Source organism: Eutrigla gurnardus, assembly GCF_963514095.1.
Source record: "Eutrigla gurnardus genome assembly, chromosome: 11".
NCBI lineage: Eukaryota > Metazoa > Chordata > Actinopteri > Perciformes > Triglidae > Eutrigla > Eutrigla gurnardus.
In genome coordinates this window covers 10,882,398-10,943,345 of record NC_139925.1, presented here as the reverse complement: position 1 = coordinate 10,943,345, position 60,948 = coordinate 10,882,398, and the positions used below count along the sequence as shown (strand labels likewise).

At 43.0% G+C, this 60,948-nt stretch overlaps 1 protein-coding gene across 9 annotated transcripts; it reads right to left on the bottom strand.

Annotated features, from left to right (window-relative positions):
• Nucleotides 1-726: 726 nt before the first annotated feature.
• pax2a (paired box 2a) lies at nucleotides 727-29,134 on the bottom strand. Of its 9 annotated transcripts, none has more exons than XM_084021102.1 (12): nucleotides 28,443-29,132; nucleotides 27,103-27,280; nucleotides 26,472-26,492; nucleotides 25,798-25,995; nucleotides 22,311-22,396; nucleotides 22,041-22,160; nucleotides 21,084-21,128; nucleotides 14,253-14,428; nucleotides 12,121-12,241; nucleotides 5,217-5,318; nucleotides 3,715-3,801; nucleotides 727-3,580 (listed from the first exon to the last, which is right to left on the bottom strand). In XM_084021102.1, exons 1-12 carry the CDS (start codon nucleotides 28,483-28,485, stop codon nucleotides 3,504-3,506), a joined length of 1,254 nt encoding a protein of 417 aa, XP_083877228.1. In that variant the 5' UTR covers nucleotides 28,486-29,132; the 3' UTR covers nucleotides 727-3,503. The 9 variants fall into 9 exon arrangements, with proteins under 9 accessions (XP_083877228.1, XP_083877229.1, XP_083877232.1 ...); XM_084021103.1 differs by having other exon boundaries at nucleotides 27,103-27,268; XM_084021106.1 differs by lacking the exon at nucleotides 21,084-21,128 and having other exon boundaries at nucleotides 28,443-29,134.
• Between the last annotated feature and the right edge of the window lie 31,814 nt (nucleotides 29,135-60,948).

Here is a 60,948-nt window from a genome sequence, read left to right as displayed (position 1 = left end):
CATCTAAATGGAATAATTTTACCACTGGGAATTCTCAGCTGGGAGAGTGTTAGTGTGTATGTGTGTGTGTGTGTGTGTTTTATCTTTTAACAAGGCCTGAATGACAAACACATAGGACAGTAAGGGGGGCTGACAGAAACAGCAGCTTTTGATGCTTCACAGGGGATCCATGAAATAAACAATAGGCCGAGGAAGCAGGGAAATTGAATTACAACAATTGTGTGTTTCGGAGTAGAGAGTGCAGAGAGAGGAGGTGAGGCAGCAGCAGTGTGCTACGGCAGGATGAAACCGATGCATCATTAAATATACTGGAGTCAGAAGCCGGGGCAACGCTCTCCTGCCTTCCCAACTGTCCTGCTTCTCCGTTTCACCCTCCTCTCCCTCTCCCTTCTTTTTATTATTTTTTATTTTTACTTTCTCTCTTAATGCCTATGTTCTGCCCACACACAAACAGACACACAAGTAACATAATCAAGTTATTTTTATTATTATTGTGGGCTACGTTTAACAGGAATCATAATGTATGTTTTTTTTTTAAACAACATGCTGGGCATCTACAGCATATTTCAGATTTTGAGAGCTGTCGCCCATTTGAGTGCCTTCTGTAGTCCTGACTGTTCATAAAACCAAACATCAATACACCAGCGGGCGGGACGCTCCTCGGGAACCTTGAACTTGAATCATTTTCTTATGGGGTTAATAATGAAGGGACACTGAGTCAACGACTGACATATAAAAGAATTTATTTCTCATGTGCACGAAAAGAATTGGAACAGAACTGAAACAGAACAATGATTGAGGCCACGAGGCTTTCCATATAGATTTTCATCAGAAATCCTTTTTATGTCCATGACACAACTCCTGTATCATCTTTACAACAGCAGAAGACCCATTCCTTCAGAGGTGCTCCGCGTTCCTTAAGCACAGACTTCACCCGAAACGATGGTGGCTTGCACTCTGCTCCGGTGTTTCATTTTCCAGATACGTCGAGCTACATGTAGACAGAAATAGGCAAATCCCAAGTGCAATTGGTGGAGGATAGCTTCTCCCGAAGAGCAGGACCGCAGTCTGTTTCTCTGTTATCTGGTGCCCTCAGCGACGACAGTTGACCCTTGGTGTCAGATCGTGTGTTTGCTTGTGTGGAATTAAAAGTAAACCTCTTCTTGGATGCGTTACGCTAAAGAGTTGTATCGGTAGAGAGAGATCGGAGGGAGGGGGGGAGAGATGGGTAATAGGTGGGGATGTGTTTTCTATACATGGAGGCACAGATGACTGCAATTTGGATTAACATAATGATCACAACATCTACTAACAGCAAACAGGACAATATCTTTGATTGTTGCCACGGACTTCAGTTTGATCGCTATTAGAGGGGGTTTGTGGAGCAGAAGTGAAATGAGAGAGAAACCATTTCACACTGGAGGTCTTTTTGTATTTGTAATCTGGGATGCTGTTCTCCATGGGGTTTACTGAATCTGAGCCCGACAACGAAAGATGATACAGAAAGCCATTTAACTCATTGCATAGTGACATAAAACATCATCATGACATTATCATGAAAACAAAAACAAAAAGAATGACAAAGACAATCTATGTGATGTTAGCATCTGAAACCCGCCACTACAGTACATGTAGCTACAGGTTATACAGTAGTTGTGCTTTTTTCCCCCTCAGAGCACAACATTACATTAAGACACAAATGTAATGCATGTTTTTTTTTTTCAGTCTGTATATCTACAAAGGGAGCCAGTACATTAGTATGATACTGCAATGGTGTGTGTGATATTATTTACAAAGAAGAATTGTCTTCACATTATTCACAAATCATTCTACAAAGCAGCAACGGATGGAGCATTGAGTCACTGAATTTCACCTTTTTCGTTACAGTCATATGCATCATGTTCGCCGGTTGAAAAGGTCGCGACATACACGTTCAGTGTGGACTACTTATTTCAAGATAATACTGCTTTATTTATGCACACATATACTGTAAATAAAATATTAAATATTAAACTAAGTCTTTGGCAGATGTAGTTAAAAGTACATTCACAAAATATTTTTTTCCAAAAAGCAAACTGAATCAGTATTTTCCTTTCGGTCCCTATGGAGAGCAGAATGTAAATCGAGGAGGGTGATGGATATGCGTTTGTAAAGGCAATTAATTTGGTTGAACAGGCATGAATTTACGTTGAAAAAACAGGTTTGTAAGGCAATTGTTGAAGCTAATTTACAGTCGGTTTGCTCAACTGCGTACAGCTTTCTAAACTGTGTAGGCATCTAGTGGTATGACTAAGTAGCTGAATGGATTGTGACCCGGGAGAATTAAATTTGTTCACGTAGCCATATGTATGACTTACCCAGAAAAAGATGTACAAACTACCCAGAAAAAGATGTTCACACAAAAAAACATGTCTGTCTGCTTTGCGTGTTTACACCTACACCACCCAACATAAATAGCATCAACTTATGTTTATAAATTGGTAGGTTAATTAATCTTAATGTTAAGTGAATGTACCAAATAAATTAAATAAGCTGAGGTTATAGTGCAAAAAAAGAGCAAAGGACGATCATGCATGGACATGGAAATGACTGGAAAATTAGGGAAATGTGACAACTACTCTGAAGGAGTCTTTGATAGCGTTTTCTTTTCTTTTTTTTTTACATTAAAAAATAGTGACAGAAAAAAAAATAATTTAAAGTATTAAAATTGGGAGGCCATTTTGTGGTCACCGTCTTTTTTTTTTAATACTTTGCAAAATGATTAACATTTTTACATCTGATTGTTTGCCACAGGGAGTGTGATGTTGCCATTGGTCTATATAGGGTCAGTAAATGTCGTTAGGACATGCTGTGGTTATCTGACTATGTAGGCGGGACAGGAGAAACGGGGAGCAGGAGACGTAGTCAAAGCACCAGAGTAAAGCCCTCCCCACAGTGCGGAGCCAGGATCTCATTAAGTGTCAAAGGGGCCTCGCAACACTGGTTCAAGTCGCTGCATCATCAAGCTATGGGACCATTGTCGTCTCCCCTTGACTTCTCTCTTTAGAGAAATACTGCAGTTCATCACATAGAAGGAATGTGAGGATCCATGAATAAGATAACAACAACAACAACAACAACAGCAACAAAGAAACAAAAATAAAAACCCACAACATTTTTTTTCCACATGGTAGTCTTCACACTGTTTTTCTTCAATTTATATTTTATAATATATATATTTATATAATCTCTTAAAGTCATTCTGGAAATGTTCGGGCCTGTGAGAGAGTGAGGGCATGATGGGTGAGTTCTGAACGCCCCCCCGCGGGCCCTTTTGACCCAAAGGAGTGTGACGCTGTAGCTGGGCATAGACGTCCAGCCGAGCCTTTCCTCCACATCGCGTAACATCTCGGGGTTTCCTTTAGGATTCCACCTCGCTTCCCTTTGACCTCAGTGTTTCTCAGACGGGGACAATATGGAGGCCGTAGCCCCGGCCCTGCGGTTTGAGCTGGTCTCCATAGTAACTAGTGGCGGTCGTAGGCAGAGGCAGCAGTGGGAGGTGCCGAGCCACGGGACGCGGCACTATAATAATAAGGGGAACCTGAAAGTTAACAGAAGAACGTGCCGTTGGAAACCACGGGGCCAAACATCATGTAAGACGCATGCGTGTTAAGTTTTACATTTACTAATGTTACAGTTTGACAATTTGTTCTTATATAGGAGAAAGGCACTTACTTAATAATGCTGGATTGCTGAACCGCCATGCTTCGTTGTAAGTGGTGTATTGTGGATGAGAGTAAGGGTTTCCAGAAAAATCCCCTCCTGGAGAAGAAATCAACAACAACAAACATTAGCAAAGATCTAACAAAGCTTCCGTGAAATATTAATCAGTCAAAAAAACATTGCAGTTACGTTACAATCTTATCAAACAGCATTTCTGCTGCGTTTTCATCCAAGCTACGACTATAGCTTGTTTCCGACTCCCTTCAGGTGAATTGATTGTTTTATTAATCCTTTGTTAGTCTTTAGGATTTCCTCTATTCTCCCCTTAAGTGAGGACGTCAGTGCTTCCCCCCCTGCTTTTAAGCAATGATGCTTCGCTTCAAAACTCCTTAATAGGTTCTCGGAGACGCGCGTTGGCTATTAGTCCTCGGTGTGCAGGTCGCGGTGGAAAAGGACGGGAGGCTGAGAGGATGTCAGGCGGCAATGCTGTGGGTCCACAGGTTTCCTTCTTTTACGACACTATAAAGGCTGGGTTTTATTTGAAGCTGCTGAAGAATGGCCTTAGCTTTAACAGTGTTTGGGGCCAGTCACTAAATCCCCGTCATTCACCACCAAAACTACAACCTCTGGATTAAGAAGGTAGCTGTGCTTCTATGAGTATATCCATAAGCACTCTCTAGTGGCAAACAATCCAATAAAACATCAGTAGTTTTCCTTATTTCAGATATCAGCTTTTACCTCCGTGTATATCTTACAACGTTCCCCCCTCGCACACTGAGCTCACTTGTAAATACCGCACGCCTGCGTTGATTATAGGTCAGTGTGAGAGGTACATGTCTCCGAGCAATAAAGGGAATTGTGTTTTCCGTTGTTTGGACGAGAGATCTACACACACACTGGCAGCTATAGCATCCCCGCTGCTGGTCGTGTAACACGAGCTCATCCCTGAGAGAGATAGTGATTTAAATATTTACAGGCCCTCCACGCCTCTGTGTTGTGACCCTTAACTGTTTGCTGTGAACCTGAACTGCAGGTTAAGTAGAGGGGAAAGAGATACGCTCCGCAGCCCTGGGTGTCCGGGGAGGCGAGTGAGAGGAGCAAAAGCAGTGTTTATCGACGGGGCTGCGGAGTGCGCTGTGTGTGGACACGGCGAGGGTAATGAGCGCTGGGAGCTGGAGTGTAACTGAGAGGAACTGTCCTATCACACGGCCACTGATTGTGGTGATCGCCTATCGAGTTCATCTAATGTCCTCGTCGGCAGACGCTAACCACACGCTAACCGCAGTCTAACAAAGCTATAACAAGCTCGCCTCAATCCTTTGGGTCAAGAGCAACGCGTTTCTTCAGCGTGCTTTTTGTGTGTGCTACACGTCGAAGACACCGCAGGAAGGCATTAGCGCTTGTTTAGCTTAAAGTGACCTCAACGAGATCAACTGAAGGGGACTACCTGCTGGAAATAAAAACCTGTAAAAGTGAAATTAATGGTGTCATAAAAAGGGATTGGTGCCACCTACCAGGAACCATTCCAGCGAGGGTGGAGGTGGGGTAGCTGCCTTGTCCTGTGGGGGGGACGTGTGGCGGGTAGCCAGGTAGGGTGGTGCTGGCCATGTCTCGACCTGCAGGCACACAGGAGGGAAATTCTTACATGGATGCTTGAACTTTTTTTTTTTTACCATTGCCGAAGCTTAAACATGTACATAATTACCCGTTGTTTTTTTATCAGGGAAAATTATTTCTCTCATATTTCATAACCAAGAAAGACCAAAGTGAAGTGATGTATAGAGTCACTGAGAACAACAAGCAATACAAAGCCACTGCCTGTCAAAATACGATATTAGACGAGATCCTTTTGCAATAGAAAGAAAAATAGTAAAAAAAAAAAGAGCAAAAATATGTAAAATGTTGCCGCATGTTGTCCGTCCATTTACTGAAGTGCGTATCCAGTCTGGGGTTAAAGGTGCACCCTGGACAGGTCACCAGTCCATATCACAGGGCAAATGATGTGTTCTTTTGGAGAAAGTTAGTTAAGTAATTTTTTTGCGAGTGAAATTGTCTACCTCAACTGCTGTAACGTTAATATGCCAACGTCCTTAGCAGCTTTTGAAAATGACAGGAGCGTCAGGCCAACGAGGCTTTCTCTGCTCCTCATTCACTCCTATAATTAACAGTGACAGTATCGGGCATGGCTGAATGAAGGGGCACACAGGACAGGGACATACGGGTCCAAAACAGCATCAGCACTACGTCTCTGTGTCTGCACCCCCCCCCACCCCTCCTCTGGCCCTTCAGACCTGGGGCCTGTCACGAGGCTGGAGGGACCTGGAGGCCTATTGTTAACCCGAGAGCGGGAGAGAGCAGTCGCTGTTAATGAGGGGCAAACAGTCAGTTTTGTGTATACAAAACAGTGGGGCTCGCAAAGCATGATGGGATTGAGGGTTTTGCAACGTGAGAGGCTGACACTTGAATTTGGTGTATATTTGATGATTACAAATAAACAGAGGTAAATCAGCTGAAAAGAGTGCACTTGATTGGGTTGTGATTTGTTTACAGGGCCTTATGGGTAAAGTTGTACCTGCTATAAAGGGCTGGCTGGCATACTGGCTGTAGCGGGGGCCGTGGGCATGGGCAGGGTAGCTGGGAGCAGAGAGGCTGGACTGGTGGGGCAAGATGTCGGCTAGAGCAGAGCCCCCAACAGAGGAGGGGGTGAAGGGGGCAAAGGATGCCTCATGAGGCTCTCGCTTTACACACATGGAAGGTGGATATGATGGGTGAGAGTCTGCCAGGTGGAAAGAAAAAGAAAAATACTAGATATATTGCAGACATGCAACTCCACACATACTGTATATGCATTCACTTCAGTCACTCAGATGTATGGAATAATGGATAATGAATAATAATATATATTTTTAAATGTCCAAATGACCAAAATGGAAAAACAAATCAAATGTGTAGCAGAAGAAGACGTTTTTGGATTTGTCATGCATAAAGCCGAACACGACCGCAGGGTAATAAATCAAAAACAGAGACAGGACTCCAAATCCTTAGCAGACGTTTGGCTTGAATTAAAGGGAGCCTAAAGGATGAAGATGTTCAACATTAAGTTCCTATATTTTACCAACCAAAGACCAGATAATTCATATGCGTTCTGAACAGATAAGCAATCTTTAACAGTTGATTTGTTCATTTACATAGCATATAATAATAATCTCATATGCACCCAGCAGTAATTCATTCAACTAAGTGGAAACATACACCGGTGAAATGTTGCAACAACACATCGCGCCTGATCAATCAAGCTCGAATGCGTAAAAAAAAAAATTTCCCCAAGGTTTTGGGGGGAAAACAAACAACATAATCTCACGGCTGCTTTCGCACAACAAAATCACTCCCACAAATAACCAAACAATCGACTTGCAGACAGTTCAAAACTCTACGCTTTGATCTAATTTGGCTGATGAGTCTTGGCATCTTTCATTTCACCGACTCTGCCTCTTGAACCTATATGCAATCAATGTGAGCTCTGTCTCCGGCCTCTCCACGTCTGCCGCGGAGCCCGTTTTGTATTTGCCGGGGCCTGTAGGGAGAGATGGCTCTTTCCCGACACCATGATAGCCTCATTAGCTGCTTCCCCATCATTGTTATTTTACAACAGAACTGTGTGTTGCGATTCCTCATTAAGATAAGGGCTGTTCCACGGAAGGGGGATGCAACCCTGTCAGCTCTATGAACCTAATGCCAGGGAACGTGACTGCTTTCCCATAGAAATCTATAGCACGTTCTCCAGATCTCTTTGTCTTTGTGACAGCTGTAAATGTGAACGTAGACAGAGTTACTGCAATTACCCACTCTCATCTTATAGAGACAAATAGCACTGTTATGGAGGGAACAGCACAAGTTTTTTAACTTTTGATCAAATCATTAAAAAAAGATGGTTGCCATGAATCTTCTGGCATGAACAGAAATATTCTAATGAGTGGGCTTTGCGTTTAATTGGATGGACCTAAAGTTTGTCACATGCACTGTACAAGTATGTCAGGAATTTATTGGAAACAATGTCTGCATGTAGGAATGATTGCAAATGGCTGGCGCGCCTCAGTTCTGTTCTCCAGTTAATTATATCTAACACGTATTTTGTTCAAGTCTTTAAAGTTTGAACAGCTTTCAAAAGTCCAGTTTCTCCAAGGTTCATATAAGTGTATGACAACTAATCCCCTCAAAACAGCCATTTATTGATACTAGACCATACAGTAGATAATGTTAGGGCACTAAATCAACGCACACCTTGATCGACGGCGTTATAGTTTTTATAGAGCCTATGTAACACAAAACCGGTGGTAGAAAAGACATACTCAACAAGTTCCGGCTTGAATTAAACATAAAACTGCATGGCTCACCTAACCTGCGGGACATTAATCTGAACTCAACTGAAAAAAGGGCGGAGGGTACCAAACGTGAAGTCCAGGCCAGGTCTGTGTACGCCGTTTACTTCCTGCATACTACTGTAGGCTTCTGTCTTCTAAGCGCCCCCAGCAACCGTTGTCAAACAGACAGTGGTTACCACGCAAACAACAGCCGATACAAACGCTGCGTTCAAGACCACTGAACTCTGAAACTAATCAGACATGGTGTTGCTTATTGTCCCGGAGACGAGGCAGAGCCAGGGTAAAGGGAGCCTGTCAAATCACAGGCCCTGATGATGGAGATGGAAGATAAACTCCGGGTCCTTGGGGACTCTTCTCCCCCAGCAAACACATCTCTGAGAGAGTGGAGACGCTATAGAGTTCTCCAACATCTGTCTCTGCTCCACCACTGATACCACGTCTACAGACCCCATCAACCATAGAAATGGACTGTTAAGAACCTACAACGGGCCCTGGGTGTGATTGCGTCCAGATATAGCTACAACAGCCTTCTCTCAAGTGAGCATTTCATTTTTAAGCGTACACCGAGGAACTTTGGTGCGCAAACCATTTAGACAGAACTCTTGTTTTCAAAGGCTGACACTCAATCTACGGAGAACTTTTTCATTCCTACAGCGGGTTCAAGATCACAGCGGATCTTCTGTCTTGTGTAGGTAGGGCAAAGGCATCTGGGAAGCAGATAATAAAATGTTAAATTGACCCTGACATGGACACATTTATGTTCACTGCAATACAGCCTTCTCTGCATTGTTTACAACCACCAGGAAAGGAACAAAACATAATTATTCTGAAACCTGCATCCAGTTGTGAGTAAAGAGTGTTTGCCAGGACAAATAGCTTGAATTCCCCATCCACAGGTTTAAAGTAGTTAATTATCAAATGTGTGCTCAAAGGTTAGCGTGCTGTTGCCTGGGGTGATATAAACATTAATTTCCGAGCTTGGGGCTGCAGGCGTTAACTGAGCCGAGACGCACCGTTTGTCACCAGGACACACACCGGGCAACGCAAGTTAGGTGGCTGTTTGTTGTTTGCCACCCAGCAGAGAGTAGCTGGTACTGCCAAGTCATAAAAGGGGGCTCATAGTGCGGTGAATAGTGCTGAGAATAATCTAAAATAAAGTGTGTGTTTTTTTCACCTCATTAGTGCTGTTAGAAAAACATTGGATCTTTGCATCTGCTGGCGTTGAAGTAGGTCAGAGGGGTGCCCGTTTACACCCGGCCTCCCTACAGGCCTCGGGTCAGCTTCACAGAGGCCCTGTTTTATGATAAATAGCTATATTATATTACACTATCACCTGCCTGAAAATCTCAGTACAAGAATAACAAAAGGCAAGATCTGCAGCATACTTTATTTTGCTTTCTCTGCTGGGGAATCGATAGAAAACTGCCGACACATAAATGCTGGACGAGAGCCAGAAAGCAGGGGTTAATTACGACATGTTGTTCTAACAGTTCACAGTGTTCTTCCACTCTCTTCCTCTCTACAGCTTGTACACACCAGTGACGAGGATCCCTGTTCACTTTTTATCCATTCATAATAGCACAATACTAGTGTAAACACGGCAATAAGTAAATATTTAATATATTTTAATTACTTGGTTTCTCTGAGATCATAATAAAATACTTCCTTTCGCAGAATTTTTGACGACTTCAGTGCTTTTTCACAAATTGTTAACTATGATTTTCCTTTACATGTTGAATTTCTAAAGATAGTTATTGCACAAGATAGGATATTTTTATGAAAAATCCCAGCGGTGCATTTCAGTGCCCTAAATATCTGCCTGGCTTGACTGCCGCCCTCCTTCCTTGGTAACTGTCTCTTTCACACGTCGGGGTAAACAGAGGACACAAAAGATGGCCGACATTGCGTTCGTTAGTGCCCTTGGAATGAAAAGCTGAGCACTTCATTAATCATTCATCTTTAATAGATTATGCAAATTTCAGGACATAAAAATCAACAAGATCAATAACTGTATGAATTTTAATTGGGAGCAGAAAACATTTAAGGAATGAATAGAATATCGCAGTGCCATCCAGTAGAGAGCATAATTTATTGATAATTGGATCTCAGCCTAAGTGAGGAAGGTAATTTAGCATTTTTCAGCCTTGGCATACATTCCTATTTACAGGGTTTGCTAATGGCAGAAAAAATAATATTATCCAGTAACAACCTACACCCAATCAAATGCGTCATGCATTACTTTGCATAGTCGTTAAAATTAAGTAATAAAAACTTACTGGATATTGCTTCTGACTTTAATTTGCTGCTCAAACTAGTTATTTTCTAATGCTTGTGCTCGAGTATGGCGTCATATTCCACTCTAAGAAAACTTTCTTGCGTCCTCATTAATGCAATCTGTGGCCCTCACGTGTATCGCCTTAGGAGGCCCCCGGCCCCCAGGTGGCTAGAAGGCCACCTGCTATGAGCGTGTTCCCCAGAGCGAGACCGCTTTCATAGGAGAAGCCCGGCAACAAAGACAAAAACACACCTTTCTTCTCCTGAGGCCCAACTTTCTGGGGCAAATCTACCTCCCACATATTCAGGAATAAAAAAGGGGTCTTTCTTTTCCCATAGCTCTGTGTCTGGTGCTGGACTGTAGGGATCATTTGAGAAGGGCCACTGCAGTTTTCAATCATGCTGTCCACCTCTTTACTCTCTGTCTCTCTCACACACACACACACACACACAGTGGACTCATTGACTTTGATGCCCACTACATAATTATGGTTGTTTTATTAAAAGACTGGCATATTACTCCTGAGTCAGTGTGGCCTTCAGCAAACCTAACCTCTCCTGGGAACGGCCACACTGAAGCTACGTTTCAATTAACCAGGCAGCCATCAACCTGGACAGCAGAGCAAAAGAAGCCATAGTGCAATACAGGGCGGGTCAGCGTGGGTTATATGATACAGACAGTTAATACTGCAAGATATTCAATACACTGCACCTGCCATTACCTGTTGGCTCTCAGCGTGGAAGTTACTATTGAAAACAGCAGCCAGTTCATAAGTTGGGGGGGGGGGGAAATGTAATTTCAGTCTTTCTTTCACCATCTCTTCTATATTTGGGTCTCTCTCTCTCTCGCTCTCTCTCCACAGCGTGAGGCAGCCAGCCAGCCACGGTGCTATTCCAGCCGCTGTCAATCAACAGGCTATCATAGCCTTTGATGACAACGTCATGTCGCGGCGAGAACAGCAGCTGTCTCTTATGAGAAGTGCTCCCAGTCAATCTGTTAGTGGGCCAATCCGGGCCAACACAATAGCCAGTTAGGAGCGGCGTGTGAAAGGCCTGTAGGATTTAATGGGCTCAGATGATATATATCGCCAACCGCTCTGTCCCTCAGAAATAAATACAGGGAGTGCCTCAAAAAGTGTCTGAAAAAGAGATTTTTCCATTCGGTGATAATAATTTAATATCGCTGGAAATATGTGAAGCGCCATAAGGAAGCGGCAGTCAAAATCTTTGATTGCTCAATGATGATGCAATATCAAGATGATTTCTTACGACGCTCGGTCAAAGTTGATAAAAACTGAGAAAACACTATAATAAAAAAATCAAATGGAATTGTGCATTATATGATTTAGATCCCGAAGTAAAACAGCTTAAATGTGGAAGCACCTTTAACTGAGTGGTGATGAGCATTATCAGTTAGTGTTATAAAGTGACAGTAAGGTAAATTGACTGTCTATAGAGCATTTTCCGTAATTTCAGGTGAAGTATAGTCTCGTTTGTCAGCTGCTTCCATCTTTAACAGCTGCTATAGTGTGTATAGAATTTAGAAAAATGGGATACAGAATGTAAAAAATGAGTATGATCTGCTATGATATTGCTTTTAACTAAATACCATGAAGCAAAGACGCAGCAGCAGAAGTTCTGTAAATACCCTCCGTTTGCATCCTCATTACTAAGTTCGACCACCTCGTTGCAGATGTTTTCCACCATGCCGCAGCTGTGTGTACTCTTTTAGCGATCAATCTAGCGTGAGTCAAGATTGTACCTGTCACAACAGAGTAGCTCTGGGAGACGCTGGAGGCGAGGTCGGAGCTGGCGCTGGCGGAAAGGCTCGGCTTCACGTCGTCCAGGCCAGCGTTCAGGGACGGGAGTGAGTACTCATTGGCCTGTAGACAAATACATAACAAATGCAAAATGAAAAGAACAAATATGTCAACGGGAGGGATGTGCATGTGAGCATAGGTGGCAATCAAAAAGGAAAAATAATATCAGATCATTTCACATTCCACCAGATCGTGTTATGATCCCGCGCTGCATGCAGGCCCATTTTGGGTGCACGATTTAGAGCAGCTTTCCCAGCTATATGTGAAATATGTCTGAAGCAAACCCCTAGTGTATCTGAGGAAGCTGTCCGTGATCCTCTCACTGTTTCCTTCTGAATATTTCCTGTGAATTCTGCGAGCGCTCCCCCCCCCCCCCTCTTTCACAAACCCGTCCCGACCCTACTCCCCATGCTTTACCAAGACCTATGATGTATGCATGCATTAGGGCTTGTCTGAGGAGAAGGCAGGAAGGGAGAGAGGGATGAGAGAGGGATTGGGAGAGGAGTGAAAGGACGGGGTGTCAGCTGGCTCTTTGTGCTCCACTGCAGTCATCCCTGTGACCAGTCAAGGGAGGAGACATTCAGGGCTTTGTTACAGGAGAGACATGTGGTGTGGTTTTTTAAAGGGGAGTACAACCTCAAAATCAACCTTTGTGCTTTGCCTCTAGGATGAACACATAAAACTGGGTTAATAACATGATAAAAAAAATTGCGTGTAGTGTTTTACGCCTTCCATACTTTTATTAACATTTTTTCACTTTATATTGGAGGTTTTCATTGCATATCTCTTTTTTAACTGTGATAAAACATACTGTGCCGCTGCAGCCATCTTTCATGTTTTACAATTTTCCGTAAAAAAAAAAAAAAAACTTCATGTCTCTGTCCACCACCAACTCATCTTTAAGTATTTATCACTAATCTCCGGTTTAGACTCTGTTAGCAGCTGTGATGAATCCCCGTTTGTCAATGAGATGACACTTCCTGACCCGACTCTTCTTCTTTGAAAGGATAAGTGTGTGTGCACACGTTTGTGTCTCCGAGTGTTTGTGTCAGAGTGCGTGTGCATCTGTTTGTCTCAATGGGGATGGGGTCCCACAGGGGCGATGCTGGTGACCCCGGTCTTGTCTGCCTCTATCCCAGATAAACTCTAATTGTCTGCTTACAACTGTTCCCTGGCACTAGGCTGGATGTTCCTCTCTATTCCGCTGGGCCTCCGCAGCACAAGAGCCATTTTGTCATGCAGATGGCCTGTGGGCAGGGCTGGGCAGGGCTGGGCGGAGGGCGAGTGGCAAGCACAGAGGGGCCTGAATGACCTGACCACATGGCTGCCAGAAGTGTGGGAGGGATGAGGCCTATTCAGCCTGGCCTCTTCAAAATGGCTTTTTAATGCCCTGACGCAGACACCAGACAAGCCCCTAATAGCCTAATATCCCACCTTTTCACCAGTTTAAGAAAAGGAGGGGGTGTTGGAAACAGGGAGAAAAGGGAGGTGCACAGAAAGGGTGGAAAGCGGCCTGATTAATATTACATTAAATTAAAACTGATTTTTCTGGACCATTCTTAGGCCGTTTTTTTTTCTCTACCCCCACCCCACCTCCACCTTCCCCTCTCCTTTTTAATACCTTCTCCTCCACTCTTTGTGATTGCAAGTCATTTCCAATTCGTTTTAGTATTGATCTTGCCGTAGAAATCACTTTGGTAATTAGCTGCATTAGGGCCTGTATAGCAGGCTGAGGGGCTGTCCCCCTGATTTATCGCCGCTGTAATTCCCCACGATCGCGCAGAGATGAAAATGAACTCAATTAGGGCACTGCTCAGGCTGCATGGGCACCCACATAGAGTTCCAATGGGAAAATTAATAGTCTCTTGTTGTTTAACAGTCTAATGCATGTAAATAAAGGTTATCCGCTGTAATAGCCTATAGGCTTGTAGGCGGCGTGGAGCAAGACGTTGCACAGAGGTTTTTGTCACCTGTGTCGGTGCGTGTACCGAATGATTCTCGATATAATGTTAAAATTACACTTAAATAATAATAATGTGATTTCAATGTGAAGAGAGAAATCTGCGTGGCCAACCTGTTCAGGTTTGATGTGTTCTGAAGTGGGGAAGACATCGGGGTAAGAAGGACGTTCAAACACGCGGTCCAGGGCCTCCAGCTGCTGCTGGGTGAAGGCATCCGCTCGCAGGTGCTTCCTTAAACTCTCCACGCTGCCCTGAGAGTCGCTGCCGGGGCCTGAGCCATCAGAGCCATCTATAGAAAGATAGAGAGAAGGAAAGGAGGGCGACAACAGTCGGCATCAGGGCATAGTTCCAGTCTTTTATACTTATATTATTTATTCATTAAGCAGGCTTGCAATGTGAGATAAGCATAGCGAGATGTTTTTTTTCAAAGCTCAACGGTGGCATGAGGAGCAGTACTAAAGTCAGGGAGACCCACCAGCATGTCTGCCTTTTATCTCCCTCTCTGTTTTTCACTGTCACCCTCTCCTCCTCTCACACACATACCCTCCCTCCCCCCAGACACCTCTCCCCGTGGCCACCATCAACGCGGTCATCATGTGATAGGTCTATGGTAATTGATGGATTACCTTCAGTGCAAATATATACTTGTAAGGGAGAGCGTGTATTTCAGGAGGAGAAAGTAGGGCTGGCGATTACACACAGAGCCCCTCATTCTGCCAGCGGGAAATGGAGGGCCATTATTTAACTGTACTATTTCCTCCTGAACATATTACCCTTCCCTCTCCCTGTCTCTCCCTTCTCTCCCTCCATCCCCCCCACATATTGCCTGTCTTCTGGAAAACAGAATGGAGTGGGGACGGTACTCAGGGCCGAATGAGGACGGGGCGTCGGGGGCAAGTGTATGCATTTCCTCACTCGGTCACACTCTATATAAACAAATGAGCCTATGCTTCCCTCGTTCTCCTGATCCCTGACCCTATCAACCCGGCCAGCGAGCCCACCGCTGCCGCTGCAGCTCTCCTTCTGCTCACTCATCAAGTCCTGAACGCTGAGAGAAAAGAGAAAAAAAATCTGCAGCTAAAAACCTCCAGCCGCTATCGCAGGAACCTCCACTCCACTGCCTGCGTCCCGCCACCCTCCCTTCCTCCCTACACCCCGCCGCCAACAGCGGATGAGGGCTTTAGCTCCCATACAAATCTGTCATTCTAAATTTGCAGCAGATTATGTTCTCTCCTGGGCGAGCCGGCGGTGATATATGATATGCAAGGCCGCTATTGATTGCCTGATCCGCCAGCAGAGGAGGGAGGCGAAATGAACTTGGAATGAACATCATGCCTCAACTCATTGTGCGTATAATACTCTACTTAATCCCACATTTTTCTGTGCTATGGAATTCAATTGATCAATCATGTTCCACTGATGGTACCATTTCAGGGGCGTTATTGCCATTCTGCTCGGCTGCTTGACCTTTTTTCAATGGCTGAGGCCAGAGGATGAACCCGACTTGCACCGAGAAATAGATCCGTGGAATCGAGGTGTGCGTGTAGACGTGTGTGTGCGTGTGTGTGTGTATGTGTGTGTGTGTGTGTGTGTGTTTCTCTGCTAAAATATATTGACTTTAGCTTTGTGTAACATTTATGAAGGAATCTGTTTTTTTCACCTGCCACATGTATTTCTCCTACCATCAGTTAACGGAATATATTTTAGCACAGGCTTTTCTTTTTTTGCTTCAAACAGCTCCCTTGGGTGGGAGGTTGGGGTCACATCATTTGCGTTGCTGTATGAAACTCAATGGTTGTCTATGGTACAGAAGGGCATGGAGTCATTAATTACCTCGTATCAGCTGGTCTGAGAAAAGAAGCCAGCTCGATCAATAGCAAGAGTGTTTGTCATTCACCATGTTGGAGCATGCTTATTGCATGCTCCCCCCCCACGCACACACACACACACACACACACACACACACACACACATACACACACACACAAACCCTTAATCAGGCTTTCTAAACTGGCTGCAAAAGGACAGATTTCCATCGTTTGACACTTTTTTTTGTACTTTTGCTGATCTTAACGTAAACAAAAGCCTTAATAGTAAAATTAAAAATCCAATCGTGAAACCTGCAAAAACCTGAAAATTGATTGATGGGCATTTTAACACACACACACACACACACACACACACACACACACACACACACACACACACACACACACACACACACACACACACATCTATATTAACAACATGCTGTGATATATGTAGAAATTGGAGTGAATCAGGGCTAATTTTTAATCATGTTTGGTTGAGATTTTTCCTATCTCTAACTCTTCAGTTATGAATATATTTCAAATTTATGTGGTGAAAGAATTATTGATTTGGCCTTTAAATAGAAATAATACTAAATCATTTATTTTCAGAAATCGCCATTAGAGGTTCATGTTTGACATATATCATAAGATAGCTGCAATAAATCAGATTCATCCTTTGACAGTCAGCGTGTCAAGTGGAGTGTGAAGCCCGACTGTCAGATCGTGTCTGTGTGTGTGTGTGTGTGTGTGTGTGTGTGTGTGTGTGTGTGTGTGTGTCTCATTGACTGCCTTCATTTTCTCAGTGTTTCTTCAACCCCTTTGGGTGTCTCAGCAGGTATTCTCTTATCACTCCCACAGCACCAGCTGACTGCATCTCTTCGTTTTAACACCAGAGTGTTAGGAGAAACCAAGATAAGAAAAACAAGGCAACTCTCCAACGGTGACATTCACACATCCAACCCTAAAGCAACGTACTCTCCAGTAAATACTCTTCTTTGATCGGCGTGAATGGACGGATACTGTTTGACCTTGTTGTGTCCAATAGTTGTACATTTCAGAATGATGTAAGTGGACTTTGTGCCAACTCAAAGACAAATCTAAGGAACGGATATGAAACCCTTCTAGTGTCTACACTTACAGGGTTAACCTAATGACAGTCGCTACTGTGAGGTGGACCACAATGGTATCAAAAGCCGTTCTGTTTTGCTTTGTCTCTAAGGGGGATGTTAACGTCCTGTCGTGGCATGGTGGCACTTTATGTCCTTCTTTCATCTCCCCTGTCCCTCTGATAAGATAACTCGGCGGAGAGTCGAGGTGGGGGCTTGTTTGAAAGGCAAATGAATTCCTACACAAAGCCCCGACTCTCTCCGTAAATCAATGACACAGGGTTTCCTAGATCAGAGGCTGCGAGTTCTCCGCTGATAGGTGAAATGATGCGATCGCAAATTGTGGATCATTTGTTGATGTTTTTTAAAAATGCAGTTATGCTTGGGGGGGGGGGGAGGAAGAGAGCACAAACAAACTGGTATACCCAGAGGGTGAACGCTCCTTCCCTGTAAGCTAGCTATATTTATGAAACCTCTGAGGCGGAAAGGAGAGAGGTGGGTGGGGTGGGGGAGAGAGAGGGAGAGAGGCAGCAACACTGCCATGGCTGTTAAGATCCTGTTATGTTGTGGCGTGTTTAAGAGCTTTATTAATTCGATTTAGCACCACCGACCAGTGTACTGACTGTCAGCACAGTGATGCCTATTTGATGTTTGTACTCACTGCCACTGAGGCTGCCTCAATAGCATTTTAAAGCACTTTAGTTATTTTATTTACATTCACTTAATTTCTCAGATACAGGCATAAAGTTTATCATAAATAAATAAAAGTACACACCTATTTGGAAACAGTTTGTATTTTTTCTCCCCTTTTTCATCTAAACAAAATTTGCCAGTGTAGCGAGACTACAGGAATATATTCTTAAAATAAGAATTAAGAACGGATAAAACAAAATGCTCCACCACAAACTAGAAAAAAATCATCTTAATTTAAAAAAATTATTTAAACCATTTTCTTTGCATTCGAAACCTCTTTAAATAATAATTTGCAAAAAAGATCTTTAGTATGACTCCATTCCCACCTCCTGTTTTTCTTTGTCCTCCTCTTCCTACATCTCTCCCCTCTCTTTGGACCACTCTGCCGTTTAGCGTTGCCACCCTGTGTGGCGAGTATTTGTGGAAATGCAATTAACGTACCCCCTCTCTCCTCTTGCCTTTTCTCCCTCCTCAAGCTGAGTAATGCATCGCTCCATTAATTCTCGGCATCGCTGCCCGTAATTGACTTTTCTCTGACATGATTCCTCTCCGTTGAGTGAATTCCCTCTCCTTATATTTTTTGTGACTCGTTGTATATTGTTTACATCTATACGTGGGGTCTCACGCAGCCATGTCGCTGAGTGCAGTTGGTTAACCTGCAAGACTCAGGAAGGAGAAGGTGGGGGCGATAAGAGGAGAAATGAAATGTTGAAGAAGAACAACAGAGATAAAGCCGAGAAGGAGGAGGGGGAGAAATGCAATGTGGACCCTTTTGTGTCCTCCTCTACTGTCGGGGCCCTAACAGCTTCTTGTCTCTATGTTACGCTCTGTGGCCCCTCTCAAACCTGGGCTTTTCTCTCTCACACTCACCCCATCAGGGCCATCACGGTGCTCATGATTCCATTTATTTCTGTCTCGCTCTGGATGCATTTATTTTCTAAAGTGATCCTCTATTGACTCATTGTCATGGACTGGCTTGACTAGCCAACCAGTGGAGGCCCAGGTTCAAATCCATACACTAACTGATTCAAACTCCCCACAAATGGGTCATATGTGTTAAGAGATACACAGTGGACGATCTCCAAAAGGGCCAAATATCACATTTGAACAAATCAAAACAGCGACCGTATTCATTTTTCCTCAAGCTATTGAACAAGGTGGATACGACTCCGGCCGCCGTGTGTGCGATCGCTCTTTTATGTCATGAATGAACAACCTGCTCGGCCATATTTTTTTCTCTTCCCCGCTCACACACACACACTCATCAGCTCCTTCTGCACTCATCCCACACCCACGCTACAATCACAAGTTATGACCTTTGCTTTCTCCATCTAATTTATCACTATGGCTCCCTACTGCCTGTCCTCCCCACAGCTCCACTGGGCTCCGTCCAGGACGTGGAAAACACAGTTAGGTCACATCAACCTGCGTACAGAATACAGCAGCAAGGTCAGGTTCCTACCTGCCATTGTGCTGACTAGGAAACATGGAATTTACATAAAGCTGCAGCGCTAATAAAAATGTATTTTAAACTGAGCAAAATCAGAGCAGGTATATTTCACGTAGTTCAAAATCATCTTTGAGAAAAAGACTGCAAGGCCCAAACTTTTTTTTTTTTTTTTACATGAGTGCATGTACTTGGATGCACTGTGATACACATTTGATAGTCGCACAGCAGTCGTCACCCAATCTCTTGGCTTCCACTTCCACCATAGGTTTAAATGACTGAGTGAGAGCATGCTGTACAACAGGCTAATTTCCCCACTTCACTATTAATGCATTTGGCAGGAACAACATTCCATTTCCTGTAATGAGATACACAAATAAATCTGGCTATGGATAGATTTGGGGGGGGGGGGTGGGTGCTGGTGGGAGGAGGGGGAGGGGGGCGCATTGAGACGCACTCTCCCAGCACTGGCATAATTGGTATCGCTGCTTGCAGACATGCAAACCAATCTCTCCACAGATAGGGCTGAGACTCTCTCTTTTCCCCCCTTAAGGCTATTTCTTTTGTCTTTTCGATAGCTTGCACATCCAAGATAGAGGGAGGGAGGGTAGGGGGGGGGGAGATGTTAATTTGTGAATTAATAGCTTTCCTCTGCAGAATTGCAAATTCTTTTAAATGTCACTATGTTCACCGTGCGAGGAGCATCTGAAGTCACAGTTCCAAACAGGCACACGTCCGTGCACAGGTGTGTACACTGTATGTGCATGCATGCACAAACCCTAAAACGAATTCTTGCTCAACTCTCACCGAGGCCGCCAGGACCTCATTCTTCCGTCCTCCCCCCATAAAACCACTTTTCCCCCCCCTCCTCTTATCATGCTGCTCCTCTTTTACCTCCTCCCATCTCCACTCGAAGCCGTCCAGTGTAACATGCTCCTTTTAATTTGCAATAACACATGACAAGGACAGATTAATGGCTCTTATGGCACCCATGTCCCTGAAGCTCGTCTTACGGGGACCCGGTGTACATAACGCGTGTCACACTACATTATCTCTACAGCCCTCCAGTAATGGGGACCTTTTTCTTCCTCAAAGGGCAACCGCTGACTTCAGCCACACCGGGATTAAACGCCACCACCCTCATCACAACAAAAGAACAGTGCAATGCTTATAGGTGTTCATCATGGTCAAAGTATCACAATGTAGAATGCAGAAACACTTCCATGCTTAAAATGTTTGATTGGTTTACAGACATGCAACAAAGTCCAACAGAATCATTTAGATAACATGAAAACTCTTTGCTGCACGAGATCTCCCCTTGTTTTGTAATATTTGTATTCATTTACTTATCAATCGACCTATTTATGTATTTTAACATTTTAGCAGAGCCCGTTCTGCTGTGACATAGTATTAGCTACATCAGGTAAGTCCACCTGCTGTTTAGTTTTGCTTTGTAAAACAACAATAATGCTGAAATTATTTTTAAAATGTGGGACAACTAAAATTACCAGGAATAATTGGCACAGTGGGTCTCTTGAAATAACAGTCCAAATTAAGATAAAATGCTAATTTTATAATTATTTTAAAATTAATTTTAATTTCCAATAAACCTAATGAACTTGAACTTGTGCTATCTTTGCCTGAAAACAATTCAAAATAAGCTACACTGCTGTATATTGAACTTAATGCCATACGTGGAAAACAGGATTTTCCACAGTCACTTTAGCTCAATTCATTTTAATTTCTCGGGCAGGTTATTTATTGCAAAAGTCTTCCCTGCCTCGTCCCCATATAATCTCATAACAGAGAGAAGAGCAGAAACAGTAATTGAGAGGAAAGTGTAGTGATCTGATTGACCAAAGCAAAAGAGAAATAATTTCAACTTACAATGTCCTATTTTCCTTCCATCCAAGTGGTTCCCACTCCAGAGCACTAAAGAGACGGAAACATAAAAGAAGGAAGTGGCCTGTTGTGATGAGTGCTCTTTGAGATCATTTTCAATCATTTCATCCCATCAGCCGACTCAAACAGTATCACACAGAAACACACACACAGGCACACACACACAGCCCCCTCCCTGCCTCCTCCGGTCTGTTGCTACACCTGTTCAGGCCTCCACCGGGGACATGTTAATTCATAGGCATTAAAAAAGCCAATTGTTTGCAAAACCGATAATCTATTAGCCCTCAGGCAGTGTGTGTCCACTCTCTTGCCTTGGAATGAGAAATTGTGGCTTGGACCGGATAGGCTTCTACTTAATCTTTGAGTATATCTAGGTTTGTTATTTTCTTGTCCTATAGACTAGTAAAGTCTGACAAAAAAGGCTTTATTATTGAATGCTTTAATGCCGTTCAGAATAAAGTATAATTCTAAAAATATATATATATTGTAAGTGTCTATATCGTGTATTAAATGGCTGTTTTTTTATCAAGGCCGAGATTCGCAACAGAGCTTCTCCTTCAGCCTTTCGTTACATTATAGAGGAGCAGGAGCCCTGATGCCTTGCCAAGGGGGATTACAGTTGTATGACAGCTATGTGGGATATCTACAGTACGTCTGTGCGTGGTATAAAATTGAGATGCAGCTCTGTAGGCGTATGGTAAAACGCCGGGCATCAAAAAAGCTGATTGAATCGCAACACTCTCTCAACACTCGCCCTCTGCCTGATATACAACATAACAAGTCACTGGAGACAGCACACAGAAACACACTTGGCTGCAGCGCTGTCATAAATGCCATCTTCTTCACACACAGGAAAAAAAAAAAGAAAAAAAAGTAGGAGACGAGTGATGGAGAGAATTAAAAAAGGATGGAAAACAAAGGGATCTTATGTGTCTCCCTTACCTTCGTCTCGTTTCCTCTTCTCGCCGTTGGAGCGGGGGATACCCAGAATGCCGTTGATGGAGTAGGATCCTACGGGATCGTTGGAGGCGCTGCTCACAGGGGGCGAGGCTGTGCTGGGCACTGATGGGGAAAGCAGAGTTAGTGTGTGTGTGTTTTCAGTACGTGTGTGTGTCTCATTTGGGTTCACTTTTAAGTGAGTCCTTCCTTCCAGGAGCCCTGATGGCTAATTTGACTGTGCTTGCACCTGCGTGTTGCCTCATTCCCGCTTACCTATGGTGTGGCCAGGCGTGGACAGCGGCGTAACGGATCCGTCTGGGGACGGGTGGAATTGCTGCTGGACTTTGGTGCGGATAATCCTGGTAAAGTGAACAACAGGCACGGATCAATCAATACTGCTCGCGGAGCATGGAGATTTCACACCAGCCCCCCCTGGCCGCCCCGGGACACTTAAACACGGCACATCACTTCCACTTACTCCCCCGTGCATGTACAAGTGCTCCATCGTTTGGGGGCGCTCGTATCCTCATATTCGGGCCCCCTTCCCTGTCACAAATAGCCAATCTCGGGGCTTTAGGGGCAATCTCTCTGCTCCTGTGTGAGGCTGAATGGGGGGCTGCCCCCTGAGATTGTGGATTCAATCTAGCTGGATTCTGAGGTTAGAAATATGATAAAGTCCCCATACCAGTAAGATGTGATGTGGCGGGAAAGTCTTCATTGCACTTTGGTCTGAATGATCTTGCAAACAAAGCATGAAATCACATCAATTCACCTCAATGATCAGCTTCACTGGCTCTACCTGGCCAACTCTAATAATCTCCCTCTCCTGCTCCCCACTCCCTCTCTCTTCTCCCTGCGCTCTCTTTACTCTCCATCTTTCAAACCTGATCTTTCACTCCTCTCTCCCCCCCCAACCCCCATCCCCTTTTCTCATTTCGGCTCCTCTGTCCAATGTGCTCTCCGTTTTTACTGTACTTTACAATGCCTGTCTTTCAAACCCCTCATCTCTGTCTTTCCTTCTTTCTATCTTCACTCTCCTCTGTCTAATTCCTCCTCTCTGTCACCTCTCCGGTGTCTATTCTAGTGTTTTGGTCTTTTCCGTTGCTCGCTATATAGCAAGCAGGGATCACAGCCTATTGATTGGGGAGTCCGGGATAGAGAAGTTGACGACGGATGGTGCGGAGGAACAGCAAATGCAAATGGCGATCTATAAATTACACGCGACAGGAAAGTAATGGTGTCTTATTGGCTCAAGCTGAGACCACATCCGACGTGTTTTTTAATCCGTGGCACATTGTAATAGATGAGTGAAAATAAAAGAAATCGTAACGATAATAAACGGTAAAACTTTCAGGAAGGCGAGGAGATAATGTTCCGCTTGTAAAAGTGAGGATCGCTGCGATGGTACAGTGGGATTTACACGAGCTCAGCTTTAGCTCTTATGGGACATGATCGCATTACATTACACCATGACTATGGTAATCTTTTGATTGACAGACGAAGGCGAGATCATTGAATAACAGGCAGCGTTGTGTACCGGCAGAAATTCCCACATGGAAGCACTCTCACTGGAGAGGTGTGACAAAACATCGACTTTACAGACTGCAGACGAGGTGACTGACGTTTCACACGTGCATGCAGCATCCAGCAAGGAGCCATCAATGCTGCATCAGGCAGCGACGGGGTTAACTTCCTCGGGGGCAAAAAATGTACATCAGACTCTTTTCATTCCCCTCACTATCTCGCGTGTCCTCCATACTCTCCCCTTCAGGCAGGGCAACAAAGGCTAGCAGCCTCCTCCAGAAAATACACATCAATATTTTATTTGAATTTCTAACATCTCACCACAACAGTTATCTGACCTCATGACTCCAGGGAGCCTCATAAATTCAAGGACTTTGTTTCAAGTCTATGTTGTTGGTATTGAATAAGCAATTTGGATGGGTGAATTAACGACTTGGCTGTTGTAAAAAAAAGAAGAAAAAAAATCCCCAAAGAAAGATTAAAACGTGGATCAATAAGATTGAAAGCCGCTTAGGACCTTATGGGTATACCTCTGTCCGCTGGGCATGTTGCAGCGGGTGGAAACTCCTCTCTGCGGCAACAAAACAAAGTGCAACCCAGCCTCTGTGTAATCTTTAATAATTCATGCAGGGAAAATGTGCTTAAAGCCAGGACGTCCTCTTTAGTCAACAGAGCAGAGGTCAGCCCTTTAACCACAGAGACCACCAGAGGTCCACCGTGTCTGCCTCTCCCCCCTGTCTGCCTCGTGTACTTCTCTTCCACTTTCTTTCTTCCCCACATCTTTAGTCCTCCCTTAAGACCCACCGGGAGAAGCAAAAAACAACCTTGGACATTTAGAATCGCCTGGAAATGATACTTAACTATAGCTTGAGCTGAGGTTAGATTTGATAAACATTCCAAAAATACTGGTGCACATTCGATGTAAAATAACAATCGATTAACCTTCCTTGAATGCTAATTTAATAATGTTGTGATTTGTGAGGCCGTGCTTTAAAGAATTTAAAAGAAATAGCAGTTTTGTTAACTGACTCAAGCCCGGATGTTAATTATTAATGCGCAGGCCAACTTTGTTTCAGAGGAAAACATTTCTGCTAATAGTTCTGCTGCACACAGCTCAAAGCAGGCAGATGGTCAGACATGTTTTCTCATAGCAACACATAAAACCGAGCTGCTACACACCCTTAAATACATTGGTTTTAGGAACAACAGGTGAAAAACACAACGGCGCCAAAAGACCGATGATATTTCTTTCTCTTTTGTGGTAAGGATTCATCCATCTCCTGCGTTTAGCTGGATGTGTTATGAGACTCTCTTCAGCTCATTAAAACGTAATGCCGATGACCAGCTCTCTGGAACAGTGCCTCCTAACCAAAGTTCATCACTTGCAGGCACTATGGGACTTTTTTCACTTTGCACACATGCACCGAGGCTTTTTCGCCCGCGTCCTCTGTCTAAAGACACTTTGTCCACTGATGTCCCGCTTCATGTGGAAAGGTGAGGGTGTAGGGTGTCTGCTGCTTTAGCTGCCTCGGTGGAACAGAAACTCCTTTATAATCCATTTACCCAGAGATCAACACTCCTGTAGGAAGGGGATTTCTCTAAGGTCTATCATTTTTTTCTCAACTCATTCTACTTATTTTAATTCCATTCCATTATTATTATTATTACTATTACTATTATTATTATTATTATTATTATTATTATTATTATTATTATTATTATTATTATTATTATCATCGCACTTTGAGCCTGAACGTGTCATGTGTTGTCGCTCCACATTCACCTCGGTGTTGGGAAACAATCGGTCGCCGCTGCCGCCTCTGTCGCAGTGTGGTCCGCGTATTGAACGACTTTGTCGGGTATTTCCCTGCGCCTCTGGATCCGGTTACGTGGTATCGATCGGTTTTTATCGAGACAGATGTGATTCTTCGTGGCCCCCTGCCTCGGCTCCCGTGCTGGCTGTGTAGTGGAGGGCCGCGCCACAGATTGAATTGCACTGGTGAGACCACCCGGATGGGCTCGACTGGGGGAACGACGTTCGGTCTACAGCTATCTTTCGGAGCCGACATATCCAATTTACGCATGGAATTTTCCTCGATGCTCATTTGATATTTCCTTTTGCACCTTTGCTCACTCGAACAGTTTCTATTTCAGGGACAATTTACGCGCGTTTGTGAACAATTCGGCGCGCTTTTAACAATGAAAAAAAAAAGAAGAAACGGTTATTTCCACCTACCTGTTGATGGATGAGACGCTGGGGACGGTGTCATTGTCGCAGACGCCCTCGGCCAGTAGTCGGTCCCTTATCTCCCAAGCGAACATCGTTGGATTCTGGCGCTTATAGTCAGCAATTTTATCCACCACTTTCGGAGTCGCAACCTTTGGTTTGGAGCCACCGATGACTCCGGGTTTAATACTGCCGGTTTCATAGTACCTGCATTGGGGACAGAGTGAGTGTTCCTGAATGGATCCCTCCTTAATTCAACAGTCCAGTCTGATTGATGGGAAAAGTGGCTTAAATATCATTTGTGTGGAAAAAAATAAATAAATCTCCGCCGACCTTCTGCAGATAGGGCAATAAATAAATAAAAAAATAAAAAATATATAACACTACAAATATGATGGCGGCTTTAATCTATTATTCAGCGTGTAAGTGTGCTGTTATATGGGCCTAATTGAGTGTCAGCTGTAAGGTGAACAGAGCGGATTTTTAACGAAAAAGCAGTGTAATTAAAATCACACAATATAAGCAGTGAGACGGACAGAACAAAGGACAGTTTAGCTGTAAAAGTGAAACAGATTGGACCTCATTTTCAGTCTCCATGAGCTTACAGTAGCATGCACGACATGCCACCATGACCTATTGGTAAATGTTGGTGACAAACATTCAGTGTGTGTGAAATGAAATACCTCTGAAATGCCTTCTGATAGCTGAAAAAAATATATTTCAAAATATTATCTCACAGCATTTGTGCTCTGAAATAAAAAAAAATGATATAGACCTAATTTATCCATTTTTAAGTAGCTTTTACACTGGTGGAAAATATAGGAACGCAAAGTGTTTTTTTTCTCGAAAGGTTTATACTCAAATGTGACTTTATAGTTGCGATAGATGTTTTTCTTAATCAGCAAAATTCCAAATCGTGTATGCAGACCTTTTCAAGTGACCTCGTGCTAGTTTATCACCTACAGTCTGCTTTAATATTAATACAGCCTCACATTCCTCTCATATATATATGTATATATTTTTTTACCTCAATGCTTAGCTGTGAACACTCCGAAAATATATTTTGTGATTATGATGCTTTTCTATTGCAAGACTGCAGGTGATGGACAATAATAATAAAAAAAAAATCTCGGACGTAGAATTGCTGTGTTCAAGCAAAAAAAAAAAAAAAAAAAAGATAAAGGAAAAAAAATGACCTGCCTATATAACCGATGGCTGCGGCTGAAATCGAGCTGGGTGCGCATATATACGAGCTCTAGAAGATTGATGTTTGACACACATAGGGCTCTGTCGGTCGTGGATCCCCCCTTTTACCTGCCGAGGATTTTGCTGACACAGCCGTGACTGACCCGTAGCTGTCTGGAGATGTCGCAGGGCCGGACGCCCTGGTGGGCCAGCTCCACGATCCGCTGTCTCACCACGTCCGGGAGGGGTCTGCCGTTCACAAACACCCCGCCGAGCTGGTTCACACCGCCGTGCCCTGCGTGGGACACAACAGCAGCACAGGGGAGCATAACATTACATACCTGCAGAAGGCACGCTTCTTTTCTGCTCTGGAGTTTTATTTTTAGTCGAAAAAAAGCAGAACTTTATATTAACGTATATTTGAATATTTTTTAATTTTGGTCTGTTTATGTGTGAATATAATAATAATAATAATAATAATAATAATAATAATAATAATAAAAATAATGAGATGTTACTTTCATATAAGGAACAAACACAATTTAAGGAGCTTAAAATAATTAAATTAAAATATCTAAATACACTCTCTTGAGAGCACAAAAATAAAAACAAAAACCCTTCTCTCCCTGGACAATATTTTCCAAGAGCACCTCCTCCACCGCAGCCTAACACATGTCGCAGATATTACGTTTCAACCTGTTTAATTTTCCTCGCACAATTATTGTAAATAATTAAAATGAGCTTTGATAACTCATATTACAAACGCGGATGGTGCGAATGAGGAGGAATAAATAATTTACGCGCGGTCCGGGTCTTCTTTACCCCTGTCGCATGGAGAGGAAAACACGCAGAAAAACGAACACAGCCACCGCGTCACTTTTATTCGCAACCAGCGAAATGTAGTGATAAATAAAGTGACACGTTTGCATCCATTTACACACAAAGTGCCATTTGCCTCTCCGACAGAAGCCCAACTGTTATTTCACAGGTAATAAAATCTTTGTATTTAAATGAGATATTCTCTGTTATGTCACTTTCAAGTGACTCAAAGCAGCTCACGTCTTGTTTAAACTCAATAAAGCTTTACACTTCAAATACAAAAATAGAAACCAATCTCTCCGGTGACCCATGTGCTCCTAAAATGAGACAGACATGTTCCACTTTTCTCTGCGCTTTATTATCATTTTTATTGTTGCTTAACTTAACGTAAAGGTATATTTTTAAATGGCTCTTATTGTGATATGTTTTTAAGGAAAAATTTGATGGCTGTGTTTATATTCAGCAACAACACATTGACAAATAACGAACTTATATTGAGCCAAATAAATAAAATGCATAGGCCTAGGCTATTAAAGAACCGTAAAGCATTATGAACTGCATGTTTTTCATTGAAAAATTCTCACAATTTGTGCAGGAATTAAAGTGGCAACACACAAATGCTGCTGTCTGTAAACTAACTGTATACTCACGGTGCATCGCCGAGAAGGGGTCTGCTTTGCAGTGAATATCCATTGGATAGCAAAGGAAAGAAAGGTAATCGACTGAGGTCGCCGTTTCGCCTCGATGGTGCAGCTTTAAAGCAGGTGAGAAAAAAAAAAACAACCACAACAACAACGAGGATTTCTACTGTGGCGTAGAGCGGTCCGTGTGCGGAGAGTCCGCAGCGGTGGACAACTTCTTGGCAAGCGATGCTAAGTTTTTCCCTCCCGTTCAAGTGTGATCTCGAAAGTCTCGCAGGAAAAAAAAAAGGGTTGGCTGTCAGGTGCGGAGCATGACCCACGCGTGTGCAGAGCGCACCGGTCGCGGCAACATTGACTCACACCGGGTCACTGTTTGCGCGTAAAGGACATCATGAGGGGAGTAAAAACGTATAAAGAGTATAGCTGAGTCTCCACTGGTCCGCTCGGGGAATCTGCGGCCGGAACAAAACAAAAAAATCCTCCTCTCGTCCTCGTCTGGCGGCGGCGTGGAGCGCGGGGCAAGGCGGGCTCTGTGGTTTAATCAGATAGGGGCGGAGATGACAACAACATGGACACGGCGAAGTACAGAGCAGTGTGTCCCCCTCTCCTCCGGAATGGGCTGTGCCTGAGCGAAGCTTTGGGCTGAGAATGAAACCCCTCTCCTTGTGTGTCTGTTTCTAAAAGCTGCAGTCCCACAGATCACCCCCCACCCCCCACCACCTCCTCCCTCACCCTCCACACCCCTCCATCCCACAGATCCCCTCGCATAGAGATGGATGACTTGTCAGACAAAGGCAATAGATTCCAACACTTTGTGATTCGCCCACGTAAAAAAAAACCTGCAGCTCAAATGAGGAGGTCCCTGCATCCGACAGCCGGGAAGGGGAGGGAGACGAAATGGGAAATGATGAGACTTTAGGGGGTGAAGAATCAAGGAAATTAAAGGCAGGGGGTAGAAGGAGAGGCAACGCGCTGTCAGGCTGCTGTGTGTTGTTTAAAAGCGACGCTTCTCAAATGTTTTCACATGGAGGACACACAACACAAACACATGATGGGCACACGGGAAGGCTTTGCTGGACTACCTGAAAGAGCCTAAAACAAGATATTTATTCTTGTGTTTTATATAATAACATCATCAAACTATTCCTTAATTATTGCAGGCAGTAACCCACTTCAAATCTCCAACGTCTCAGCTTAGTTTTCTTTTGCACATCCGAAAACAGAAATAGGATGGTTTTGTGATGACGTCCCTTTATTTAATGTGTTTTTACAGCAGCTTCTCGTTGCATTATTTCCCTCGTTTCCTGCTTTTAAATCAATCAGGGTAAAAAAAAACCCAGCAGGTTGTGAGTTCAGCACAATGCTGCAAAGTCACCTTTTTTTTTTTTTTTTTTAGCAAGCTGTGCTTCACGTCCGTCGGGACCGTCGTTATTCGTGGTCAGACAGCATGTGCGCGAGGTGAGCTCGCAGCCTGCAAGAGGGAGAGTCAGTCAGTAGGCCATCATCGTCATCATCATCATCACCATCATCATCATCACCATCATGCACTCTATATGGTGCCTGTGTGCAGCATCGCTCTGTAGATGGCGCTCACACAGTAGGTTACGCAGCCCGCTGTGCTCAGGCGGGCAGCAGGCAGGCAGGCAGGCAGGCAGGTAGGCTGGCGGGGCTGGCCGGGTCAAAGGTCGCGGGTAAACCTACTGTAGCTGTATTGTGCGCTCGTAATCTCTTCCGGTAGAACTCAATCCGAATGGAAACAAAGAGAAAAAAACGTCCCAATCAGAGAAGATTCGCGGGTTTAAAAGCGCTCATTTGAATGGTATGAAGAAACAACATGAACTTCTGTGTGTCTGAACTGACTGTTAGCAGCAGCTGTACCGTCAGAATGACTGCAGTGTAAGTTAACCATACAATCTCCTTTCATTCACTTGGATGGATTTATTTGTTGTTGAAAGACAGGACAGTGTAATAATAATAATAATAGTAATAATAATAATAATAATAATAGTAATAATAATAATAGTGTGTTGTGGACTTCATGGCACAGGACTCAGCTGCCCTCTGGACAAGTTTGAGGACGATTCCTCTTTTTGTTTCTGCTTTTTTTTTTTTTTTTTTTTTTAGGGAAGGAGGGAGCTTCTGGTACAATATGTAGCACCATGGGCTGTAATTTCACACGTCAATGCACTTTTGCCCTAAAGCTGCTGCTATTTCCCCCACAACACCCCGATTTGCCCCCCGTACCTCCCCGCACTGCTACGACGGCGTCCCCGTGTCACAGCACCACAGCAAAACAAACGGCGTGATAATTAAGAAACTGTTAGTCCCGACCTCAACCCCTTTTAAAACCACAGCCACTAAGGACCTAATGCGATTATTGTTTTCGATTATTTTCGCGTGCGTGCGTGCGCGTGCATTATAATACATATCGGCAGTTGCAACACACGTTAAAACAGTTGGTTGTGATATATTTCCACACACATCATTTAAAAAAAGTGCTCGCTTTTAAACACAGAGTCGTTTTTAATTGATATCAGTTAAAGTCCAATTTTAGGCCAATATGTGTTCTGACTCATGTGACTCGTTTTTCATTAAAAAGCAAAATAATAAAAAAAAATCTACTATTCCCATGTCAATGTATAAATATGAAGTAATAAAAAGTAGGCCTAGCTAATAATAATAAATAACAATAATCATATGAATAATAATAAAACAAATAATAAAAAAATATAATTATGTTGATGATGATGAATCGGTTGTTGGTGTTTTAATAAGAATATTGAGGTGGAAAGACGGAGCAGACAGGACGGGAGGGGTGGATGATGAATTTCCTCCGAGGACAAAACAAATCCCTTTCTTCCGTTCTTTGAAGCATATGGCCTCTAACGTGCGTGCACGTCATTAACCGATACTACAGGCTTTTTAAAAAAAAGCGTCCTGTTGTGTCTTTACCGCGTGTTTGAGACGATGGAGGGACTCAGACATGTTCATGTCAGGGTCCCTTGATCACCATCACTGACGGAAAATAACGTCACATGTATTTGATGAGAAATAGGAGTGTAGTTGCAGTTAGAGAGTGGAATAAAAGATGAATAGAAATGTAATAATATTTTAATTTTTACAGGCAGTGACTTAAGGACCCTCCATGGTCCCCTGGCCGCAGTTTGGGAGCCACAAACGTTGCATCCCACTGCAAGTTCAAACTCTGACGCATGCGTCAAGCCTGTTTAGTTAAGTTCGTTTTTTTTATGATTTATGAGCCTTTTGAAAATGTAAGCCAGTCCAATCCGTACTAGATGACGCCATTCTAAAAGCACCGAGGCCACCCAGGTGTCAGTGAAGTAAACGCTATAAGGAAACTCACCTGGTGACGCCTCTACATCCACTCTCAACTCTTGTGTTTAACAGCTGATTTACAGAACTGTGGCTCCATGTTCCCTATTAGTGACAACGGGAGTCACTTGTAATAACCCCACAATGATCGGGTGTCCTCTGACACCCACAGCCGTGTGGGCAGACTATGCCAAACTGCATGGATATCAGCTGCGTCCTTAGATTGCTTATTCATGTGCTTTATAACGGGAGCAGATGGATATCAATTTGACTCCGTTCCTCGACACCAGCACAGATTGATTTTGTACTTGCTTTTAATTTCGCCATAATTAATTAGATCATTACAACTGTTTTCCATTGATCTTCCAATCTAAACCCAAAATTGAGAGGTGAGTTAGATTGTGATCTATGTTTTTTCAATTACATCCCCGAGCTTATGTTAATAGACGTAAGAAATTATTATTTGTGTATGTATTAATAATAATAATAAAATAATAATAATAATACACATTTGTCTTTACCATAATTTATGATATTATACAATAACAAATAAATGAAGTGTACATGTCACTCACAATATGAATATGCTTGATTTTCAGAAATCCATATAAAATCCAGACATCTAAACTGGGGGCCTCCTCAGCGTTTTGTCCCACACAGAGCGACCACCACACCTGCAAACAAACACTGGCATTAGTATGAGGCAGAGGGAGAAATCCTTACCTGGTCGACCAGCGCTGTGAGCCATGGCTCTCCCCTTGTCTAATGGTGCGTCTCCCCGATGCAGCCCAGTAGATCTGTCCGGCCTCCTGCGCTCCCTCCCCGGCTGGGCGTCGCGCTTCTCCCCGCTGGTTGTCAGAATCTTTGACCGATCATCCAAAACTAAACGGTTTAGGCGACAACACAAAGCGGAAGCAACCCCTGCTCCAATGAGCTAGGGATTGATAAAGGAAGAAAAACAAAAATAGAAATCAAACAACACAGAATAGCGTCAGGTGCTGATTTTTTTTTTAAAAAAACGGCACGTGAAACTTCCCTTTGGTTCAAACCTGGATTTTAGGATTGGAACAGCTGGAGCAGAGTTTGAGTCAGCACAGTGGATATACTGTGTTTTTTAAACACATCAAGTAGTGTAGTAAGCCTTCTATTCTCTAAAAACTCTAAAGTTTATCTACAGGAAATACAACCTATTGAATTGGTTTGTGGTGAGCATTACATTTAGCTCGAAATTATTAAAATATTGAGAAATTATTTACTATAATTTTCATAACAGAAATATTAAATAAAGTATAATGATTAATTCATTAAAATTATATTAATTCATTTCTATGGTAGCTAATTATTGGCAAACATCTCAAAAATTACAATCTCTCTCACTCTCTCTCTCTCTCTCTCTCTCTCTCTCTCACACACACACACACACACACACACACACACACACACACACACACACACAAACAGAAAGGTGGTGGGGGAGGGGAGAAGGCATACAAAATAGTGGCAATTCAGAAATCAATTAATACAAATTCATTTATTTCATAAGTTACTTCGTCATTGAGCATTGTAATCACATCTGTTATTTGAGGTTCAGATGTTTTTTTTCCTTATCAAAAATCTTGACCACTGGCTCGAAACCCGTTTTCTCAAAGTGCTCCTCTCAAGAGCTTTACTCCATTCAGATATCACATAGATACATAAACTTCACAGAGGAAACTTTCTCTGTGTGTTTAACAGTGTGAGGGAATACAAAAAAAAAAAAGTATAAGGAGAGTATAAAACTTAGTAACTGGAACATTAACAGATGAATAACCAGTAAAAATGCAATATTACAATATCCACAAGAACGACAGAGCGTGGTAAAGCTATAAAATTCAACATTAAAAGATTATGGCTTCTCTATCGGCTATTTAACAAACATTTTGTATCATAAGACTCTTTACAGTGCTTGAAGTTCAGAAATGGTAATAAGGCTGCCACTGGACCAAGGACCAGTAATGGATATTATGGAGCACTTTATGATACTCAGCTTAAAAAGACTTGTTCTTTACATACCCCTCGGTAAAATGCCGTTCAAACAGTAGCTTACCTAGCTGCTGTGTTTTTAAAACGTCGGATCTGTATGAGAGGTGTCATTCTAGTGGTTTAAATTAAAGAGGCATCGATATCGATATCGGATATCAGTCCGATACTGACTCAAATAGCTGGATCGGGTATTATCGGGGATTATTTTAACAAATGAAGATACAGTACATTTATGTCTATATTTATGTTTTAATATTTTGTCTCCTTAAATAACTTCCACACAGTGAGGCATACAACGTATTAATGAACCAGACAGGTACTCAGTATTGACTGTCACCCAAAGACCATGTATTGGTCGGATCAATCCTATATAGAATATACATTATTTCACCACTTTATATTTGTTACATTTTGAGAATTATAAACCATGTATCCAAATATTTGGTGCACAACTTGTTTTTTTTTTTTAAAAAAGATCATTTATGCAAAAAGTTCTCCATAACAATCCACAACCTACATGTTTAATATATGCTAATTCAGGCCTGGACTTACAGGGTGGCACAATGACGCGCTATTGTATTGTTTTTACAGTGTTCCTGTTTATTGCTGTAAGTATTAAAAAGACATTTCCAGCAGTAAGAGCTGCGTCTGCTTTGGTAATCTCAACATTAATGATCTTAATAAGTCCCCCCCCCCCCACCTATCTGTTCAGGCGACACACTAGGGGTCTGCAGGAATATCCGAATGGGAGGAACCCAAATCGAGGAGCTTAAATGGCCATAAAGCTGTGTGGGCTGTCAGTAATGGAACCTAAGCTCTTCTCAGAGCCACACGCCACATTTACGGGTTATGACCGGAGTCTGCAGGAGAGGCAGATTGAAAATTGAGGGAGAGGAGTGATTTCGGTTGCACGGCATTGTGGGGGGGGAGAGAGAGATCTTATGGCATAGTCCATTAGACTGGTCAGTGGTATCTACTTCGTCCAAGATTGCCAGAGGGCTGAAAGGGAGGGAGTGTGTGTGTGTGTGTGTGTGTGCGTGTGTGTGAGTCGGTCAGGTTAATGGTGAAGTATGTATCTTCAAACCCCCTCTTCCTGTCCCCTCTGCATGGACAGCTAACGTTCTACCACCCCCCGCCCCTCCTTCCCCCCTTTTTAAAAATAGTGCCCCACATGCTCACGGGCTGAACATTAAATAAACCTCCCTCAGTCACCCTTCAAGCCCCCCCATCTTCTCCCTGGCACCCCCTCCCCCCCCACTGTAACTTGGCTGTGCCCATCATTTATCACACCGTACACCAGGGCTGAAGTCACGTGTGTTCTTTCAGAAAAAAATTCACAAATCTCGTAAACCATCACATTATCTTTATTTCTATTATTATAATAGAATTTCTAAGTAAATTCTGTATCATATTCGTTTTCCTCCGATGGGAAATGACCGGACAAACTACGGCAACAACGGGACAATATGTTTCCCGCCTGGTGTCTGGATGGTTTGTTGGAAATCTGTGCTGAGCGACAGCCAGTATCATCATCATCAACTCTTGCCAGCTTTTCATATTTAAAGCCAGCAAGGGTTTAATTACCAAATGATGACAGTGTCATATGGTACCATGATGGCACAGAATGAGGGTGTGTAATGCGAGTGTGTCTCTGTCTCGTGTACACACATTTGTTTGTGGCAAATGTGTGAACACCTTTGTGTGTCAACATCGTGGTAGTAGGTATTGCTGAAGGGCCCGAACAGGGAGACAGACATCAGGGCAGGAGGTGTTGTGGGAGGAGGGAAAAAACAGAAAAACACACACACAGTAAAACATCTGTAATTTGTAATTCTCTAGTATTCAATGGCTGCTCATGGATTAAAGATTAAAATCTATTGTCTTGACAGATGGGAGAGAGAGAGGGTAAGGAGAGGGGGACACTCATGCACATCCCATTTCCATTTGTATATGAGCAGCACAGTTTGGCTAATCACAGTGGAAAAATAAGCTGTCTCCTTGCCTCACTCTGGGCAATGCCACCATGAGCCTCCGTTCCAGCTGTGGAGACATTAGAGACGGAGGACTCGTTCTGTTTGTGATGGGACTGTGTCAGCCTGCAACGAGTATTTGTTTATTAATATTCCATTAGGAGCAAAGCACAGAGACACAGTGTGATCGGCAGATAGGAATGGCGCTGCAATACAATAACTCCCGTCTTCCCAAAACATTAAACCAGCTGTGAGGAAATGAGCTACCGAGGTGCCGTGGATTACATCAAAGGGAAGCATTTTCAGTCAGATCTCGAGACCCAGCAATGCAGCACGTAAGGTGACCGTCAAACTGCGGATCCTAGCAATATTACATTGGGTTTTTTTTGTGTGAATAAGATTTGTCGTCGGTTTGTTTTAAATTGTTAATTTGCAGAGAAAGAGCAGACGATGCTGTGTGGTCTGCTCTGAGAGGGCTGTGTGTGTGTGTGTGTGTGTGTGTGTGTGTGTGTGTGTGTGTGTGTGTGTGTGTGTGTGTGTGTGTGTGTGTGTGTGTGGGGAGTAATGGTCTGGTCAGTGGAGTGAAGCAGACCACCTGAGAGTTGTTTTTGGGCATTAGTGTGTGTTCTTCCTCTTTCTCTTTCCGTGTGTGTGCGTGTGTGTGTGTGTGTGTGTGTGTGTGTGTGTGTGTGTGTGTGTGTGTGTGTGTGTGTGTGTGTGTGTGTGTGTGTGATATATGACACTGGCCATCTGAAGGAGGTGCCTTGCTCTCCCTCTCCAAGCTGCATGAAAGGGAGCTGAGAAGCCTGATGAATTAAAGCCTCTCTTCAATAAAACATCAGAGTCTTTCAGTAACACACGCTTGAGATGCCCCAGTAATTGACTTTTGGACTTTAGGATTTACATGAACCCTCCAAAAGCAGCTTACCTGTGCGGCGATGCCCCTTGAGTCCGCATCCATTCCCTGCTGATGTGGATTTCCATAAACTCATGCAATCTTTGGCTTCTTTTTTCTTTCTTTTTCTTTTTTTCACCTCTGTGATAAATGCAAACTTATCCTCTGAAGATAATTTGAGGGATTTATTGAAGTGTTTGAATTTATTCATCTTGAATAAGAAATCTTGCCAGATAAATCTTAATCCATCAATACTTGCACAGTTGTATTCTAATGTAGAGATTCTACTCAATGGCTGTTTGCTAATTACAGAATTACCATAAGTATTAACATTGCTCTGATTTTATTTATCTACTTGAGGAGATTCTATGCTTGCAGTACAGTCAATTCAGCTGTTTGTATATTAATGTTTAACACAATTCAAAGGGTAGAAACTGTGATGTTGAGCTGCATAAAACCGAGAATTCTTTTTGCTAAATGTATTTCAAGAAATATACAATCTAATAAAAACATCTTATTGGACACACACACACTCACAAAGGACAAGTACAGTATATTGGATGTCAAACACACACATTTGTGACTGTCTGTCAGACCAAACATTATTCATTGCAGTCGGTCAAAGTAGCCCAAGAGGCTTTGGTACCTTTTTGTTCTCTCACAGCCAGAACCCAGAAGCTATTAAAGAGGGCAGGACTGGTGCGATGTACCATTTATTGGTCCATTCCTCACAGGTGCCAAGTAACATTTTGCTCCTTATATCTTTCACTGTATATGAAATGTGAATTCTGGGAAGCAATGGGAGACTAGAATTACAATATCACACGTCGGTTCACAGTTAGAAATCGCCTTGGAGAGACGGCGCTGTGCAAAGTTGTGAATTTACTCCTCATCTCACGCAGCACATAATAAACTCTTTAACAAGACGGGGAAGTAAGAATGAAGGGAGATCTATGGGAGGGGCAGAGTAGCTTGGCAGATTTAATTAATTACTGCATATTAAAATGTTTGTTTACAGAAGTGAGCAGCTACAAGAGGTCCGATGTTAATTAATTTAAGGCGTACTCCCCCCCCCCCCCCAGCCTAAGCAATGTGTCACAAGCTGCAGAGCTACTTCCTTTGGCAGGGACTCTGCGTCTCATTTGATATCCATCAATTGCTGTGAGGTGTGTAAGAAACCAAGATGCACAATTTAGGCCCAATGCTAACATTATAGCGCATTAAGATTTATAATTAGCGGGCGGAGGGAAAAGGTGGCGTGAGGAACACGTGGCCCACGGATGGTCGTTCAGGAAACACAGCAGCTGAGACGTTTGTCTGTGGATCATCTGCTTTGTTTTCTGTTTCACTCTGGGAATTACTGGTCCATGCTGAGCAGCCCAGACGCTCAAAGCATTTGTTGACAGATTCAGCGGCTGGACACAATCAGACCGTTTAACACCGTGTGCTGCTTCTGTCTGGTCTCCGGAGGTTCCTCCTCGGACAATGATGCATCTGACTCCCCTTCGAGGTCAGCTGGACTGAGTCCAGAACATCACCTGCAATCAATAGTGTGAGTAAAGGAGGCCCAACTGAATGCATGTGAGGGGCAAAGACTCCACTCAGAAGCCCACTGTGGGGAGAAAAAAAAGGCCTGCATGGCCCATTGCCTTGCTAAAACCAAACCACAGCCAGGTTTGGACGCCTGACACACTGGTGTCTTAAGGAGAGAGGTGGAAATAGAGGGAGAGAGACAGAAAGGAGTGTGGTTTTGTAGAAATAATAAAATATATAAGAGTATATAAGACCAAAATACACTTCAAACTATTAAGCACTGCCATTTACTGCATGCTGATAACTGTGAGCGTGGATTTGTTGCAGTGGGCTACACGAGGAGACATCACCATGAGAGAGAGGGAGAGACCCAGAGAGGGGGTGTTCACTGAGGTGAAGAATGGCTGTATTTGTGGGGATGCGTGTAATTATTTCACTTCTTGGAGTCATTATTGGCCCTGCTTGCTGTACTGTCAGCAGCTAAGAACCTTACATCTACATGCAGAGCACCAGTGTAATGTTCCACTGTGGCAATCTAACATGTGTTTCCCCTCAAATTGCTCTCTTACCTCTGATCGTGATTATCAGACCAGAGCTCCAAATAAGGGCAGGCACCTCCTCCATCTTCTGCAAACAGGCAACAAGACAAAACGTGGTGAGGCATGATTGCAATTTTAATGACGATGAAATGAATCGTGGAAATATCGACTGTATTGTCAATGACGTAAATCATATTTGCGTTTCAACTTTAGTATTTCATCAAAGTGATTAATTTAATTGTTTTGACATTTATGCTTTTATTTTGGGAACAGTAGGGCATTGTAGTTACATAGTCAACCTTTTAAACCGCTAGCCCACAAACCTTCAATGTCAATAATGAAAATATTGCATCAAACTATACTGTATTTGAGAGGTCAAGTGTTGTGAAGTATTTTGAAACCCCAAATCAGCGCCTCACCAAGAGAAAAAGAGCCCAGCTAAGCAATTTGAAAAAGATTCAACACGACCGTACCACCTCACAACTTCTCCTACCAAGAATGTGACAAAGAAAAACTAACCCATTTATCTAATATAGACTCACGCTGCTTATGCTCAAACAACCATGGTGTATTTTTTATTCTTAACTCTCAGGTGCCGACGTCGCCGCGACTGCTTCCTCAATCAAGACCTTCGAGTTCCACGGTTGCAGACTCCACCGCTGAAGACACTGACGCCCGGGACACACAGGGTGAGGAAAGTGGCAGATGCTCTGCTGTGCACGGTGTGTGTGTGTGTGTGTGTGTGTGTGTGTGTGTGAACTCCTACTGTAAGTGGGATTTGAAGAATTGGCACAGTCATCTGAGCAGCGCTCCGCATCTCTCACAAACAAATGAAGGCCTGGAGCCTCAAAGTGAGATTGATATCTCTTTCTGAACTTCACAGGGAAGATTCTGAATATGGAGAAGGGTTCCTCAATCCCAGGGGGATCCAAAAGGCGCCTCTTTTCCCCACCTCCACGCCAACAAGGGGGGGGGGGGGGGGGGGGGGGGGGGGAATACAAAAAATGGCCCGGGTACGTCTTCTGTGTTCATCAATATTCACTCATTCATTGTGTGTCCGTGGCAGCTGAAATGTGCGACAAGCAGGCGCAATGGATGGGGCCAGAAATCCACTTTGCCGCAGCGCGGAGGATGTCTGAAATTGAGTTTGGAATTAAAATAGAACAATCCCCAATTTTTTCTGGACTGGAGGCAGAGCCATACATTTCACTTAGCGAGACTGAAAACTTTTCAATTTGTGCGGCGGGTCTTCAACAGAACCCAGCCATTAAATAGGTCAAGGATGGATGTACCCAGCCTGCATTGCTCTCCGAGTCAAACAAAGAAAGTTGGAAGCGTGTTTGTAAAACATCATTTGTTTCACACGGAAGGAAACCTGGGGTTTGCACACAAAAGCAAATAATACATTGAATAGATGTATGAGTTAGGGTTTTTTAAAGCAAGAATAAACGCTGTGTGAGGATTGCAACTAACTCCTTTCAAAGTCGGCTAGCTTTTACTGGAACTAAAAATGGAAAAAATCAGAATGCCACTACACATATTTCCAGTTAATGTTTAGTCACAGGAAACAGATCCTTGGGTAGGATTCGTCACAGGCAGATATAACGATTATCACCACATGGTGACTCTGACAAAGCCCTGATTTGACTCACTGACCTGGTCCTGCACGGGTCACAAACTAAGCAAAAGTTTATGACACCGAGGCAGCGAACCTCTGAACACGTCTCCCTTAAAAGCTGTCTCTGGGAAATGTGGCGATATCTGCCAGGATCGATACAACACGGTCATATGTTTTTAATCATGCACAATTGATGCTGATTTGTCTGTCGTCTTCACGGTGGATGCACGTAGCCGCTCAAAGTACAGTCACGGGGTCAGTGATTTCTTCTGTCGCGATATTAATTAACTTCATTTTCTTCCTGCCGCCAGGATTTTATTCATCATTGTCACATCTGTAGTTTTAAAATGATGATTTTAAATATGACTTTGTTAAGAATACTACATCCTTCAAACATATTACATATGTATCTAATCTCCCTGGGTATTGTCTCTGTAAATGTAGACATATATGCTTGTACCCACCTTTTTTACATTGAGAACATATACAACTGAAGCTAATCTCCTTTTGCCCCCCTTTGAATCCCACCCTCCCAGAGCCACTTCATAATGATTTCCCCCTGAAAGGTAAATCAATTATATAATGACGACAAAAGGACCGTTTTGTCATAAAATGGTAATTAGTATGGGTCCCGACCTCCCTCTTGGCACCTCGACTCCCCCAGCTGAGGACCGGGGCAGGTCCACAGTCCACACTTAACGACAGGCAGGCGTAACACACTGGCTGAGCATTGTGGGGCCTTTGTCTTCATTCAGGGGGAGATGAAGTTCTCGCCGCCACGTTTATCAATCATGGAGGGGCTCCAGCTGTTCCACGGGCTTCGGCCTGGCTTCAACAGCCGGCATTACAAATTGTCTGTGAATAGCAAGGAAAAGCCCCCCCCCCCCCCCACACACTCACACACACCACAATGCACACACAAACAACATACATGCAGACCGATCACATGTACACAACCGTACCATAAAATGCACACAAAATCTCTCGTTGCACATGTTTGCACCAAAATGACATAATGCCTCCTATTGTTCACGTCTGGTGACAAATGTCTCTCCACAGCCTTTTTTTCACAGACACGACCAACCCTTCCGTCTGCTCGCTGCAATTACAAGATGGATTAACAGCTCTTTCTAACGCTGTCATCATCACCTTGCATGCCTTGGAGGAATTTGAGGATGCCTGCATTCCTGGGTGAGAATCACGTCCAATTACAGCTTAATGAATGGAGAGGGAGACATATACTACCGAACAAACCAGGCGTCCTGAAGCCGCTGCTGAATAAACGTACGGCGCGGTTTTGAGGACGTTCTTCTGTCAACGTCTCAGCACGTCAAAGATCAACTAGCCTGCACAATCAAACCCTGCAAGTGGGGAGAGTTATCATTGTGTGTTTGCATGAATGATTTGTAGGCTTTTTTTTCGCTGAAATGAAAAGTTACACGTGTCAAAAATATAGATCGACGAACATGTGAATTAGTTGTTCTCCAAGGTCAAATAGCGATTGCGTTGTTACTCTGACATGCCGCGGTGTCAAAGCGATCCGCGCGCTCACTTTTTCATCATATTCCGCACATCAACAAAATAGCAAGAGAATGAAGTGAAGGAGACAAAGAGAGAAAGAGAAGAGAAAACGAGACGGAGAAGAAAGAAGGAGAATGAGAGAGAGAGAGAGGGATACAAATTGATCGTTTGGTGGCGAGATCAGTCATAGTCATCCTGGGTGGATGGATGAATGTCTTTGATGGCCACTGCAGGTTCAGGCAGGGAGAGTGTCTGAAAACAAGAGAGATTGGTTTGGGCCCTTGGGAGGGGGATCAATGTGTGAGGGGCATGTAAGTGCTGTAGTGTTGCTTTGTGCAAGGCTACGGGGGTTGTCCAAAGTTTGAGGGGTCCTGAATGTGACAGCTGAATTCTCTTTTGTCCGTGTTTTTGTTTGCTTTTCGACAGAGACAACTTTGAGTTGAAATGTGAAGACTTTTAGGGTCAGTTTCTTAGTGTGTATGTATAGTTGGAACGTCCACAAGCAGAGTGTGTATGACATTTAGACGTTCCCGATATCAATACTATGCTATGCCATAGAGGCTTTCTGTAGGCTACGTGTAGTTCTCCAACATGCAACTGTATAAAAGCTAAAAGTAGCATGATGTAAATGGCATGTTATTTGTCTTTTTTTGTTTTCGCGTGATGGCCATCTTTTTGAGACTGTAAAAAATAAATGTCTTATTTAGGTGTGTACATATCCAAAGAATTATGGATCGTGTGGACTGAACCAGAGAAGGACACACAACACCCTGAATTAAACCTTAATACAGTCTAACCAAAACCCAGATTGTTGCAAAAAGCTAGCATACATTTAATATGGCTTTCATTTAAAAAAAATAATAATAATATAGAAAGAGCATGAGTATATTACAATCTTAATTAGGTTGTAACCCTAATTCTAAACAGATCTACAACCCAACCCAAACAAGTGACTTACACTAAACAGAATTCTCACCAATTTTTCCATCTGTGGTGTCACCTGAAAAACGCTTCCACACATTCCTGCTCAGATGGTTGGATCTGTGAAATTGGTTCCATAATAACAGGTTGATTGATTAACAGATCGGTGGCGGTAATTGTATCCTCATTTGACAACAATGTTAATATTACAAAATCACATCATCACCTTTTGTAGGTTATTGGAGTTTTTTTCGATGTTGACCTATTGTATATGGCTCCCTCTTATTGCAACATTCATTTTCTTTATTCCTGACAAATATGCTTTGCTAATGCAGATTTAAATCTATCTAAGGGCTATTAAAGTAGACATTGGAGTTCACATTGGCTTTCACTTCTCTACCACCTGCTGTCCAGCAGGCCTGAGGAGGTCAGCAGCTGGCAAACTCACCAGATATCTTTTTTTTTTCTTTTATGGAAAATCTTGCAGGTCCAAATGATGTCCCTTATCTCCTTTGGGTTGTCGGGTTGCCGTTTCTAATCTTTGACCAGGGGTCGTGGGCGAGGAAGTGGTGAGGCAGTGTCGCAGTCAAAAATATAATCAATCCACAACCATCGGTGGGAAGAGCTTTACTTTCAAACGAACGGCAGCCACTGACTCCTCGACGGACGCATTAATAGAGTTTTATTAACTGATTAGTCTCTACTTTCAGGGTGGAAACAAGAATCAAAATATCATACTAGTTAATGGGGCCTTTGTGACTTGAGTAGTTCTACGTGTCGGATTATGATTTTTCCGCCGGAGTCTCTTTGAACGATGATGCAACCGACAGTCAAGTCGACTGTGTCTGGTAATGAGTCATATGACAACTCCTGGGGTTTCTCCTAACTATCCAGGCAAATGTCAGCAGTCTACCCCCCATTCCCTTTGATGACCTATTAAATATTATGAGGACCCCCCTCCTGCGCGCACTGTAGTCTCACTCATATCAAGATGGTGTTTAATGCCCATGAGACAAACAACAGACAGATTAAAGCTATTATACCCTGCTGCACTCCCACATTCACCCTCTGCAAAGTGGAGTTGTGATGACTTGTTTAATAGTTTTGTGGCTTAAAACCAGTTTATGCAGCAAAGCATGATGTTGAGTTATAAACGACGTGTGAGGATTTACAGCGCGGCGATCTTTCAGAACAAAAAGGAGACTTACTGACCTCTGCCGCAGCTCCATCTCACAGGGTGTCACTCCGAGACGTGGAGGACTTACCTCCCTCTGATCCGGCAGTTGTTATTAATAAAGCTACTGAAACCTAATCAACTTCAAATACCGCTTGTCAGACAGACAATATATTAAAAATGATGATTTTATTCCCAGCCAAATGACAGGCTTCAAATTCCTCGAACACGGTCATTTTCTGGCTTGTGAGTCAAGTATCGGGAGCTAATTATATGACGATCTGAGCAAAAAATAACTTCTCATTTTCAAGAATAATGGGAAAGAAATGTTATAGATTAATGGCACTATTTATCTTTTTTAAATTTCTGTCTTTCTCCGGTGATGGCAGCGCTCCCCAAGGAAAATATTCATAAAATGAAATTGAAGTCATAACTTAATAGGTTATTAAAATTTTTGAATGCATATCACTTCTCCTTTTGCGGCGCTGTAAATTTAAATTGAAGTTTGTGGCGTTCGGAGACACCGGCAGGAGTTTTTTATGGTGGCACAAGAGAGGGAGGACATGCATCTCTGTCAGTGGGGTATTTGCTATTCTAATTTTATGGCAGGCCAGATTATCAGGCAGGAATGTCAGTGTGCGCAGGCAGACTGCTGACAACACCTCAGCCCTCAGCCATGTGTTTCCATTAGAGAGAGCCAGCATCCGGGGGTTTGTTCCCTCTATTATTTTCTATTTCTGTCTTTTATCTTGATTTAAACTGAGACTTTCTGCATATTCCTCTCCCTGTCATTTTTTCGCCCTTTTCCCCGCCTCCGCCCCTCGCACTTAGAATCCTGCTCTCTTTCTTCCCTCTTTCCCTCCCTCCTGATCGGCTATTTTCTGTATCCTCACTCCCCTTTCTGTCTATTGTTGCTCCTCAGGGGGGGGGGCGAGGTCTCAACAGAGACAGAGAGAGATGCTGAACACATCTCAGGGGGTAGAGCGAGTTAAGGTGGGACACCTAGCCTATGGACACAGTGCCGAAGAAGGTAAGATGTATTGAGGAGATGAATCAACCCCCCCTTCCCCACTGAGATGGATGGGTGCGAGGGGATTTTCCCCTCAAGGTCAGGGGGCAAATTTATTTATTTCCCTGGAAGTTACAATGAAATTTTACTGAGTACTTTGCTCTGATGATGAGAGAGATCAGTGGCCATAAATTTGTCTTGCCATTTGGTTGCCAGTGATGAACCATTTATTATGCCGCCTTCAAGGACACAGCATGGTATTTGTATGATAGTGCTATTCTATGTAATGATATCCATTTCATTGTGCCATATAACACAAATGAGAAAATTAAGAATAAAACCGCGCGGTGCTGAGCAGGTCTAGCTTTATTCATAGCTATCTAATGGGATATGTACAGTAAATGTCACATGATATTTGTGATGCCCTTGTCCTGGTTTTACACCGGCGGTTAAAAATGTTGACGTTGTCTTGCCAAGGGCTTTTGGGAAAAGTGCAGCACAGGTGAAACGCGTTGAGTTTCGGTCAATATGTCTTTTTTCACAGGGCCACAACATAAACAACACATTCAGCTCATGTTTGGGTTCTCACATTCATCATTCACAAAGAATAGGGCTCTCCGCTGCACGTTTCCCCCTTTTTTTGTTCTGCCTTTCAACAACAGACACCTCCGGGGTCCCTCAGAGGGCCCGATGATCTAATGCTCTTTATTGATTGGCCATTTAAAAGCCCCTTGTAGCCTTGGGAGTATGTTAATGCCGTGAGGCCCTTTCCCCTGCTGTCCTGTGCTCCCAGGGGCCCTTGTGTGTATTCCTCAGTGGGCTATCATAGGGAGTTCATTAATGGTCAATTACTAATATCTGATGAGGCTCATTGTGTTACGACACCGCCGTAACTGGGCATCTGTGTCTCCGACCGCTTTGCAAGCAGACATCGCGACAACAAGAGGGCTTTTACTGCAGCGGGATGAGAAACAACATGTCAAAGGGAACACGTTAGGGATAAGGAACAACATCCCATTATTTAAGTGTCTGTGGCTCTTATGTAGATTTAATCTTATTTATTTGACTTCTTATTTCAAGTGATATGTGCATAGTTTTTGCGACGGGGGGGGGGACCGCAGCGATACCTCTGGGGAATTTTTCCCTCCGTAATTTTCTATTTCTGTTTAGTGATCGTGCATTGTGAAAACCTTAAAGTAGAACATATTGGAGCGCTCACACGATCCTGTCCTGTTTATGCGAGGAGACTTGATAGGTTGTCAGGGCCCAAGTGGGAAGAGCCCCCCTGAATGCGAAGAGGCATCCTTTTGACTGCCAGGCTGATATTTGTGGATAATAAAAGAAATAAATCAGACAATGGGGCTGAATATTTCATTTGTTATCCATATTCCTTGTGGGAACATGATACAGAAATGTAAAAACAGCAATTTCCCCACCAGCCCCTGTTGGGATTGTGCTCGAACAGAAGGGGCTGTTTTCGTTGCTCACGTCTGAAGATAAAGTGCATCTTTACCAGCCTCATCTCTGTGGTATAAATCTAACAGGCAGCTTATACATTACCTATTCCAGTGCAACATGGTTCTGCATAAGTATGTTATTGTAATATGTCATGATTGCGTCGTATTTTCCTCTTCTCACTTCCTGTCTGTCAACACATCCCTTTTCTTTCTATAACTGTCCCTCCTCTCTTCCTTTCATGTCCTCTATCTGCTCTCCAGAGGACAATATTCAATCTCTGGGACTTTGGTAACTTGTGATGACATTATAATGACCCTCACTTTTTTCCCCCTGCTTCTTCTGGTGATGGATCCCCTGAGTTATCTCTCCCTCTGCTGAGAGGTGAAGATAATCTGAATGAAATGGGCCTGTGAAGTGATAACCACCGTGCATTGTAGGCACCCGGCTACTTTACAAATGGATGAAAATAAACACATTAGGGTAGTGCTCATCTGGCTTCGGTCCCAGACTCGGGTCAAAGTTTGGAATGCAGCCGTGAATGGATCCCGACGCTGATAAGAGGGGAATCAGAAGGTACAAAAAGGGAATCAAAGTATCGACATAAATTCACCAGCAATGAAACCTTTGCCAACTTAAAGCGCCAGTTCTCCGTTTCCCAGTCTCACATTTCAACATATATTTCAACTTTCAAGATCCAAATACTGCTATTAAAAAGTACAAGTGGTGTTTTTTCTTGATTTTTATGTTGTTTTTGGGTTCCATGCTCATGATGAATGCAAGGCAGCAATGATCCCAACAGTAAACTATTTGTGCAGACCTCCGATGCCAAGAAAAAGGCCTATTTGGGGGGCTTTTTATGCCAACTCAGCACTCTGTCCCACAGTGCCCCGTCCCATCTGTCAGTGGACCCTTTAGTGGCGGGGAGCAGGGGGGTGGCAGGGGCTGAAAGCAGGGCAAATGGGATCACTCTGTGTCCCACTGCCATTATCAGTTTTGCCCTGACAACTCATCTACTTTTCACTTTCACCCCAGAAATGATGGGAGGCGAGGAGGGGCCATCACAGAGGCAGTGGCAAGAGCAGGGGGATGATGGACATGAAAATGAGCTTCTTTTTCCTCCCCATTTCACTGAGTGGATGGAAGAAAATGTGGTGTCATATCTTGTCAGAGCTCGGCTCCCGGCCAAGAGGATATTGGTGAACCAGCCACCTCCGTGCTTGTGATTTCACCGTTAAACAAGACGAGCAGGCAGAAAAGTGCTGCTTGTTAACTTAGCGGAGGTTCGACACACATTCATCAAAATGTTGCAAATGTTTGCCTGGTATGTTAGAAACGTCAATAAGGAAACTCCACATGCTCAGTTTGGCCACCTTTGACAATCTGTAGGTAGATCACTTCCATGCTGTTATAATGGAGTTTTTTTTACAGGCCTTGTAATAATAGTTGCATTGATATTTGCCTTGTTTTTGTGTAAGTATATTGTGCATTTTACAACACAGCAAATGGAAAAATGTGTGTTAAATATTCAACATAGTCTCTGACACAAATAAATCGGTGTACAAAACCAACACTCATCTTTCTTGTCCAGGTGTTGAATAAAAAAAGATGTTATTGTGACTTCTACCTCCCAATGGACTCACAGCAGTGTTAAACGCTGCTTTTAAATGCTCTAAAAGTAGGTTTTGAGCCCAAATTGTATTAATGGAACATTAAATGCTGCAATACTGGAACCAAAACTGCTGTTAATGCAAAAAAAAAAAAATATCATAAAGGGCATCTTAATAGTATTATATATTGTTAAACTGTTTTTCCCATTTTTTCCACAAGTGAAGTGACTGCTGAATGATTTGGATCTACGTCCGGGCCGCTCTTCTGATCATTGATGACCGTCAGCCAGTGCAGGCCTCTGGTGATATGTGGGTCCTCCGAGCTCCGGTAGCCCCACCACACCACACCCTGGGGTGCAACAAATATCAGCATTGTAATTTCACGCCTGTGATTATTATCGCGAGCTCTATCTCTGACTGGGAATCCTCCACCCATCCTCTTTAGTCCTCCCAGCTGAGATACTGTTTAACAGCCTCTCCCCTGGACCTGCACTCTCTCTCTCTCTCTCTCTCTCTCTCTCTCACACACACACACACACACACACACACACACACACACACACACACACACACACACACACACACAAATACATGTACACAAACACACACAATCTTTTAATGTCTGCCCTCCATGGGCCCGTTTTAGGCTTTCTCATTTCTTCTTCTCCCATCTTCTGTTAATTCACCACCATCTGCCTCAGCATCTGTTTGAGGAGTCGGAAAAAAAAGTGTCTGCCATGCCGGAGAATTTCTATGCTTTTTCTCGCTCTTGTTTCTCTCTCCCTCTCTCTCTCTCTCTCTCTCTCTCTCTCTCTCTCTCTCTCTCTGTCTCTCTCTTCCCTTTTGCTTCTTTTCTCGATTCCTCACCCTGTTGCCCATTTAAATGCCAGTGGCAGCATCCTCTTCAGTCTTTGTCTGGCCTTCTGCTCCACCCCCTCTTCTGACTGGCCCTGGTTTAGCATAATCTCCCAAAAAACCTTGATCCCTCCCCCTCAGCCTCCTCCGAACACACACACACACACACACACACACATACAATCTCTGTTGAAACCCCTCCTCGTCATCTACAGTGTAATGACAGGAAGGGCAGTCACATCCTCTCCTTATCAACGCACCTTATTAAATTCTGCAGTCAACAGGAACATGCAAAGTAGTTTCTCAAGACTAAATATATTTAGGAAATATTCCCGAAGTTGGCCGATGCTGGGATAACTGTTTTTTCCCCAGGACATTAGGGAAAAGGTGAGCTTATTTAGAGGAGGATTAAAGGAAGATGCTACCTGCTCCCTACCGTCAACTCCACACCGTTAATCCATCCATCCCTGCACTATATTTAACTGCTTCCAGAGCCCTTTTCCTCCCAGTCTTTCTTTTCCACCTCCTGCCTGCCCTCCTATCTTCCTCCTCTCCTTTGAGGTTTTAGGCAACAATAGGACTGTCCACTCCACAGCCAGGCTGAGCCACAGGATCCGTTCCTGCCAGAAGAGATTACAAGCATTCTTCAGCCAGGGCCGGGGTTGTCGTGGAGACCTGTGATGCCAGGGGAGCTCTCTGAGGACACGTCTGTGCCTTTTTCATTTTGATTGCTGCAGCATTACATGGAGTTTATGAACATCACGTCATTATTGTTGGAGAAGAAGAACAACAGTATTTTTTTTTACTAATTTAGGTAAACTTCAAAATTAGCATCCTCTAACAGTTTGCCAGTAATAAAAGCATATTTAGCAATATATATTTATTTTCCAGTAATATTTATTTAGTCTTTTTTAGTATTTTTCTGTGACTGTTAATCTCTGTAAATGTACCTATTTAGCTGCATTTGATCACTGTTTTTTAATTTTAATTTTTTATCTGCACACACATAAGACAAAATAAAATCCACATCCAAAGGAAATTATTTGGAAAATACAGTAAAAAATAAATGACAACAAGAAGCACACAAAATAATAAGAAAAATCAGTGGATAACAGCTCAATAAAAACAAATACATCCTATTGTTTCTATTAATTTCTCTCCCTTAATTATTTCAGTTTATTCCTGTTGCGTTTACATTTTTGGATTGACACCGATCCTCTCAGGCCCACAGGGAGCTGGGTTTTTTTATTCATCAGCTCCTCCAGCCTGCACTAAAACATCCTCCACCAACACTTCAGGCCGTGCCACAGGCCAGAGGTATTAGTGTCATCTAATTAAATACAGGCCTCTGCTCCCTGCTTCCCCTCAGGCCAACATGGATTGGACAGCTTTGTGCAATATGCTAAAGCATATGGAACGATGCTTGGAACTCTGAATAGACACGTGATCTTTGACACTGCAGCCACTTCAGATAATTGTGATTATAATTCAGTTTCGTCTCCGCCATACTATTTGTTATATTATCCAGCAATTCTGTCTGTGGGCAATGATGTCCTCCCTCCCCTCCCTCGCTGTCTCTCATTTCCACATTCTCTGTGGGGAGCTTTTGTCTGATAAGTTGTCACATTAAGTGCTAACTTTTGGGTGATCGCTGGGCTTTTCTTTCTGTCTTTTTATGGCCAGACCCTCTAATAGCTGTCCTGCGGCAACGCCTGAGGCAATCATGTTACAAATAAACAGGCTGACACAGTCATTTACTCAAATCGTCCCTACACTATTCACAACCCTCCCCTGGTGATGATCCTTCGAACAACAATTATTTCAAATGTCAAAGACCCAAGCCTTCGGGGTATAGACAAATGAACATTAAAAATCTATTACCAAACACTTTAAAATATATATGTTTCTTTATTTTCCCTAATATGACATTACAATAGAGAGAGCCTGTGTATGCCGACTTAGAGAAGAATTTCCCAAACAAAGACCATGCAAATAACATTATAGTGTTTAATGAGCATCAATCGTGGCACATTCTTTCTATTTATGACACTGTAATGTGGCCATAAGTCACCAGTGCTGCAGAAAGCTCCGAGGTGATGCCGTTTGCCCACAGAGGGTTCGTGTTTGCGTTTCATCTTCCTTGTTTCCTTTTGTTTCACGCGACTCCGTCCGACGGAGGGGTGGCCTCTGATTTGCTGTCACACCATGGCTGTTCTACATGACCTCCTCTAACCTCATCTCATCTCTCCGAGGACTTCCCAGGAACCGTCGGCCGACCCTGCTGATGAGATGAAGATATTTCCACCTCAGCCAACTGAAACCTCTGGCCGATAATGGTACTTGAGTAATCACAAAAGTCAGAGTTTGACCTCTGATTCTTTGATCGTCACGTTTAAAGTTAAACGACAAGAGAAAAGAGGGAAGGAGAAATATGAAATGTTTCTGATTAAAGATGTCTTCTTTGTCCGCGGAGCTGCACGTTCAACCACTTCCTGTTTTGCCTCCTTGTAAGTGAATTGTCCATTTAAGATATATAAGCCTGATTTAAAAGTATTGCTTGCAGTATCAATCTATTCCGTGTGATTGCCCCTCGTGATGGGCACAAAATCCATTCAGTGATAATGACATCCATCTCCGCCTTTATATTGCATGTATTTGTTACCTTTGGCCCAGTAGCAATAAATCCAATCTAGTCTCCTGGATGTGGACCGCTGACCACTGTGAACTGGTCAAGGATAGTGGCCACAGTTCATTTCACTTCAACGCCCGTCATGATTACGGAGAGATTAAATGCCTCCCTCGTACTATGTGCATCTAAAGTAAATTTAACTCTGGATTGAGTGAAACGTGTTGGATTAAACTCAACAAATAGCTGGTATAAAATATGATGTCATAGCTGTTTTCTTTAAATTAACTTTGACCATCAGTTTCAAAACTTTCTGTACGCAGTTCTTACCTTTTCCAGACTTTACTAAAGATAAAAAAAAATGTATTGTATTTTTCTGCTTTGAACTTTGACCCCACAACTTTACCAGTTTATTGAATCAGCATGGAAATCTACCCTGTCTTAACTCTCTGTACATCCCAGTACTACTATAATAGAAGTACTTACCTGTGGTAAGTAATGTCTTGCGAGATAGCTATGATATTGGCTCACATTGAGTATTTTCACTTTGTAATGTGAGTTATACTATCAGAAAGTTAACCTCCTCTCAAATCTACTGACAAGAGAATGAGTTTGGTTAACTGAAAAAAGATGCTGAAAGTCCACAGAGCCAAAGAAATCATCACATCATTGACAGGATTAATGTGGAACACTCATGTCACTAAATGTAAATAGCCAAGGACTTGATATAAATATAGAATTTAAATGTCTGGCAAATATTGCTACACATGTTGCACGTTTAAATCAAATGTGTTGCGTTGACTTTATGTTCACTGTTTGCATTCAAACTATATTTACCTCTTAACACTGTAGCACAGTTATCCAGGTGGCAAAATAAAAACACGTAAAAGTTAAAACTGCCTTTGTGTTTTGGACCCATAAAGACACCATAAAGTGTTGAAATGACCTCTGATATTGTTAATTTGTGCTTAGTTGTAGTTTGATGTTGATTATAAGACAAAATATTTATTCTGCACAGAATATGATGCTCTCTAAGTGACTAAACTCAACTCGAGAGCACCCAGGACTCTCATCAGCAGTGATTTCTTCAACCGATCACGACCATCCCCAGGGGAGCTCTAAGTGGAGCAGATGGTAGACAAATAGCTTGTAAGGGGGAAAAAATTAAGGAGTTATACAGGATTTTCATCAATTACCCGGGCTAATGTATCGATATAGAGTAAAAACATGTTATCTGTAATGTTTTTGACAGCGCCATCAATATATTATTAACGGAAATGTAAGACATCAATCTTCGTTTCCAACTTCGAAGGATGTTCCTCAGCAACACCACACCTGACAGTAAAAGTTGGATCCTCGCTCTCGGCCTGCATTTTCATGTATCATACGATCATTTCTGTCACAGCCCTCATGTTGGGCCTCCACTACATTCCATAATAGCAGGCAATGAGCGAGTCATTGTCCTGCATTAGCATGTTACGGTACAGGGAGTTAAAGAGCCCAATTTCATCTCTGCCCCACATCCTTCTGATGGGATTGGCTCTGATGGGCTTGGTGTTAGAAGGCTGGTTGCTGGCTTCATAAAGGATGATATGAGTGTGCCATGGCTTCATAAAGCAGTAAAACATGCCTTTTGGAACCCGGAGAGAAGACTGAACTCACATCTATTACAAAACAACCCCTCACTGTGACTAAAACATTTTAAACCAAGAAGGTTGCAAACATTTATTTCGTTCTGGGAGAGGCCCTGTGGTAAATAGCATCTGATTCAAGTGATTTATTACATTCCCTAGTTAAAGAAACGTCACTTAGAGATAACAGGATGTTGAGAGGCCAAGAAGATGTCTTTTAATGGGGCTTTATGGAAATAACAATGGATTAAATAATTTACCACTGTGTCAGATTAGAGTTGGGGTCATAGGCTAATTCGCAAGTCGCATGATAAACACCTGAAAAACTAGCCTACAGAAAAAAAAGAAAGATAAATCAACAACCGCAGCAGAGATGAAGTTGTAAGTGTGTCTACGGCCGCAGGGGGGCAGAGTTCCGGAAATGGACCTCTGGAAATGATTCGTTAGAAATGTTTGCGTTCACGGGCGCTTCGAGCGCAATAAAATGAAGCACCACTTATGGTTGTGGTTGTAATTAGCATTATTATACTTTACTATCTAGCTTAATCAACGACCACTCAGCAGTCTACGTGAGGCACCCACGGTGTTCGTGAACTGAACACTCGGGTCTAGCTAACATGCTAAATGCTAACCGCCGGTCCAACACGGAGGGAGGTGTTGAGTCCGAGGAGCGCAGCGGGACCAGAGAGGCCCAGTGGACTCGGTATCACGCTTTGAGGATTAACGGGAAGAGAAGTTGGACCGGGAGCAGACGGTGGAGGACTTCAGCCAGGTGAGCAACAACACGACGCCGAGCTCTCCCGGTGAGAACGTCAACAAACCACGTCGTGGCCTAGTGACGCAGTTGCGCGTGCACGCGCTGCTCTAATGTGCGCGTGTTTGTGGCATGTTGATGCTGTTTACATGTTGTCTGCTTTGGTGATGTTTTATTCGACTGTGGTCTCTAATAAGTGGCGCTGTGGCTCCATAGCTGCTTTTATTTATTGTCTATTATATTTGTTTAATTGTCTGAGGTTTGTCTCTTTTTTGGTTAATTATTTTGATGCCACACTAAGGAAGGCAGTTGTATTTTTTTTTATATGTATTATTGATTATCGGTTGTTTGCACTGACTGCAGAGGGGGTCTTGTTGCCTATGATGTTGAATTGACTTAATGCAATGGATTGTGTAGCCTAAAGAGGATTTTAATTAGGATAACTTGATGAATTTAACAGCAGTATCATATATCATACCCCCCCCTACATTTTACTTGAGTACAATGTTGTAGTACTGATGGATATAATGAAATAATGAAATCATAGATCATTGAATCAATACATTAGTCAGCCTTTCAATCATTTATGGGATTTTGTGACAAAATAAAAGATTATCCCTACAAATAATCAAGGAGAGGTCTTACCACAAACATCAGAGATGAAGCTACTCATGTTTTAATATACTAATGGAATTACTAAGAGGGAACCAATTCCAAATTCTTCGAAGGTCCATAAGTTTATTTTTCGGGTCTTTCCGGACTTCCAACTGTTATGTTTCAACCCAGTCCTAATTAATATGTTAAGATTTCTGTAATTAAAACGCTCCTGGTGTAAATGCAATATTCAACAGTTCTCCTGACAGTGATATATTCTACATGGATTATCCTCAGTGATTTTGACTTGCTAATTAATCAACATTATTTATGATGATAAAAGAGGGGGAAAAAAAAAACTTACTGATGAACAGACTGCCTCAGCAATCATGATGTAGTCAGTCAAGTAAACTTCTAAAATATGTATTTTCACCATGTAATGCCCAGCTGAAGACTGGGCTGGTATGTAATTATGTTTTTGTGTAAGGAAAAAAACATATATAGTAAAAGTGTACAGTGTGCAGCAGTTATATCTTAAAAGGGGTAACATCAATTTAATAGGCTACAGTGATTTGTATTGTAAAACTTGTATAAAACCGTTTATTCATATGCACATCATTATTCAGATGAGCATAAACAGTTGTTATAAATGTGTTCAAAACTCACCAAGACATCTTACTCTTAAAAATGCATTATTGACCTTGAAAATATTGTGAAAAAAACAAAAAACAATCATGACTCGAGTTCCACATACTCAATTTCTTGCAGGGTTTTCGGCTTCATCTTGTGGCCTTCATCAATGCCTGTTTTCCCTCTGTTGTCATGGAGAATGAATAAGTTAATTGTTTGTTCACGCAGCTTATAAATAATTAATGTCTTAAAATAAAGTGGTAACCCAGTTGGTTATGACAAAGAGATAGTTGTTAAAATAAACAGACTGTGGGTTAATAGTTTGATCCTGTCTGGATTCCTGTTGGTCTTCCTCTTAAATCCCAAATGATTCTCACAAAGGCTCGTGATCTATAATTATTCCAGGACAACAAGGGGTAATCTACAATTTTAAGTTGTTCTCCCTGAAATAAAGAAATATGCACACCCACTTCCCAAGGCTTCCAGGCTTAGCCCTGCCCATCGTGTTTTTTTCTGCAGTTTGTCTCTATTCATTTGCATTTTTATGCAAGGTTAGTCGTGAGAGACTTCTATTACTGCCACGAGTGCATTAAGAAAACCATTAATCACGGTGTAATACAGAGTGAATCAGCGACACACCTGTCCTGCTTGCCGGGGGCCTTGTTACTTATCACTCACACCGGGCAGGACAGGGACATGAACCTGAGGCGGACGCATCCCAGGCCTGCCCTCTTCAACAAGACGGATACTGTGCCGTCATGGTTACCAAATGTTTTTCAAAACTTCTTAGGACATTCACTGTTTATCTTTCCCTTTTTATATCCACCTATTAGTGTTTCACCTTCTTGGAGAAACGTGTTTTATTTCATGGCCAAATCAAAGTTTTCATTAGGCATAATTCCAGATCAAATCAGTCATATAAAACATGATTTATCGTGCGCAAAATCAAGATTTATGCTAAATCGCAGGCATGAAATTGTTCTAATCTGTTGTTACCCTCTAGCTCCTTAACCTGTGGCTAAATAAAGCCGAACTGATGGTTGTAGGATCACCAAACAACCAAAACATCAATTACAGTTTCTTAAAAGGCACTTAGACCAAAAAAGACGAGCCATGATTTTAAACAGCGTGAGAAAAATGGTAGGAATTAGCCAACCATCAAGGAAATAAGCAAATAAACAGACAGCCTAATGTAATAGTTGCGGTGCTGCTCCTGAAGTTGATGTTCCACCTACCTTTTCTGTTTTTGTGAAAGGAACATTAATCTGACGCACCAGTGGAGCTCTGTCTAATGTGAAAATGTAGAGTTTTTTTTTTTTTGCCACTCCTGCTTCTCCAAGGAAGAGGCTTCTATCACACTAATGATAATAAATGGCAACTAATGGGGTGACCAAACATAACAAATGGAAAGTTTTAAAGGTATGCGGCCACATTAAATCTGAAATGACATCCGCAAATCAGAGCTGTGTCTGCGCTAAACAAGAAAAAATGATCACACATATGAGTAAAGTTTTTGGAATACTGCTGTTCATAATAACGTGCATCATATACCTCTGATGTATATTTTTTCATGTGCCATCAAAAATGAAGTAATTTATTAAAGTGTTCTTAATATTGTGGTGATATACTGAAGTTACTCAGTAATTTAACACTGTCCACTTCAGGTTGTCCTCATTTGGAAACCACGACGGGCAGGAATGATTTGTCCTCGGGTGTTAACAGTTTCTGAAGATGACTAAGGAATAAAGTGGGTGCAAAAGTGAACAATGTGTCATGTTATTGACACTAACAGAGTCACAACTATTAGACAAGCGGCCGTTTATTTGAATTGCATACGGTTGACATGAAGATTCGATTTTATTGTCTATTTCTAATAGATACTTATGCATTTGCTCCAGCACTATACTGTACAAAAAGTATTTGTACAGTTTGTTTTGCACAATAGGGAGAAGAAAAACGTAATACTCCGCTATACTACACTAAAGTGTATTTAGAGGGCTATTTGTCCAGTACTTTTGATTCTTTAAGTAAATACTTTCATACTTTTACTTAAGTGGCATTTTCAATCTAGGACTTCCAGCTTTATTGCAGTAATACTTACTTAATTGTGTGAATATTTTGTTGTGATTTATCTTAAAAAGCCCAAATGGCCAAGACTTGGATACTCCATTTAATGAGCAATTGTTCTGTCTAGACCCAAAGTGCATAAGAGGACTGGTGTTCGTTCTAACGTGTGCTACTGAGAAGTCTCAGAGAATGTCAGCTCTTTGTGCGTTTGGCATTGAGTGCAACTGCATTTGTCTTAATGATCGTGCTCCTTGAGCTGATTTTCGTTTCACAATAATCAATATCAAAGTCGCCAGTGGCAGCAATGCCCAAGAAAGGGGGAGTAAATGTACGGGAGGCATTCTTCCTCTGCATCGGCCTTGTCAATGTAACAGTGCTTTTAGAGTTTGGCCCTGAGCATCTAAACACACTCTCAATCACTCCTGAAATCCTAGAAGGCCACACTCGGCTGCTATTGTAACTTAGATACAGTCTCAATTTGTATGTTGTCTCTCAGTAGACATGGGGGGGGAAATGAATGGATTGATCTCCCAGTCCAACAGTTACAGCACATCTGTTTTCACACGGGATTTATAAAAAAAAAAAATGTCACCGCTGACAAATAAACAGGTGTGTTCACCACTTGGATTATATTGTTATCACACCTGCGTGGTCTTTGCGTCCGACGTGTGACGCAAAAGCAGCAAGGAGGATACCAGATGATGAAGAAAGAGGGTAAATTGAACTACCAAGGTCCTACAAACTATACAAGCTTGTCCAAGATACTGATCGGCTTCTTTTAACTGCGGAGCACATTCAGGGATACAATTCATTGGCTGTAGATGCTGAAAATGCAGCGACTGTCTCGCTCACGCAAAGACAATTCCGATTCGTTCATTGGCTTCATTATGGAAACTCATTCAGATCGTGGTCCCAACGAAGCAAAGGGAGGGTGTGGGAGCAGCGTAGCCCCGTTTGGCCCCTCGGTGACCAGAGAGGAGGTGATAAATGACTACAACACTCATCCCTGTCAGCAGTGGGAGGGGGGTAGAAAGCAGCCCTCCTACCGTGAGCTACATCATCCTAACAACATTATTCTTTTCATGCGGCTTGTCGATAGGAGCGCCGTGTGATTGGCATGGGGATCCGCTCAGGTTAATTGGAAGCCTGAACTGTGTAACGGCACGGGAAGCTGAGCAGACATTGTCCCCCTTGTAATAACACAGGAGGCCTGTGTGTCTGTGTATCGATTACATCTTAGGTTCATGGCACCCGTATGGGAATGAAATATCAGAGGACAGGTTATGGATGTTGCCATCAATGGCACTGAAGGAGTGGAGATGGGCTACTTGTACTGAAAGGGGGAGAAAAAAGAAAACCCTAAATGAAAAGATCACATTGTAACGGCGTCTTTGATCAACATCCCGGAGCATCTCTGATATTGTTCCCCTTAAAACGCAAAGTTAAAGGAATGGAGCCGATTTATAAGCGGAGATGTGTGCACCTGCTTGGCATGTGACAGGTGTATTTACCCTCGTGTCCGAGCTCCGAGGGCACAGAAACGCTCTGTCTCTTCCTCTCATTCGAACCCCCCCACTCCTCAGTTTCCTTTTGATCAAGGGCCCATAGCTTGCATTAGATGAGGGACACACGATACCCCATATAGGAGGTAACCCAACACACAGCTCCCTTAGAAGAATCCTGTGGACCAGGCCACCCTGGTCAGCGGTGAGATAAAGAAGACCACGTGAGTGATAGTGCTAATATGCCGGAGCGGAGAGTGAAGGTGTGTTAATTTCTTTGCCATTCTCAAAGTTTTAGAGAGACTTGATAGATAACCTGTGTTTTTCCCGCACCGTCGTTGCGTTACTCTGCTGTGAAACAAACTTGCCAAGTTTTGTGAAGTGTTCTTCCCAGAGTCGCATTCCTATTATCGTGTCGATCATCCCAGGCGGCACCTTGATGCATTGCGTAGTGACCAAGGTAAAGGGTTTGATGCTATAACTCAAAAGATTTTGCTTATTAATTTAGAAATTAATTACAAACACAAAGTGACATTTTACAAGAAATGTTTAGCATAGCATGAATTATCGCCGCTGTAAATTGGATGCAAGCGACGGAGTGCAAAGCCTTGACTTGAGCTCTTAGTGATTAATAAAAGAAGCTTTCACTTCAGTTTTAAAGCCAGTCATGATGAACGATACAAAGGGATGAAACAAAACTCCGCCTTCGGCTGAAGGACAAGCTGTTTTAAGGGTGGATGTACGTTTTAAAAGACATATTAGATTACGAGGAATCATCATTTATTGTATTTGTTGTCCCGTCAGACAGTTCAGTGACTAATAACCAATGAAGGACATCATTTAAGATGGAGGTCACACATTTATTCAGTAGATTGCAATTTCTGCCTTCTTAATTTTTGAAACAAGCCAGTGTGTCAGTAAGTTTTCTTTTCTTTTGCTGATGATCACATTAGTGTGTGACATTCTGTCATAGACAAAATGCAGGCATTAGCAACCGCGCAGGCAGGCAATGACTTGGACACCCTCACTCTGTTCAGTGGAACACAAACAGGAGGTCCAGCACCGTCTCCCGTCGAGCCGGGGATCTGGATTCTACATGAGTGACTGAGACACAGCATCCTCCATCCTGCCTCCCATAGCCCCCTCGTAGAGCCCCACAAGGCCCGCCACGTGGCTCTCAGCGCCGAGGTCCAGATTGTGCCACTGGGCCGGTACTGGACTGGAGGTGGGCGATCGAGCCCCAATCCATCTCCCGCAGGAGCCCGGTGACGGGAGCATCGGTTGCCCACTCCTCGGCTCTGAGCACACTCAGGAAGATGGATTGGTTGGCCAACTCACCAAAGGAGGCAAAGCATGCCGTTAAGAGCCTGTGCATCACTTGGCTGCTCATATGCAAAGTTTGATGAAAGAGGTTTTTCTGGGAGCGATGAATTAGGGCTCTGCTGTGAAATTAGATTTCTGGTGAAAAACCTCGCAAGGTTTAGAAGTAGCATTGTTTCTTCGGTGCCGTCCGGCCCGACGGTAATTGTAGAGAGAAGTGGAATTATGTTGGGAATTCAATGATGAATGATCAAGATGAATGTCAGAATAGCTGAAGGACCTGTAGAAACGATAGCTTCACTTAGATTTGAACGGTTAAAATGGGAACTCGACTCTGTTGAGGCTGTATGTGATACAACATACGAATGTGAATAACCTGAACCAAAGAGAAAAGAAAAGGGAGAAGATAATGCAACTGATATGGAGGGTGCTAACTTATTATAACCACTGGTCACTGCGTATTTGTATCAAGTAATCTGGTGGAATAAGCAGTGCAGAAATATTTCGTACACACTGAAGGTTGTACAGGATTTGAGGTGAGAATGAGGCACATATAACAAACAAATGGAGAGCATATTTCCCCCTGATGAAATAAATCTTGTGGAAAAATTGTCGTATTTTCAGAAACCGTCCAGATTGCTCTGCACTTTAACCCGATACACTAAAGATCCCGCCTCCTCCTCCCTGTGACCCAAACCTAAAACGGCGGCCCGAACACTGACAAATTTGACAAAGGGAATTTGCTCAAAAAACACAACCTCTATTTGGTCAGCCAAGCGGCAAATATGTCGGATGATATGGTTTATTAGGCAATCCATTTCTCCACAATAGTGGGGCCATCTGCAAAGGTTAGCATGCATAAGGTTTGTATGGCAAATTCTATCTAATCTGCCTTCGAAGAGCCGCCCGCAAAAACTCAGAGGCACATTTTTCATG

What these genes read in the sequence shown, in the direction of transcription:
- pax2a (XM_084021102.1), bottom strand. Translation starts at nt 28,485, where the DNA reads ATGGATATTCACTGCAAAGCAGACCCCTTCTCGGCGATGCACC. An exon ending in CACGCCTGGCCACACCATAG is followed by an intron (nt 22,161 to 22,310) that starts GTAAGCGGGAAT and finishes TTTCCCCATCAG; the next exon opens with TGCCCAGCACAGCCTCGCCC. An exon ending in CAGCAATCCAGCATTATTAA is followed by an intron (nt 3,581 to 3,714) that starts GTAAGTGCCTTT and finishes GTTAACTTTCAG; the next exon opens with GTTCCCCTTATTATTATAGT.